The 72,089-nt window shown below is 37.8% G+C and overlaps 7 protein-coding genes and 1 pseudogene across 9 annotated transcripts; 2 read left to right on the plus strand and 6 right to left on the minus strand.

The window, feature by feature from the left end:
- The first annotated feature begins 1,036 nt into the window (after positions 1–1,036).
- Positions 1,037–27,882, plus strand: rilpl1 (Rab interacting lysosomal protein-like 1). 3 transcript variants are annotated; one of them, XM_017681669.2, is made up of 9 exons: positions 1,037–1,568; positions 6,465–6,615; positions 11,560–11,678; positions 13,560–13,802; positions 15,644–15,778; positions 17,466–17,617; positions 19,195–19,296; positions 23,079–23,166; positions 26,629–26,767. In XM_017681669.2, the coding sequence occupies exons 1-9, from the start codon at positions 1,281–1,283 to the stop codon at positions 26,632–26,634; spliced, it is 1,284 nt and encodes a 427-aa protein (XP_017537158.1). In that variant the 5' UTR covers positions 1,037–1,280; the 3' UTR covers positions 26,635–26,767. The 3 variants fall into 3 exon arrangements, with proteins under 3 accessions (XP_017537158.1, XP_017537157.1, XP_017537159.1); XM_017681668.2 differs by lacking the exon at positions 23,079–23,166 and having other exon boundaries at positions 26,629–27,882; XM_017681670.2 differs by lacking the exons at positions 15,644–15,778; positions 23,079–23,166 and having other exon boundaries at positions 26,629–27,882.
- On the minus strand, positions 3,534–3,736 carry LOC119266061 (annotated as a pseudogene).
- A 373-nt stretch (positions 27,883–28,255) lies between the features above and the next one.
- Positions 28,256–30,880, minus strand: snrnp35 (small nuclear ribonucleoprotein 35 (U11/U12)). The gene is made up of 2 exons (XM_017681653.2): positions 30,672–30,880; positions 28,256–29,725 (listed from the first exon to the last, which is right to left on the minus strand). Exon 2 carries the CDS (start codon positions 29,720–29,722, stop codon positions 28,946–28,948), a length of 777 nt encoding a protein of 258 aa, XP_017537142.1. The 5' UTR covers positions 29,723–29,725; positions 30,672–30,880; the 3' UTR covers positions 28,256–28,945.
- Positions 30,881–45,014: 14,134 nt separating this feature from the next.
- Positions 45,015–46,025, minus strand: LOC108410526 (olfactory receptor 1-like). Its single transcript, XM_017681649.1, has one exon. It carries the CDS (start codon positions 46,023–46,025, stop codon positions 45,015–45,017), a length of 1,011 nt encoding a protein of 336 aa, XP_017537138.1.
- A 2,231-nt stretch (positions 46,026–48,256) lies between these two features.
- Positions 48,257–49,189, minus strand: LOC108410527 (olfactory receptor 1-like). The gene has a single exon (XM_017681650.2). The coding sequence runs from the start codon at positions 49,187–49,189 to the stop codon at positions 48,257–48,259; it is 933 nt and encodes a 310-aa protein (XP_017537139.2).
- A 7,255-nt stretch (positions 49,190–56,444) lies between these two features.
- On the plus strand, positions 56,445–59,203 carry LOC108410531 (cytochrome c oxidase assembly factor 4 homolog, mitochondrial). The gene is made up of 2 exons (XM_017681654.1): positions 56,445–56,561; positions 57,760–59,203. Exon 2 carries the CDS (start codon positions 57,772–57,774, stop codon positions 58,024–58,026), a length of 255 nt encoding a protein of 84 aa, XP_017537143.1. The 5' UTR covers positions 56,445–56,561; positions 57,760–57,771; the 3' UTR covers positions 58,027–59,203.
- A 2,286-nt stretch (positions 59,204–61,489) lies between these two features.
- LOC108410528 (olfactory receptor 1496-like) lies at positions 61,490–65,913 on the minus strand. The gene is made up of 2 exons (XM_017681651.1): positions 65,100–65,913; positions 61,490–61,692 (listed from the first exon to the last, which is right to left on the minus strand). The coding sequence occupies exons 1-2, from the start codon at positions 65,911–65,913 to the stop codon at positions 61,490–61,492; spliced, it is 1,017 nt and encodes a 338-aa protein (XP_017537140.1).
- Positions 65,914–69,549: 3,636 nt separating this feature from the next.
- Positions 69,550–70,621, minus strand: LOC108410529 (olfactory receptor 1496-like). Its single transcript, XM_017681652.2, has one exon. It carries the CDS (start codon positions 70,558–70,560, stop codon positions 69,550–69,552), a length of 1,011 nt encoding a protein of 336 aa, XP_017537141.1. The 5' UTR covers positions 70,561–70,621.
- Positions 70,622–72,089: the final 1,468 nt, after the last annotated feature.

The following is a 72,089-nucleotide window of genomic DNA, read 5'->3' on the forward strand; positions in this document are numbered from 1 at the left end:
TATTTTCATTGACATGTGCCCTTTAAAGGGGAATTCCACCAAAATTCCTGAACAGTTTAGTCCTTGAAATGTAGACGGAGTTATTCAGAGTGGCTTGACATGAAATGGTTCATTATAGAGAAAATTACTCCGATTTCTTTACAGCGCTGGAGATAGGAGCCAGGAGTCACAATGTCTACAACACAAATATAGCCATTTTATTTACTATTCAAAAGCACCAGTGGACCTTCTAAGTTGTTATGCTTTTAATATGTAATGTTGATGATGGTAAAGTGGTCAAAAAGTTTTGTGTAGGGACTATTTTGCCTTACAACGCCCTTCATGTACCCTGTATTAAAATATGTATTAAAATAAAAGGATTAAAATATATTTTTTTTAATCACAAAACAATCATAAAAGCAATGTTTCAGACAGACACCAGGCAGCACATATCTAACCATGTTATGTAATTTAACCATTTAATTTAAAAACTTTCTGTAAGGGAGATTTTAGAGGCATTAAACTCTTCGGTTCCTATCACCACCACTGTGAAAAATTCTGACTCTGGAAGTTTCTCTAGAATGGAACATTTCACATCAAACCGTACTGAACGACTTTCCATCTCAAACCTTTAGTTATTTAATTATTATTTTTGAAAAATTGGTGGAGTTCCCCTTTAATGCAACACTAGGGCTTTGCCCTGAACCACATACTACTACACTATACACTAATGAATGCGCTTCTATAGGTGGTGCACTGTTTGTGACCTAGTAATTAGTGTGGTAGGATGCGGTTTTGGACGCAGCCTAGTTTTTAGCGTTTGGCTGCGTGTTTTTGAAAATAGTTACACTGTACTAAGAGCGATGGGCGGGATGGAAGGGAAACAAAGTAGCCCTTTAATAATAGCAATGAGTTTGGTGTTTTGTATTTAGTTTGCAGCTCCAGATTTCAGTTGTATTTAGACGGTGTCCTTAGCTCAGTGCCCGTCCTTATCCGTCCTACAGCGCCACCTGCTGGCTCTCAGCCTGACATGCGCAGTCCAACAGTCTGACTAAAGACTGTGGAGGAGAAGCAGGACGGCGATGGGACATCCGCTCTCACAGCCTCATTATCCGCATATTACCGCCGTCGGGGCCGCTACAATCGCACAAATGGCATTACAGGGTGCGTGAAGGACTTTGTTATCCGGACTTGTAACCGAGCGGTAAAGTTTCGGTCTTTTAAAAGGTAAGGGAGTTGAGTTTAGCGGCAGGCGGGGGCCGCTAACGTTAACGTCAACGTTAGCTAACTTCGTGACAGCCATGGAAGATTTTGGATCGGCGCTGGAGAAGAACGTGGCCGACTTGACCGTGATGGACGTGTACGACATCGCGGCGGTGGTGGGCCAGGAGTTCGAGCGGATTATCGACCAGTACGGCTGCGAGGCTCTCTCACGGCTCATGCCCAAAGTGGTCCGGGTCCTGGAGATACTCGAGGTCCTGGTCAGCCGGAACAGCATCAGCCCGGAGACTGAGGAGCTGCGGCTGGAGCTGGACAAACTCCGGCTGGAGCGGATGGACCGAATGGAAAAGGAGAAGAAACATAAAAAGGTAAACAGCCTAACTGACGCTACACTGAGGTAATTAACAAAGCGCCAAGTTCAGTTATTCTCCAGAAATACCTGTTGGAAGTAAGTAGTTAGTAACATCAACTCAGTTCCATGTACTGAAGACGAAGCTAAAATTGGCTCCCTGTTCACCAACTACTTGTTCGAATTTTCCCGTTCCACCTTAAATTGTGCAGCAGTAAGGCGGAACGGGAAAATTCGAGGTTGAAGCTAATTTGCGTTCCGTGTGCTGAAGTAATCTAGTTACATTTCTGAAGTACTTTTCACCATTTATATGTAATCATTGTAACGTTCCATGTATTTACGTGCGGGTGTATACAAGAGGAAATTTAATATTTTTTTTACAGTTTCATGTATTTATTTACAGTATTTTGGGTCAAACCTTTGCATCCCACATGTACTTGTGTGAGTATTTTCAGTCAATATTACATTTGCACTCAAGTATATTTGTGAGCTACTTTTTACTCAGTTAATTAGTTACATTTCAGTCCCTCTATTAATTTTGGGTTTAATTTCATTCTGTTGGTGGCAGCACATGGACTTTTTTACTGTTTACATTTACGGCTTTTGGCAGACACTCTTATCCAGAGTGACTTACAGTTTGATCATTTTACACAGATAGGCGAAGGTGGTGTTAGGAGTCTTGCCCAAGGCTTCGTCAGTTAACTTTGAGAACAAAATGGTCCAGAAAGAAAAAGAACTAAGCCTAACAAACCAGTTCCTAAGCTAATAGTTCTTAGGGGGACTCAATACTTGATTTAGACCTGACACTTTAGTCAAGCTGCTTCTTGGCAGTTACTCTTCCATCTGCCTGAGTCATTATTTAATTGTAATTATGAATAACTTCTAACGTCTTTGTGGATGGTTGTGGGCTGCCATACCAAGCAACTGTCATGGTGGTCAAAAAGGTCAGGGTACAGATTTGTCATAACTTTGAAGAGTTGTTGTTTTTTCTCGGGAGTGTTACAGAGAAGCCAGAACAAAGCAGAGCAGAGTGAAGTTCCTGTTCATGGCAGGAAGTGACCCATTCCAAACTGGGTCGGTGGGAATACGACACTTCATCACGTAGCTGTCCCTCTGGGACCCTGCGCCGAAGCCCAGACGACACTACAGATATAGAATGTCACACATTACAGTGTCACACATTACAACAGTTCTGTGGTCAGTCACAGAGTGTGTTGAATGGGAGTCATTTATTTGGTAGTTACTACAAAGATAGGAGGCCATACAGAGAACACTATGTTTAGTGTAAGAAATAGGCCTGTATTTAGATGATACGTGTGTCATGTGGGGCACAGCTGATTTGATGTTTGCAGGCAGAATGTGGTTCAGTGCAGGATTACGGCAGTCATAACACCTTGTGAGGTTTTTATGAGCTTACAGTAGAGACTGTAATAAACTGTAAGCTTATGTGTTGTTTATGACGTTTTAGAGTAAGTGAGAGGACATGGGTACACATTACAGCTGCCACTAGACCTGTCACAATAGTGCAGTTTTAGCTGACGATTAATTGCTATGAATAATTAAGTAACAATTTAATTATTTCATTTTTGTTCTTTGTATACAGTTATTACAAGCCTAAAGTGGGCAGATTATATGGTTGTCCTGCTTTTCTTTCTCGGTAGCTTCCAACTGACCTTAGAAACCGCTCAAGTTCAAATAAAGTTAAGTGATGCTTTTTTTTTTTCCAAACAGGGAAATTCCACCTCTGCATTTAACCCATCCGTGAAGTGAAACACCACATACACACTAGTGAATACACACACACTAGGGGGCAGTGAGCACACTTGCCCGGAGCGGTGGGCAGCCCAATCCACAGCGCCCGGGGAGCAATTGGGGGTTAGTTGTCTTGCTTAAGGACACCTCAGTCATGTGCTGTCAGCACTGGGGATTGAACTGGCAACCTTCTGGTCACAGGGCCAGTTCCCTAACCTCCAGCCCCTAGAAAAGGAGGTGCACCGTTCCCGGAAGTACTGCAATACCAGGTCGATGCGTGGAGTGGACGGAGCAAGCCCCTATTCCGTCTCCCTGTTTTAAAAATCTATTTAATATGTAGCCCTTGTATAGAGGACGTATCAGATATTAAAGTGATTTTTCTGCTTTCTTTTGGATTTGTCTTGAATTCCTATTAGGTTGCTGCAACAAAAATATGTGATTGTGAAAACTAAGTGTGGAAAATTATTGTGACCATCTCCGATAGTAATAGTAGTGACAGGCTTAGATGTCGCTACTAAATATAGTGGTAATAAAAAAATCTACTGATTATTTTGACTGGCGCTAGACATATATGAAAATTTAGTGATCAGTACCAGTTTAAGGGGACTGAAAATCCAACAGGCTGCTATAAATTGACAAATGCAAGCCTCAAAAGTTGCCATGCAAATAAAACCAGATAGCAGTGATTTGTATACTGAGGTATTTGATAGAAATCAGCTCAAAGAAAGATATAAAATATTCAACTTCATTGATTTTTTAAAACATATATAAATTGCAAATCTGATGCCTTCATAAAAAATGAATGGGTAATAAGTGATGCTACATGATTGTGTATAAAGGGACCACAGACAAAAGGCTCAGTTGCCAAGTTATTGCTCAGTTACCAAGACTGCATAAGTGAATAGTCCAACAGTTTAAGAACACAATTATAAGGTTTATACAATTATAAGAACACAATTATAAGGTTTTCAGGGATTTCACCATATACAGTCCATAACCTTATTAAATGATTTAAAGAATCTGAGCATGGGTGAAAACCAATATTGAATGACTGTGACCTTCTATGCCTTACATAACACTGCATTATAAAGTGTCATGCTTTTGTAAAGAATATGACCACATGGGCTCGGGATACTTTAGAAAACCCTTGCCAGTAAACACCGTGAATTGCTGCATCTACAAATGTGAGAATCTACTACCAAAGTGGACGCAATATATCAGCAATGTCCAGAAATGGCGTAGACCTTTCTGGGCTAATGCTCATCTGAGATGGAGGGACACAAAGTGCAAACATACTCTGTTGTCTGATGAGTCCAGCTTTCAGATTGTTTTTTGGAAATAGTGGACATCATGTTCTCTGGGCCAGAGAAGAAAAGGATCATATGCATTGTTACTGATGCAAAGTTCAAAAGCCAGCGTCTGTTATTGTGTGGGCAGAGACATGTTACTGGATAGCTTGCACATCTATGAAGACACCATTAACGCTCAGGGGTACAAATGCATTTTACAGTAACAGTATGTTGCCATCTAGATGACGTCTTTTTCAGGGATGTCCCTGTTTATTTCAGCAAGACAGTACCAAGCCACATTCTGCACGTTATAACGGCATAGCTTTAGAGTAAGAGAATGTAGGTGCTAGACCTACCTGCAGACCTCCCATTAAAAAAAATTACGACAGTGGACACCTGAGCTGTTGAGTAGCAGAAGTGTTATATCAATATCATGAATTAAATACATTTCCACTTTCACAACTACAGGAATTAGAGTCCACAGTTCCCAAATGATTGCTGAACATTTGTAATAGGATAGTTGATGTAACACAGCATATGAACATTCTCCTGTTTTTTTTTGCCGGCATCAAATTCAGAATAAGTGCGTGTGTGTGTGTGTGTATGTGTGTATATATATATATATATATATATATATATATATATATATATATATATATATATATATACACACATACATATACATATACATATACATACACACACACACATATATATACATACACACACACACACACACACTTATTCTGAATTTGATGCCGGCAAAAAAAAACAGGAGAATGTTCATATGCTGTGTTACATCAACTAAACACACACAACACACACACACACACATAATCTATCTTTTTTTGTGTGTGTGTGTATATGTATGTGTGTTCATATATGTATATATATATATATATATATATATATATATATATATACACAAAAAAGATAGATTATATCATATCCTTTCGTGAATAATAAAATATCTTTGTACTGTTTTCTATCAAATACAGGTCAAAAAGGATTTGCACATTATTGCTGTTTTTGTTTATATTTTTCCTAATGTCCTAATTTTTTTGGAATTGGGTTTCTATATTTTTATTTAAGAATTTTATATACCAATAGTTTTAAATACTTTGTGCTTTACTGATTTATATAATTATCATAGTCTTGATTGTTACACTTCTATAATTTATACATCATAAACACAGTCTTAAATTATATGTTGTAGCCCAAGGGAGAAGAGCTGTCCAGAATCTTTTGCGTTTTTTTGTTTCTGTTTATTACTTATTTATTATTTTATTCATAAAACAATGTTTTTGTAATATTTAACCTGATAGTGTGTTGTGTTCCAATTAGTTTATTCTGTATTGTTATCATATAGTTAAATAAAGAGTGCCTTACGTTGCGGTCTTTTCCAGTATCAGGTCAGGAATTTGAATCTTGGCAGTGCTTGACCAAAAGAAGGAGATAATTAATGTCTTGTTAGCAGCGATATGATGGGCCGATACTTACATTAGCGCAGGTCACTATTGTTGCCCGCTGTTCTCAGGAATCTGATATATTGGTTGGTCCTTAATTTTGAGAAGAAAATTATTATATAGTCTTTTAAAGAGTTCCAGATGCTTAAATGGAATAAAGCTAAACCTTGCAGCTATTAAAACCAATTGATTAATTAAAACTATTTAAACTATTTTTACATTTAAATTAAAACATACATAATTGAGTATACTGAGTTATTTAAAATGTGCATCATTTTCAAGTCAGTAGGCATTTAAACATTGCTTATATATCAAGAAGTTAGATTTGAATTAATGTGTATTTTTTTAAATGAGTAATCAAGTTTAACAGTTTTACTAACCGTAGGATATGTATATGTGTGGTCACAGGAACTGGAATTGGTCGAGGATGTGTGGCGAGGGGAAGCCCAGGATTTGTTGTCTCAGATTGCCCAGCTGCAAGAGGAAAACAAGACCCTCCTCAACAACCTGTCTGTCAAAGACTGTGCAATGACAGAGGAGGACATTCAGAGACAGGAAGGTAATTCATAATGTGACCTTCTTAAAGGGATTCACTCCAACTCGACCAGCTGCATCTGTGTTTTGAATGAGGATTTAACTCCTTAAACTCTAAGGGTCCAGAGTTCCTTTTCCCAATCTTGTAACCACATATATTACATATCAGTTTCATACTAATTACTAGGTAATTCATAATAATTCCTGGATAATAAAACAAAACTGAGAAACTGAGTAGAAGTTCTGACGATCAGAGCAAAAATGTCCAGTCCAGTTATTTTGTAACAGATGTAGCCTAAAAATACAGAATTGCTTGTAGTGTAACACAAAAAACATCACTTCTCTTTCCCGATCTAGTGTATTGTAAGACGTAATAAAGAAGGTCACGAGATAATAGCAGCCACACAGTATCCTAACAATGAGTAACTAACTATTCACATGTGGGAAATGTTATTCCGTTGGCTGTGTGGAAGTACACATAGTTTCATTTTGCACACATTTGCACATTTTGGTTTTTTAAAAAAAAATGTGCTGGCTACGTGTAGAAAGTCTTGAGTAGTTTGGTTGTAGTACTTTTACGTGGTGATCTACTGTGAAGTCAATTCATATAGGGAGAAAATAGCTAGGTTTAGATATGATTACAGTACTCTGCAAAAGATCATCTTTCATTTATTTAATTTCCTGTCAAAACGCCTTTTTCTGGATGTTTCTGAGGAGATTAGTTATAAGATAATCCACCTGAGAGCAAATGGAATTGAAAATAAGTGAAAAAACAGTTTCCAAAACTAGAATTTGAAAATCTACTAAAGGATAAGAGAGAATGGGACCCCTTGCACCTGTAGACCACCAAAACTGCCCCCTCCAGATAAATGGTATTTAAAGCTTTCATCTTTGAGAGAGGAGAAAATCAAGCTGCTTCAATAAAGCTTCTGGTGTTCTCAGAACAATGGACTGTTCACCCCAAAGTCCATCAGCATCTTTGAATGTGCTTGGGTGTCCTAGGATATTGAGAAGCAACTAACTTCTAAGCTTGAATTATGTGTGGAAAAATAACCCCTCAAATTTCTCTAAAAAAAAAAAAAAGCAAGTCTTCTGAAGAATAGAAAAGCACTAAATGTATGTACTGTAATATTCATTTTGTTTCCAGCTGTTTTCTTAAAATTGAAACGTAAATAAAACATTAAGTGTAAAATTATTAATATAAATAATGTATTTAATGGTTGTTTTAACTGGAAATTAAATAAACAAAGGGTTGTCTCTGATTTTGTACAGCACAATAGTTAAAAAAATACAGGATTGGTATCAGCTGACACTTTTGTTAAAAATTTCTTTGTACTTCAGTGGAGGTGGGCAGTCACAGCAGGAAGGAAACTGACAAATTCATGGATCTGTTGCTTCCTGAATTACCTGTTACAGGCTCTTATAATTCACCCATTCACTCTTCACACACTCGCAGCGATTCACTTGCAAACGTCCTCTTGACACATACAAAGAGAACACATGCGGTCGTACTCGCAGCTCATTCTCTTGGTTGTTTAGAGACACACAAAAAAACATTCAGCCATGCCACACAAAGGGGTCCTTCTCTGTGTAACTGAAGGGCAGTCAGGAAGCATTACTGCAGGAGCAACCCAGCGTGGGGAAGCACAGAGAATGCTCAGTACTGGCGGCACCCCCACGTGCTCTGAGTTCATGGCCACCGGAACAGGCCTTTCTCAGTCCACTCTCAACCTGCCTGATTGAATCAAAATGATTCGCTGTCTGAACTTTCTCCATTACTCTGTCTCCCTGTTTACACAGACTGAGCATGATCTGACCAGCCAGTGTCACTGCTGATCTAACGACATGAAACGTGGTTTCATTTCCAGTCACCACAAATCATGTACAGTACTGTGCAAAAGTCAGAGACCACCTTTCATTTGTTAATTTGGAGTAAAAGAACCACCATTAAGTACAAAATTTACATTTTTCTTGAAAATAGCTTGGTTTCTGTGTTTCAAACAATTCTACAGGGATATTTTTCCACATCTCTGAAGTTTAGTCTTAGTCTGCTTTTCACAGTTCAAGTAATCCCAAACACGTTCATTGATATTAAGGTCTGGGTTGTGGGGTGGTCAGTCCATTGTTCTGGCAACGCCAGCAGCTTCTTTGACTGATTTTTCCTTCTCTCCCAAAAACAGCTTCTTGACAGCTGCACATCCTTTGCGACTCATAGTGTTGAGTTGTCTTCTCACAGTGGAAGGATTTTTTTCAGATCTAAACCCAGCTGGAGCTTGATTTTCTCCTCTCAAAGATGAAAGCCTTAAGTGCTGTTTATCTGATGAGGACAGTTTTGGTGCCTACATGGTTGTTAGGAGTCTCATTTTTTCTGTATTGCTTAATGCTTTTTCCAGTTTTGAAGCTCCTGTTTTACACTTAATTTCCTTTGACGTTCCCCTTTTGTAAGCATGTGGATTATCTTATATATAATCTCTTCAGAAACATCTGAACATGAAAAATGAAGAACTTATACTGTCTAGTCTATATAGGAGGACTAACTCTATAAGCCAAACATTTAGAAGCGCAAATTGCCTAAATGAGGTGCTAATTACTGACAGCCCACAGGGAGTTTGTGCCAATTTAGAACATAGAACTTTGATGCAAACAGTGTTAACTTTTAAAAATGTTGTTTTACATGCATCTTTTTCGTGTGGAAGCCTGTTTTCACCAGGTAGGAGAAAATATGTAGTTCCTTTATAAATATTTTTCCCATCTCCTTTTCTGGCAGTAGTAATGTCCCTGTTTTGACCTGTGTCAGAAGTTTGAATTTTCATCTTGAAACAATGTTTTGTTTTCTTAATATTTTTATAAATTGTCTCAAGGTTTTGTTACCGAGTTGTTTCTCTTAGAGAATCTGTAATGAATTTTGGGTAAGTCATTATTCTGGGAAAATAAGTCAAAATATCAATAAAAAGTATCCTTAAAAGTCAAAATTTTGTGAGGGCAAATGTAAGCCTCAATATAATGTACTGCTGACAGACATGTCGGGATAAAAACACTTTTATGGTTGGTGTAGCTGTAGACTGGGATTTGAACCCTCTGTCTGGATAAACACCCTACACTATACCAGTAAGACTCCTAACACTTACTTCGCTTGTCTGTGTAAATGTAAATTGTAAGTTACTCTGAATAAGAGCGCCTGCCAAATGCCATAAATGTAAATATGTTCCCTGCCCGATGGAAACGCAACAACAGGCTTTAAATAGCGTGCATGATTGTCAGGTCAGTATTTACTATCAGTCTTGTGGTTTTTTATAATAATCTCTTCCCAGTATTTTATGCTTTGGGAGGGAAACTCCTGTACATGCATCTTGTTGCTGTCCAAAGAAAACGAGCATCTCTAAAACGATAACTTTAAAGGAGAGGACAAAAAGCTTTTTTAACTTTTAGTTTAAGTTAATGTGAAGAGATTTTATTCCAAGCAGTTTTGAAACCTTTCTATTGGTCTGTTCATCGTGACATTTTCACACGCTGTAAAGGGTAGCTGCTGTCCTCAAATAAGGTAAAAAAAAAAAAAAAAAATTGAAAAAATTGAGATTTTATTTTTTTTTTTTTGAACATCAAGGATCTGTATTGAGGCCAGTGTGAAATAGCAGTCTGTCCTTTTCATCTTATTATGGATGCCAAAGGGCTTTTGTGCTGGTTAAATAAATCACAACAGCAAAAAACTATTTTAAAAAAGTTTATAAATCTGTTTAATAGCTAAACCTGTTTTTTTATTCAAATTTTTATTTTTAACTACTTTTTTACTGAAGATAACTGAAAGTAACACATGCAAATGTCTGCAGCTGTAGTGTACAGCTCACTAATTCTTCCTTTGTTTTACTCCCTGTGCTTATGCTATAGACTGATATGACCTGCCTAAAAACCCTCATTCAAATGCTTTGATTGACTTAGTCGGATATGCTAAATTAGTGTTTAAATAATGAAGTACTAACTTGCATATTCTTCAGTTTTTATACTGTAAATAATAAAAATACTTGTAAATATTAGAGATCAAAAACAATTGACGTGAAGGCCTTTGCACATACAACACATTAGTGTAAAAGCACATCAGTGCAAACCAGTGGAATATTTAGGAAAACCTTCTTTGGTTAATCTGGAAATGTCGGTTGTGTTTTTGAAACTTATTTACTGTTACTTATTTACTGAAACTTGTTTTTGGCTCTGCAGTGAGCATTTACGAAGCATTTACGAAGCAGACGGTTATTTTTGTACGTGTCGGAGGTTCACAGACATAAATCTATTTTAAGAGACACAGCAGGGCCACTTAAAGAGGAACTGTTTTGCTTTGAGTGTCAGTCATACCTTAGTGCACAGCATACCAACATATTCTTGTCCAGTCCATTCCAGGGCAGAGGAGAAACCACAAAAAACCCAATGAAGTCAAATAACAGATGCTGTTTTGTAAGAAACATGCAGTTGGACTCAAAAAGTCTGAGACCACAATATAAGTCTGATATTTTTTTCATTTAAACCTAGAAATACACAAAGTTACCACAACCACAATTAAAGCAATACAGAAATATTTAAGACTCTGAACAATTTCTGATTCTACTTTTTGCTAATTGTTATGCTGATAGTATAATTTGCAGTTACAAATGTAAGATTAAAGTCCAACAGGTCTGCAACACACCTGGGGCAAGCACCCTGGGGAGGTGAGGGTGGTTATTTGAATATATGGATACAGGTATCAGGCATTTGGATAGCTTATGTGTTTGAAAGCATATCTACTAGTGGTCTCAAACTTTGGGATCCAAATGTATTTGCGCTGTAAGGTAATATGCATTTTTAAAATATTTATTTAACCATGTAAATCTCTTTTAGATGTAAGATTTCTTTTACAAGGATGGCCTGACCATATGCAAGCAGAAAAAAACAACTATGTGTATAGTGATGTACTGCAGCTCTCAGTATGCATTGGTTGCAGGTATGTCAGAAAGGGAGAGGCAAGTGATGAAGAAGCTAAAGGAGGTCGTGGATAAACAGAGGGATGAGATTCGTGCCAAGGACCGAGAGCTAACCCTAAAGAATGAGGACATTGAAGCAGTAAGTGGTGACTTCAACACCAAAACACAAGCACAGCAACACATAGTGATCAAACACTGCATGCAGTTAAAGGACGTTAAACTTAGTAAAACAACAGAAATCCTATTTACACAAAAAACAAGCTTATAATAGAGGCCAGTAGGCAGTTGTTTTAGCACCTTCCCATTGGCTTCTATGGTCAGCTTTTCCCCTGTCATTAAATAGGCTGCCAGCGAGGTCCACCCTTCCAAACTCATGCTGCTTGACTAGGATAAGATACAGACATTAGGATGTAACTGGCAGGGTGAACATTTGCTTTCTGTTGTTCTTTGTGTTGTTCAGTCTTTTTGGCGAGGAAATAAACTACTTGTTATAAACTGGATCATTTTGGTCATAAAATCTGATTGGCTGAGCCTTATTCAAAGCTATTGTAAAGTACTTAATATATGCACACCTATGACCACCTCACAACACGTGAATTCTGTATTTCCACACCAAGTCATGAAAAATACTTGTGCTGTTAATGGAATAATCTTTGGCTGACAGGCTCTTACTAAGTGATTATTACTGTATGATTCACTGTAAAAACAATACAAAATTTAAAAAGGTACAAAATATGTACACATGTCCGATGTCTGCATTTTAGTCAGATCTGCCTTGAACAGCGTCACACTCAAACTGAATCTCGGCTCTTTACTCCCCAAGTGCTTTTAAAATTCTAGCTTCTACACCCAAGCAATGCACTATTTGTCCAGTATGAATGTGGCTGAATTCCAAATGACCTTGTTAGCTAAATTACCCACTGTTTGGGTGCAGGAGCCAGTATTTTAATTCATTCGTTAGTGTGTTGAAAGGTGTAGTTTTTTGCTTTATATAGTGTTGAATGATGATATGTTTATTATTAAATAACAGTTAAAAAAGTAAAAAAAAAGTTCATGAAATTACTACAATATACAAGGATGGGTGACTGAACGTTCTTATACTCTTTCAGCAGTCCATGATTGTTTGGCAACGATCACACACTCTGGAGGAACTAAAGTTCTTGGCAGAATGAATATTTATCTTGACCGTTATGGATAATAATTTAAATTATTCATTAACAAATAGTGTTTTTCTTGGCTTATTGCTTTAATATATATTTCACATGTAAAGATGCACTAAGATGCCAAGTACCAAATCCAATCTCATCTGATGAAAATGGGCCGAAACGTTCTGTATTACAACTAATAAATTAATTCTTTTTTTATGGGGAAAGTGAGTGTTGTACCTTGTTCTTGACAAGCCTTTGTTTTTTGGCCGTACCTCACTTATAGTTGGTTTTACGTCTTCTTATACCTGTCATTGACCATTTTATCTTGTATACCTACTAAACACTGATTTAAATATCAGGATGGTGTAAGTTGCTTCTGTAATACATGTTTTTGAAAAATCTCAAGTTGACCTGTGAGATTAACTTAAGGCAAAAAGATTTCTGTAATATGGTCCCAGGTTTTTAGGCCAGATGCAGAACCATAACTAGAGTACTGTGGAATTAACTGATGTTGACAACTTTTTCAGCATCAGATTCTAACATTTACAGTTACATCTACGGGTGAAAAGTTGAGAAATATAATGCCTGGTGTATTTAGACCTGTAATGTGCTCACTGTACTTTTACATGTAAAAGAGTAAAGTAATATGACACTACTCCCTCACTGCGTGTTTAGAGAACAAAACTGGTATCTTTGAAGGGTCTCCTGACCTAGGGGAAACACTGATCATCAGCTGTGATGTGAAAAAATGTGACATTGAGATTAGATTGAAAGACTGGAGTGTTCCTTTAAACTGAGCAAATCACTGTTGAACTTCGTATGTTGTCTTATATTCAGTCTCTTCTGTTATATCTTGGTCCTTCGTCTTCCAGCTGCAGCAGCAGCAGAACCGGCTGATGAAGATCAACCATGACCTGAGGCACAAGATCACAGTGGTGGAGGCGCAGGGCAAGGCTCTGATCGAGCAGAAAGTGGAGCTGGAGGCTTTTGCTCAGGCACGGCAGCAGGAACTGGGGAGCCTGCGGCAGGAGGTGGCCCGACTTAGGGAGCGGCTGCAGGGCGAAAAGACCAGCTCTGAGACTGAGGAGCCCCCTGCACCACCATCACCTGCACAGGTAAGGCCAAAAAACTTAAAGCCTCCAAAGCTGGTAGACCTATTAGGCTGGGAGCTATAGTTGCACATCGATGATTGGCAAGCAACCTGATAATCATAATCACCCATGTTGGGAAAGAGAACCGACAGAGAACTAAATAGGCCTAATTTAATTTTAAAGCACTTGGCAAATAAATAATATTTACAGCTGTGTGCAAAAGTTTGGCAACTTGTTTTGTCATTTTTCCAAGTGAAAATTACTATATCGTCTAAGAGAACACACTTCTACACATTTTAATGCACAATTACTGTGTGCTTGCTAAATTTAACATACTCCAAAAAATTTAATTAATTAAAAAAGCTATGCCACATTTTATAGTTTTGTATTTAAATTTTTCCACCAAGTTTGACTCTGCAGATAAATATAAATTTAACATTAATGTTAGCAGAAAATGCAATATTAAAGTACATTCTCTGTAGAGGATGTTAATTTCAAAATCACCAAAACATGTCATTTGACCATGGGTGTTCAAACTTTTGCACTGTACATACTGTTGCCAAACAAATAACATATACATGATATTTGTATCCTCCTTTACTGTTCTTAATCAGTTGTCAAAAATTAATTGGTACAGGGCATGATAAGCCAATAGGTTATGGTAGAGCAAATTTTCCATTGTAGGCTTTATAGATTTCAGTGTATCAGAAGAATATTCTGAAGACTTTCCATCACCTTTAAGGCCCGAGGCCTAATGCTCAGCCCTCAGTCCATCAGATGCTGCTATTTCAAACTACATACTGAATCCTAGGATATGTGCGGTGGTGACCTTGGTTAAAAACAGCTTACTAGGTCAGTAGGTCAGTCATGGGTTTATAAACAGATTGGATTTCTACATGACAGCACATTGCCAGACTGTTTTGTTTTGTTCTCTGGTATCTTGTAGGATGTTATTTGATTTACTCCTGATCTTTATTAGCTACCATTTATTTAAAATATTCCTTAATTTTATCAAGAACCTGGCAATGAGCCAGTTACATGATACATTTAGCTAAATATTGACATTGCAGGAGTATGTTTTAAGAAAAAAGTGGCCTGAAAATGATGATGATCTAATGTATCAGCACTTTTCACACGTACATGACCCCAGTGAATCAGAGAGCTTGGTCAGTGTGTCATAGAAGAGATGACTGTGAGCTGGTAGGTAAATATAGTTTGACTAGCAAGCCAGAAAAGCAAGAGCTTGGCCTAGAGGCAATTAAAGGGATAGTTCACCTAAACATTAACATGGCTAACAATGAATGAATTTACATTTATCTACTTACTCAGCCTATAGCAGTGTAGCTCCAACTTATTATGTTGAAGGTATAAGGAGTGTTTCAGGCTGAACTGCTTCTTTGAAAAAGGCACAATACATGGCAGCCAATAAGGCTGCAGAGTCAATTTACATATACCTGTCCTAAATGCACTGGCTCTATAATGCTTTCAATAATAGGCGTTGTAAAGTGATTCAAATGATTTATGTCCATTTCTGGGGACGTAAGGCCACATAAGCGTCATGAGAGGACAGTTTAAAATGGAAGAAAACATAGGAAATGGGCCTTTTACCAAGCCAAACTGTTGTTAGGTTGACAAATAATAATCAATAATCATATAAACTCGTATAAAATCCAGCTGTTCTTGGAGACATTGTGGGCCAAATTACACCCACACATTTCTTCCTGTTACAGATTGTTCTTCACTTAATCTTGAACACTTAAATTGTTAATATATTGAAAAAACACATGCAGTTGTTCAGTATTTAACTGCAAGCTTTGAACACAATTGGTGTATGTCTTATTGTTCTTGTCATGATTTTGGGTCAGAGCTTACTCCCTGAGCCTGTCCCACCCAGGGAGCATCCCCACTCCCTTGCTGCTTGTATCAGCCAGGCATTTACAGATGAGAACGAGGATGAGGAGTATGAGGACGATGAGGAGGAAGAGGCTGTGTTGCTATGGGTAACTGTTTAGTTTGCCAGAGTTGCACGGTTTGAAACTAATCTTGCATCTTCTGTGTGGGCGCTGTCACCACTATGGTGCTACCTCCTCCACTGTTGTGTGAAGATGGTGTGATGTATGTGGTGTGTGCAGATGAAAGTCAGTTAATACTAGAGCCCAAATAGATCTGCTTAATATTAGTGCACAACCAGCATGAAATTTTTGTGGCAAAGACGAATAAAGAAGTGGTAAATAAAACAAAACTGGAAAAAATTGATTATTTGCTGTCAAAGGTAGGATTAATTAGCCTTTACCTGCTGGTAGTATGCTGTCAGCTGTTTAATAATAGCCAATTTAACGTAAATTAAATGTGTTATGTTTAACCTTTTGTCTGTATTGGGGAAATAATTATTTTTAGTTGGCCCCCTTAATCTGGAACCATTATTTACAGATTGTTATTTTGATGGTATCAGTTCAGCCTGTAGTGCTGTCATTTATTCAAATAAAGGGTGTTCCACACTGGGCTCCTCGGTGGAACATCTTTAGGGGTTTCACCCTGTTGTTGGAAGAAGCGAGCATGAATCCTAGTGTTGCTGCAATGTCATTCAAGATCATTATCAGCTGTGTTTTTTCTGATGATAAAACCTTTAATATTGCCTAATTTTATTGGCCAACCAAAAGATCTTTTGGACTCCAGTTAATATTAGAATAGAGGTTGAATAGCCCATTTCTGTTTGTCCATCCAGTAGGTGACATCTTACTAAGTGGACATATATGCCACTACTAGATAGTGTCATAATGTTTTCCAGCCACTTTTGTCATGAGCTCTAACCCTTTGTCATTCTGTTGACTTAACACTTTGAATGTTTTTGATTGTGTGAACGCTAAGCTTTATGTGCTCTTTAGAACAACTGGAATGCTACATACCTTGACGTATGTGTAATCGATTGCATTACATGTGATGCTGGAAGTGACCTCCATTTTCTGCCAGACACATTTAGACGCGGTGCTCCTTGTTCCTGAACATTCCTTGCCTAAACAATGGCGCCTACTTCATTGCTCGCAGGGCCATCCCGGCCTGTTCGAGCTACACATACTGAGGAGCACATTGCGTGTTGTTCGTTCAGATTGCTTCATCCTCGTGAGACTTATTACAGAATCTTCTGGGCCTTTCAAGTGAATCTTGCTGTACGTCACATTACTTGTTTTCATAAGGATCCTGATAGAGTTCTTGTGTTTCACTGTTAAAATAACATTATGTCCTGACATTTACAGCATGATAAAATATAGAAATTATGAATGTGCTTTGATTTTAGCCTTTTATTGAGCCTTTATTGAGAATGTTGGCAGACTAGTAAACCTGATTATCAACTTATATTTGTTTTTGTGTGATATTGACAAACTAATTTATGCTGATTGCAAAAGAAATATGTGCATCATGCAAATTAAACACTGTGCCTACAAAATATAGCATGTGTTGTGAGTGTGGTTTGCATTGAAGAAACTACAAGTGATATGTAGGTCAGCGACTCCTTTAGGGTTTTAATTTTATAATTTTTTATAATTTTTATAATTTTAACCCCCATTAGTGCAGACCAACCATGTAAGTAATGTCAGAAACAAGCGAAGACCCGTGCTGTCACCCGGAGCCACATGAGTTGTGATTTTAATTAACTAAACCAAGTGCATTGTTCTTCCCTTCCAACAGGAGGCGCTGTGTGATGAGGAGGCGGGTCTGGATCCAAAAGATCCAAATCGCCCACGCTTCACCCTGCAAGAGCTGCGAGATGTTCTGCATGAGAGAAATGAACTGAAGGCCAAAGTTTTCATGCTGCAAGAGGAAATTGCGTATTATAAAAGGTAAGTTGAGTTTTAAAACATGAACAAATAGCAGTTGCTTGTGTTGTGATTCCATAAAATTGAAAGCACATTCAATATGCTGCATCATAAGTAACTTTTCAGGTCTTGTCTCGGTGTCAGAATCTTTGTCTTTTTTTTGCTGAACACAAAATTACTCGTTATTTAGCATAAACGTCTTTCATTTATGACCTGTGAACCATAAAATTGTTCACAGGTGATTATTTATTTATAGTTTTTTTTTTTCTGGTCCAGGAGTGCCTTATCTGCAAGGGCCTGGTATAGCTTCAGGTTTTCACTCCAGTAAAGCAGGAGCACACATGACCAATTGTTTGAAAACTGAGACTAAGAAAGAAAACGTGGATTTGGTTCCTGATTCATAGCGCCACACTTCTTAGCTCAAAACTTGTTGTGACAGAGGTTGTGAGGTTATGTAGCTACTAGTGATGTAATAATACAAAATATTGTGTTAGAGACAAGCCTTGTTACGCAAGAGCATCAAACAATATGTTCATCAGACTTGAGCAAACTTAGCTGCTCTTAGTAACAGTCTGAATAGATGAGACTAAACTCCGCGGTTCTAAACTCAGTAATATTGTACCTTTTCTTAATGTTGTTAAGTGCTCTAATAATCCAAAAATGGAAACATTACTGCATGAACATGTGTTATATGATTCTTATAAGAATCTTAGATCTTAAGCTTAGATATAAACCTTGGACATTTGCATTGGTTTAATGTATGCCTTTACAAAAGATTATTCAGAGGTCCTGTAGTAAAGGGAATGGTTCTGTTTAGGACCATGAGTTCTGCATAGAACCATTTCGTGCTTAAATGGTTCTTTGAACAATGCTTCCACAATGCTGATGTCTTGTATATGGTTCTGTGTAGAACCTTTTTGAAAATGGTTCTAAATAGCACCAAAAGGGTTCTTCTAATGTTAAGCTTGTAACAATAGAAGAAGCCTTTTATGTGGTATATAGCATCACTATCAAAAAAGTTCTACATAAAACCATATACAACACATTCCCCATCACGATGAAGATCCATTTCATCATGCAGAGAACCATTCAAGCATGAAATGATTCTATATAGAACTCATGGTTTTAAATAGAACAATTCCTTTTACTAAAGAACCCTTGAAGAACAATCTCTTGAAGAACCATCTTTTTAACATTGTAGGGTACAACACAAGGAAATATTCTAGATTATAATAGTAATATAGCACTATAGAAATCTTATGGTTTACAGTGATACTATAGATGTTTTGTAAGAGTATTAACCTAAGCCACATTTACCTTGGAGCTGGAAGTGCTGCTCTGAAATTGTGGTGCTGCAGTTTTGCAGGATACTACCTGACACATCGCTCCTTTGTGGATATGTTTGGACACCCCTGCCCTAGATAATCAAGTTTAGCGTCTGTGGCAAGTGCGCGATGAGTTGGGCATGCAGTTTGCACAGTACAATTTTGTGGTGGATAAGCCTCCATTACTTGTTTGCTATAATAGCCTTGTTGGTCCAGTACAGAACTAAAGAAGAAAAGATATTTTAATAAATAAACTTGTGTGTTCTCTTTTCCCAGTGAAGAGCAGGAGGATGAAGCCAGCCTGCCCACTCCAGATCCCTCCCCTACGCTTAGACCCCGCTCCAGAGCCAGTCAGCCAGAGTCTGGCATAAAGCGCTTGTGCGTATGACAGAGTTGTCTTAGACATTTCTCGCACTACCATACATACATATACACACCTACACTCAAATATGTAGAGAACCAAGCCCCGGAAACCTCATCTCTGTCTCCTTTTAAGGTGCTGTACAGGTACTGGTAGTCACAGACTAGAATTACAGACGTAGTACAGATCATAAAACAGATAAATAAGGAAATGAACTAAAGACTAGACTTAACACTATTTACTGCAGCTCTACATAAACTAAGACATTTGAATCTTACAAGACATAGGTGTAATATTCTTTGCAGTTTAGTGAATTCTTCTGTAAATGTTTAAACTTAAACCCACTCTAATATCCTTTCTCCTGTCCTATTAGCTCTCTGAGCTATTTGCCGAGCTGGTTAGCCAAGAGCTAGTTAAATAAACCCACATTCTTACACAAGATATGTTCAGTAAGGTTTCAGAAGTTTTATTTTATATACATGCTTCTACATAGATGCTTACTCGTTAAATGGTTTGCCCATATACTGTGTATTGTTTTAGACAATTGCATTACGCATCAGTGTATTTGTTAGATCTGCGTTTTTTGGGAATATGTTGACATTGCATCCATAAACAAGCATTTGTTTTACAGACAAGTGGCTTAAATTTACTGTGTAGATAGTGACGTCATCAGTAGTCCTAGTTCTCTGTAAAGTGCCGTGAAAAAGCATGTCTTCTATTTTTCGCAAATTCGTCACACTTAATTATTTTTTAGATCTTCAAACAAAATTAAATATAAGACAAAGATAACCTAAACAGAAACAGAACCACAAAATGCAGTTTTTAATGATGATTTCTTTTATTGAAGGAAAAAAATGATCCAACTCCATCTGATCCTGCGCATTGCCCACTTAGTTACTCATTCAACCAGTTAACCAAATTTACTTTGTAGTTGGGATCAATCAAACTAGACACACCCAGGGTTGGTCACTGACATTTCTGTTGAATCTAAACATCACTTAAATACACCTTTCCGACAGTGTTAACAAGCAGCATACTTTGCTGTGATCAAAATAAATTCTGGAAGAGATGAGATAGGTTATTGAAATATATCAGACTGGAAAGGGTTCCAAAGCCATCTCTAAGGCTCCTGCACTCCCACAAATCACTCGTAAAAAACTTGAAACAGTGGTGAACCTTCTCAGAAGTCCAAAATTCTTCCAAGAGCACTGCGACCACTTGAACAGGAAGTCACAAAATAACACAGATAAACATCTAAGGAATGGCAGACCTCACTCATCTCAGATAAGGCCAGCATTCATGATTCCACTATTAGAAAGAGACTGGGGGAAAATGGTATCCATGGGAGACCTGTAAAGTGAAACCCACTGTGAATGAAAAGGAACATAAAGGCTTGTCTCACATTTGCCAAAGAACACCTCGATGACCCCTAAACCTTTTGTTCTCTGGACTGATGAAATAAAAGTAGAACTTTGTGGAAGACGGGTCCCATTACATCTGGCATAAAGCTTTCCACAATAAGAACATACCAGCAGTAAAATATGGTGGTGTGATGGTGTGGGGGTGCTTTGCTGCTTCAGGGCCTGGGTGACTTGCCATAATTAACAGAACCATGAATTCTGAAATTGATGCCTGAAATTGTAGATTTAAAAAAGAAGGGACGGGGCAGTTTAAGAAATGTTACCTATTCAGAAAATATTTTAAAAGAAGTAATGTAATTATAATATATAATGTATATTATGTAATTATGCGTGGGTATAAAATGAGCATCCATGACACCAAGCCCTTTATGAGCAAGGATGAGTACAAGTACTTTGCATCAGTAAGTAGTAAAACTGACAAATCTTTTTCAGAGACCGTTTGCAAGGATTTTAGGCATTTTACCCTCTGCAGTGCATAATATGATCATAATATTCAGGCAATCCAGAGAAATCTCTCTGTGTAAAGGGCTGAAAAGCACTGCATAAATATGGATTAAAGAAAAGAGACTATGGAAAAATGTGTTTATAGACTATTGCTCCTTTTCTGTTTTCAAAAATAAATTTTGAATTACAAAAAAAATTAAAAATCATACAAGCACAGTGTTTTTTATGGTCTGGAACAGGCAGCCAGTGTAGCCAAAATATTTACCACTGTGTTAGGGAGCATGGGCCAGAGCGAGCATGATGCCGTTGAAAGCAAAGCAAGATGTATGGCATGTGACTGAATGCACACTCCTACGCAGAGCTGCCTCTACACTTGTACATCACCTACTAGTTGAAAGAAGGGGTCATATAGTTTCTGTCACTGGAAGACGGCTCCTTTTAGTCTGCAAGGAGATCAATAAGAGTAAATACATCATAACTGTACAACGTGATTTTCATCAGCAGTGAACCTCAAACAGCTCAGAGTGTTCGTTGTTGGTTCCACGACACTGGATGATCTCCGAAAGAGCCATGAGTACAGTGACACCCGACATGCTCAATCGATTATGGGATGAATGACAATTGCGTTGATGTCCGTACAGCTGGAAGAGGTTCATATTGAGCACTTGTAAAATTACATAATACACTTTATGCTCACTTAAACCATTTACAATTTACTGCATTGTTATGTAATAATTTACAAGTTAAAATCAATCATTTTTAAATCAGATTAATCTTTTTGAATCACCCTGTATGCATATAATCTGACAAAATATTAAGCTTGTCTGAACAGTTATGAAATATGCAGTGATATAATTATCAATATTATCAAAGTAAATACACTCATTTCTGCGTAAGGAAACCATACGACCGCGTTTGTTCTTGTTTCTGTGGACACAGTGAATAAACAAGGCTGCACAGATGCCATGACAGAGGGCAGGCAGAGATGTTTGACAGTGGAACGTCATCCAACTTTCTGTGTAGGAGTGTGGACTTAATGGCCACAGTGGGTAAATGCAAGTTTTCCAAGGGCTAGTAAAGATCTGAAAGATCTACTGAGAAGTCTGGAAATTTGAGTCAGGAAAAGTATAGAATTTTGAAATGGAAAATGTATAGGAACCCTATATTCAGGAATATTGTAACAAATCATTGTTAATAAACACTGTCATCTACAGATGCATATTTCTGCTGTATAGTGCAGTACAGAAGACATATGTCAACAGTGTCCAGAATAGCTGCCAACTTTTTTCGGTTTGAGATCTTCTGTGATGGACTGATGCACAGTGTAAATGTGTATTGTGGTTTAACAAATCAACCTGTTGGGTTGTTTGTAAAAATAATGGACGTTGTGTTCTTTGGCACAATTAAGTAAAGGACCATCAAGATTGTTACCAGCGTAAAGTTCAAAATCCAGCATCTGTTGTATTGGGGTGTAATAGCGGGTAAATGCATGTTTGTGAAAGCACCATGCTGAAAGATGTAAACACATTTTGGAACATACACTGCCTTAAAAGGGCAAATGCTTTTTCATGGCACTTCATATCTGTGGTGAGAAGGTGTTTTAGTGTAGCTTAATATTTGACTTTGGTTAAATATACTGTTCTCCTAAGAGCTCTGCAGCATAACATGGCAGTTCTCCATTGTTTTTGCATCCATGTATTCCTGTGCCACTAAAATTGATGAAGGCATGATCATTATTAATCCTGGTTTCTGTGTGGTGTACCATTCTAGCTAATACTGGAAGCAGCTTTAGTCATCAGAAGCATTGTGTGCACTTCCTCAAACACAAGAGGTAGTTAGGGAGGGACCCAGTGTGGCATGATAAAGTGGAGCTTTTTTTGGTTTCTGTGTTCCCTCTTTGCTCAACTCTCCGTGTCTGTGCCTCTCTGTAACAGGATCTTCACAGCCATTATGCCGATGGTGGCGGCTGGGTTGATTCCAGATGACCCCACTTTACAGCCAATCAGACGACTTATTTCCCTTGTACGGCCTTTTTTATTTTGGTGGTTGACCTTTGTGTTTCTTTTTCGCTCTTGTTAACACCTTATTTATTCTAGCACTGCATGTGTTGGCGCTGCATACCCCTCCCTCCTCTCAACCCCACCCTAGCTCTCGTTGGAGCCGCTCATAATCCCGACAATATTCTGATTGGCTGATTGTGGGGCTATCTGGGACTTGACAGCAGGAAGATCATTAGAATCAGCCAGTCAGAATAAAGCACCTTTTCCCTCTTCCTCCCAGTTCTGTTCACATGCTAACACTTGTGACGTAACAAATGTTTTTTACACTGTCCTACTGTCTCACCAAGTACCTTAAAACCCTAACAACAGTTAGCCCAGCAAACTTGCACCTTGTATGTGTTTTTTTCTGATGTGATTGACTAGGAGATGGCTCAAATGTTTGTTTATTTGTTTGAAATTCCTAACTGAGCTAGAACGCACGTAGTCAAAGCAGAAACACCCGCTTAGCTTCATCACTGTGAAGACAGAAACTATGATTTGGACATTTTGGTAATCATTGTTCACGTTTAGTTCATGATTTATTATGTTGCTAAAGATGTACATAGAGGCCCTTATCCATCGAAGTTGCAAAACAATAGAATGGCATAAAAACTATTCCATGCCTGATGGAGCATACATACAATGTATGAGTTGATGATTTGGGTGCAGTTGATGACTGCATCAGGTGCTTGTACAACCCCAATTCCAATGAGGTTGGGACGGTGTGTAAAACATAAATAAAAACAGAATACGATTATTTACAAATCCTTTTCAACCTATATTCAATTGAATACACTACAAAGACAAGATATTTAATGTTCAAACATATAAATTTTATTGTTTTTTGCAAATATTCTTTCATTTTGAATTTAATGCCTGCAACACGTTCCAAAGAAGTTGGGACAGGGGCAACAAAAGACTGGGAAAATGGAGGAATGCTCAAAAAACCCCTGTTTGGAACATTCCACAGGTGAACAGGTTAATTGGAAACAGATGAGTGTCATGACTGGGTATAAAGGGAGCATCCCTAAAAGGCTCAGTCGTTCACAAGCAAGGATGGGGCAAGGTACACCACTTTATGAACAACTGCCTGAGCAAATAGTCCAACAATTTAAGAACATTTCTCAACGTGCAATTGCAAGGAATTTAGGGATTTCATCATCTACAGTCCATAAAATCATCAAAAGATTCAGAGAATCTGGAGAAATCTCTGCAAGTAAGCAACAAGGCAGAAAACCAATATTGAATGCCATGACCTTCGATCCCTCAGGCGACATCATTCTGTAACAGATATTACCACATGGGCTCAGGAACACTTCAGAAAACCATTGTCAGTGAACACAGTTCGTCGCTCCATCTACAAGTGCAAGTTAAAACTCTGCCATGCAAAGCGAAAGCCAAATATCAACAACACCCAGAAACGCTGCTGGGTTCTCTGGGCCCGAACTTATCTGAGATGGACTGATGCAAAGTGGAAAAGTGTCCTGTGGTCTGACAAGTCCACATTTCAAATTTTTTTTGGAAATCATGGACGTTGTGTCGTCCAGGCCAAAGAGGAAAAGGACTGTCCAGATTGTTATCAGCGCAGAGTTCAAAAGCCAGCATCTCTGATGGTTTGGGGGTGTGTTAGTGCCCATGGCATGGGTAACTTGCACATATGTGAAGGCACTATTAATGCTGAAAGGTACATACAGGTTTTGGAGCAACATATGCTGCCATCCAAGCAACGTCTTTTTCAGGGACGTCCCTGCTTATTTCAGCAAGACAATGCCAAGCCACATTCTGCACGGGTTACAGCACCGTGGCTTTGTGGTAAAAGTTTGCCGGTACTAGACTGGCCTGCCTGCAGTCCAGACCTGCCTCCCATTGAAAATGTGTGGTGCATTATGAAACGCAAAATATGACAAAGGAGACCCCGGACTGTTGAGCACCTGAAGCTGTACATCATGCAAGAATTCCACCTACAAAGTTTCAACAATTAGTGTCCTCAGTTCCCAAATGCTTATTGAGTGTTGTTAAAAGGAAAGGTGATGTAAGACAGTGGTAAATATGCCCTTGTAACAACTTCTTTGGAACGTGTTGCAGGTATCAAATTCAAAATGAGTGAATATTTGCAAAAAACAATAACGTTTATCTGTTTGAACATTTAAATAACTTGTCTTTGTAGTATATTCAGTTGAATGTAGGTTTAAAAGGATTTGCAAATCATCGTTTTATGTTTTACACAGTGTCCCAACTTCATTGGAATTGGGGTTGTAAACAAGCCCCCATCCACAAGTACTTTATTTATTAAGATCTGAAGTCTGCAAATTTCACCTCAGATTTTCACAATACACTGCCTTTCATAAGTTTTGAATCAGTGTGTTCAATAGTATAAAACCTGTGCTGCCAAATACATAATTCTAATATATATGCGAGTCCTGTACAACTTTAAAGGTCCAGAATGATGAACAGAGCCGAAGAAGAAAGACATTGAGAATTCATTGTTTCAAAGGTGGCGATCAAATCAGATCATTTAAAATTCTTCTAAATATATCGTTACAGTATATTATTGTGCATTTCATTCAATTATTGTATATAAAATAATAAATATTGTTAATATGGCAAGTGATTCCAAACCTTGGAACACTAGTGTATACAGTACTACTATATTACATGTGTAATATTAAATATTACAGTGAATACAAACAATATTACAGCCTAGTATTATTGTTTTCATCCACTACCTGTTTGGCTAATCAATATTTCATTATGTTGAGTGAAACTTGCTGATGAATTTAATATGATGGCTGGGGGGTGTTAAGGAGAACTCCAGAGCCAAACTTTGTTCTTCAATCTAGCTCTCAAGATCAGCAACTTTTGTGTAAACACTTTTTAGTGTATTCATGTTTATTTGCATCTATTCCAATGTTACATTTTGCTTTTACAAGCAACAGCAAAGAACTATGATAGTTTTAAATAATGTGCATCAGCACTTTTGCATCAAACTGAAAGTTGACTATATTCAAACTTAACACTTCAGTACAAAGATTCCTGTTTGTACAATTATCACCATTTTCTATTTTTGTTTTTATTGATGATGTTTTTGGCATTGTGAGGTATAACCAGAAAACAAGCATTTCCCAAGTTAAAATATTGCTCTCAACTTTGCACAGCCAGACATGAGTTTGGTAACATTTAAAAGATTAAATTTACAACAGTCTGTGAAATTTGCTAACAGATTTGACCATGCACAACTTGAATGAATAAGGGCTGGTGAGAATTAGGGTCATTATCTGAGCTATTGATTACCTGCTGTATTACATGAACATAAAATTATTTAATAAAACATTTTTAAAACATAGTGGTCCCACTGAGTGGCACAGAATATATTTTATTTCCAAAATATGTAGACATGTGTCAGTGTAAAACACTAGTAATGGCCAGTATCGCTTTCTCTTTTCAGGTTTAGCTTCTTTTCCCGGGACAAGAGGCGCAGCTCTCAGAGGGCACAGCTGGACAACAGCTTCGGCTCGTGGGCCAGCAATGAGGAGGTTTACACAGAGCAGGCCCAGGAGGCCTTACAGCACATGTAACCTGCTGGACAGTGACAAGCACAAAGGCCCTCTAATCGCTAACCTGCACCATGTGACAAGCCATACTTACCCCCAATTATGGTCAACTCACACATCCCTGCAACCTGCCATTAGTGGACAAAGAAAGGACTCACAAAGGGACACAGGGAAAACGGAGCAGCTTAAACTTAGATACGGTTATACAACACTTCCACCCTTGACTTATCCCAAAGAGATCGGGATGTCAAGCTTCATTTTTAGTTCTCTTTTATTTTATTTTGGTATAACAAAATACCACGTTACTGTAAGTAGACAATGTTGAATAGAAAGACTTCTGATACATTTTTGATGTTTTAAAGAAGTCAGAAGGGCTGAGGAAGTCAGGGAAGGAGGTCATGTTTTTGTGCCTTTAGTAGCTTAGATAGTATTTTGATTAGGGGATTTTATCACATTCTTAAATTCAAATTGAATTATGAAATGAGGCAATGCCTAGTGAAAAGACATTTGCCAGTAGTTCAGCATAAAATCAGTTTTATTCTTTTGGTATGCCCATTGTGGAATGGTGCATTATGAATAGTGTGGCATTTTTTACAAGTTTAAGCACATGGGAAGTGTTGAGATTTTGCACAGTAATCACGTTGCCACACTGATGCTGTGGAACCTGAGGCCTGAAACAGTCATGGCACAATATTCTTGTTGGAGATAATGTACAGTCTAGTATTACTGCATAGCTCCACTGTAGAAACTATTTAAAGTCATTTATGAACTGCTGACTCTCGAAAGTCATCAGTGAATGTCCTTCTCCAGCTTTTGTGCATTCTTACGACTTGAGTGGTGCTTTCACTGGCAATAATAGAAATGTTTAGTCAAAGCATGCAAATGCGAATTCAGTCATGGCAAGATATACTGACAAAAGCTGCTTTGTGAACTTGGAATCATTGCCGGTGTTTTTTTTTTTTTTTTCCACATTGTTTTAAACATGCATCCAGTGTAGCTGTAAAAGATTTCATGATTTGATAAACCAGAAAAAATTCATACTACAAAATATGTACTAAAGGAGAAAACAAATCCTTGTTTGTATCAGTGCAAAGAGCAATGCTTCATAATTTCATCTCATTGCAGATTAAAGCATTTTATACAGCATACTTCCAGCAGTTTTTTTTTACCTAACCAACTTTACATTTATTTGAATGTGTGTGTGTATGTGTATATGTATGTATGTATATTTATATACACACACATTATATATATATATATATATACACACACACACACACACAGACACACACCTTCTCCTGTAAAGTTAACATTTTAAAGACACAAGGCTGTGTTCCAACAAAACAGCCATTAAGTACAATTATTAATTTTTCCACAGCATTTCTGAAGAAAATAAGCAAAAATGTCTGGTTTTCAGAATAGTGCTCTGACTATCCTAGATCCCAGATTTCAACTAAACAATGTATTTGGAATTAACTTCGATTGTGGGAAGCAAAAAATACAGCCAACTTCTAACTAAGATTGAGCTTTCAAGGTGTGATTTTTTATTTTTTATTTTTTTTAACAAAGCAGGTGACCAAAAAGAAGGAAAGTGTAATACAGGCAAAGGAAGGATACAGTAAATGCAAAAAAGTAATCGTAGATGTTTGTAATTTTTTATTAAATGTCTTCTGCTTTTTTCCTGATGCTGAAAAATTATTAACGTGTGCTAAATTGACATTTTGACATCAAATTAAGTAAATGAAGGGTGGTCTGACATTGTATTTAAACCTTTTCACACCAAAGGTGAATGAAGTATGTTCATATCCAAAATGATCAAGAGCGCTTTATTAAACTTTTTCCCTAGAGATCCACTTAAGACATTTGTGTGGTTTTCTGTACCAAAAACAGACCTGATTAATTTTTAACATGACCCTGTTATAGCCTCCCTTCATCCCTCAAAATTGATCAGGCTAGTTTCGTCACCTTGGAGACACGTCTCTCTTATGACTGGCCGATCTGTATTGTGGCTCATTTAAAAAGCAATCCAGGCTGGAACACTCCTTATAACATTAATGTGAATGGGCGGGGCTAAACTGCCCTGGGCTGAATAGGGAGATACATAGAGGTAAATTATATTTATATTGGGCTATTACCTTTGGGCTTAAAGTTACTCCATTTTAGTGTGAAATCCTGCTTTGTAGAAAAACCCCCATGTCAATATTGGCCAAGCTATCTTCTTTCAGAATCCCTGTATGAGTACCTTCTTTCCTCCTTTCCTCTGTTTGAGTCTCTCTCACTACTCTTTTCCCTGTATCGCCTGGAGTCCCTCCTGTCTTTATGATGATCTCTAGCTCCCCGTTCCCATTCATCTTTCCGTTCACGGCGTCGGCCGTAGTCTCGTTCCCGGCCAGGGGACACGACTCTGTCCCTTTGCCTGTCCTCCCTCCCTCTGCCACCATCCCACCTGCGTTCAGCGGGTCTGCCCTGTGGCACTGGCCCAGTCAGGTTAATGGGTCTCCTGAATGGTCTGTCCCTGCCTCCGAACCTCAGCTGCCCAGACTCCTTCTTCCCTCCAAGACCCCCTCCAAGGCGCCGGGGGATCCAGCCCTGCAGAGTGCACTCTAGCTCAAAGTCCACAAATAGTTCATGCTGGTCTACCACTATCTTGTTAGCATCCCGCCATGCCTTCATCAGAGACCGTTCCTCCTTGTACTCAATAAAGGCGTATCCCTTAGAGAAACCTGTGACAATGTCTCGGACAAGTCGCAGTCTGCGGATATCTCCAAATTTAGAGAATACATTCCTGAGGTCCTCTTCAGAAGTCTGCTTGTTCAGTCGTGCAACAAACAGAGTAAGCTGAGGGTCACCTGTTACGCCTTTGTTGGGCCGGTACTGGGCATTCATTGCCCTCCATATTGCTCGGTCATGGGGCTCCACATCAGTGCCGTCAATACTGCCAGCCTTTAGGGGGTCATAGACCTTCGCCAGAGGACTCCAGTCATTCATTTTCTGAAAGAAAAAACAAAACAAAAATAAGCATCAATATCTAATCACCTTAGAAGTATTTACTGAAAGGCAAGTAAAGAACCTACATACAAAAATGGTTCATAATGAGAGACCTCTCATTAAGAGCTCAAACCTTTTGTAGGTAGCTGTTTTCTGGTAGCTGGTTGAGAAGCTGGGTGTAAACCAGACTAAGCAAAAAATATACCCTACATGGGTAGAGCAGGATTTAAGTTTGATTCTACCAGAATAACCAGCTTCATAAAGGTTGACCAGCTACACCACTAAACAAAAACACCCTATGCTGGTCAACCATTTTAGCCAGATTTTACTGACCAGACTGTTAAATCTCAGATACCATGACCCTAAGCAAAATTAACTGACAAAAACTCATCAGGAATTTAGAAACCTCTCTCTTCTGCACTTAAGGTTTGAAGAGTTTTTACAATTGAGGATGCATAATGAGATTAGTTTCATATCAGTACTGAAAGACAGCTGATATTTGATGGCATATTTATTGTATTACAGAAGAACAGTATGTAACACTGGGCTACTGCATTAAACTGTTATTTTATTTATTTTTCCGCATTTCTAACCCTAATGAAATAAGTGATGCGTTTCCCTGTAATGCAAATCGAAGTGGATTCAGTTCCAATATCTAGCTAGGTTTTACAAATGTATATATATCGACATCAGCACATACGGAGGCTACATGAAAAATATCGGTATCGACATCGTCCCAGAACTGCTTAACCTGTATTGGAACATCTCTACCTAAAAAAAACCTGAGAAAATCAACATTTTTGCATTGCCGCAGTAAGAAATACAAGTGGTAATATTCTAATTTAACTTTACTACTTTGCAGCAACCTGAATTTGTGACTGATTTCTCAGGAAACGAAGTCAGAGAATCATTGCTAACGTTAGCAGTAAGTTTGCAAAGGTTGTCTTACCTTTATCAGCACGACTTAAGAAACACGAACTATAATACCGAACCAGTTCTGGACTCGAAAACTACTACGTGTCCTTAACTGTTAAATAAACACTACATTGCAATAAACGTTTCTTCTTAAAAATAAACCAAAAAATAAACAACAAAACACCCCAGACTCTAGTGAATGTGCACCACCTCAATGCTTCCGTGTAGAAACTTGAGCCGTATTACTGGTCCGGCTGTCAGAAAGTGCGTTTTTATTCCTACTTCGATTTCTAAGAGCGAGAGACGACAGAGTCTCTAATGTGTCTAATTTTTTAATGCTAATTAATTAATTAATTTATTTATTTATTAATCAATCAATCAGCATATAAAGGGTCCATATCATGGGAAACCAAATTATACAAATTATTTCAAATAAGAGTTTCATAAAGCATCATTTTTGTTTAAAATATTAAAATATGTAAACAACAGTTTTGACATGTGTCATACAATCCTCAGTCTATAACCTCCATGTACAGAAATGGAAGCTGCACATTCTCAGAACAAGTTACTAATTTTGCAGCGTTAGGAAAAAAACCACACAAAACACAGAAACATCATAAAATTCCACAAACACCTAAACAGCTAAATATGCCACAATTTTTTCAGTATTTAGTGTGTCCATCTTTTGCCTATCTTAGAGCTCCCATTGTCATCAGACTTGCTTTCAGTTTTTCAGAGAAATCTGCAGGGATATTTTTTCCACACCTCCAAAGTTCAGTCTTTGAAATTGGTTGTAAATTCAAGTAATCCCAATTACAAATTTACTGATGTTGAGGTCTGGACCATCTGATTTGCAAATTATCTTCTTTTTTTATCTTTTTCCTTTTCATTAACAGCTTCTTGGCACCTACACATCCTTTCAGACTCATAGTGTTGAGGTCTCTCCTCACAGTGGAAAGATCAACAAAAACACCTGTGGATAACATCAGATCTGAATCAAGAGTGGAGGTTGATTTTCTCCCTCCTCTCAAAGGTGAAAGCTTTAAGTGCTGTTTATTGGATGGTAGCAGTTTTGGAGGTCTTCCAGGTCTCGCCAGTTGTTGTTGTTGTGTCCCATTAACTCTGTATTTTTTAGTAATTGCTTGAACTGTGCCTTTGAACCTCCCCTTCCTTATGCAAGCAGATTATCTTATATATTATTTCCTCAGAAATACCTCCTGAAAAATGAGTTACTTATACTTAATGGCTGTTTTCACTGGAAATTAAATAAACAAAGGATAATCTCTAATGTCTGCACAGTACTATTGATATACCTGCCTATTTAGTGCCTGGACTTACAATACAGGACAGCCAGTCACATCAGAGGTCATTTACATATTCCAGTCTTAAAGGGAAAATGATTATGTAAAATGATTCCGTTAACTGGTTATGGTACATAAAAAAAATCTGAGATATGGGTCTTTTTAAAAATCTCACATATTACTGCACAAAAATGTTCATATATTATGTTACTTATGTTCTTAAAAAACAAATAAATATATATAAATATAAAATATAATAAAATATAAAAATAAAAAAACGGTAATACTTTGAATAAAACCATTTTAATTAACAATGCCTCTAACCCAGCATACAGAATCAACTGAATACTTTTGACTTGGATCATTTGATATTGGTACATAATACAATTAGATTCCAAATTGGGTCAAGGGACAGAGGTACCAACCAGTTATATAAAGCTTTTAAATCATCGTTCCTCTAAGCATCACTTGCAATCCAGAGACATGTTTTCTGTCAGGACATCATACATAATTATTGCTAAGCCACTAACTAATTTGCATTTTATATATATAAATAAAATAAATCTGAATTGGGAAGTTTCTCTGCAGTATAGTATTAAAAAAAAGAATTACTGTTTACATCCCAAGCAGGAGAAATTGTAGAAATTGTAACAAATCTGTGGAGTTACCCTTTACATGGAAAACAACATGTTTAGCAAATTAGACGAATGCAATTACCAACACAAAATAACTTGATTAGCCCTGATTAAGCATTATGAATGGTTGTTTCAAAACTATCTGAAGCACCCAGCAAATGACATACATTCCAGATAGCTACATTTCAATTATTCCTCAGTACAGGCAACATTTGATTTTAAGTAGCTGCTTGTTTGATTTCCTCCATTAGATAATGCCATGCTTGTCTCACATTTCCTCTACAATGAAATACTCCAAACAAACTACAAGTAATGTTTTTGATGCCACTGCTATAAGGAGCCTGTACAGCAGAAGTTCCAAACTATGCATAATTCAAAGCCAATTCCGAACAAGTTGGGACAGTAAGTTAAATGCAAATAAAAACAGAAGGCAGTCATTTTTAGCTTTCCTTTGATCTGTATTTAAACAAAAACATTACAAGGATAAGATATGTAATCTATTACCCTACCAAATTCATTGTTTTGTTATACGCTTGTTCTGAAACTGATGCCTGAAACATGTTCCAAAAAAGTTGGAAAGGGGCGGTTTAAGACTAGGAACATGGTGAACATGGTGAAAGGAGCATCCAAGAAAGGTAGAGTGCTTTATGAGCAATGATGGGTCGAGGCTCGCCACTTTCTCAAGGCACCATTAAAGCTGAACACATATGCTGCCTTTTAGAGGCTTTTTAGGGACACCCATGCTTATTTCAACATGACAACACCAAGCCATATTCTACACATTACAACAGCATGGCTGCCTAATCAGAGAGTGCAAGTGCTAGACTTACCTGTCTGCAGCATAGACTGCTTATAGAGAAACATGGCAAAAAAATCCACTTTCAAAACTGGAGCAGTTTGTGTTTTCAGCCCACAAATAATAAATAAAGTGTTGCTAAAAGTAAAGGTGATGTAACACACTGGTAAGCATGCTCCTGTCCCAAATTGTTTTTGTTGCGAGTGTCAAACATCTTGTATATTTACAAAAAACAATGAAATGAAAAGTTAGAGTATTGTGTTTTTGTACAGTTTACAATGTAATACTGGTTAAAGAGAATTTCCTAGTAACTATATCCTAGAATTTCCCAGAATTTCCTTGTTTTTTATTAGCATTTCAAATACTGTCTCAACTTTTTTTGGATATTTCAGGCATAGCACTGATCATTTTAGCACATAGTGTTTTCAAAGTTAGATAAAGCTGAGATAAGGTGTGGTGCTTTAACCTACTAATATGTTTTGCTGAGATACTGGAAATAGTACATGTAGTAGCCAGTAGAGGATATTGTGTGTATATAGCTTCCCTTTTCTTGGCATCAGTTTTCAGCAATATCAGCAATGATATTCCACCATATATTGTCCTTTCTGGAAGTGTTGAGTGGCAAAAAAACCCTATTTCCTTCCTTCAATGTATCTGACCTACAGTGAACATAAGAATATGTTTGTGTTCTTCAACTGTAAAGTAAGTTTGAATTACAATCCCAACTGCTTCGCTTCTTAAGTCATTGATGTCCATCATTCCATTCTCTAGCTCTTTTGTGATCAGCTCATCTAGGGCTTTCTTCTCTGCACTGTTGACACAAAACAGGTGTGTATTAGTTACAAACACAGGCAAATTTTATAGTACCATTCTGAAGTAGGGGGAGGGCAATATGGGACATCATCTTTACAAATCAGATCATTATACACTTTTTTATGATGTATATAAAATATATATAATGGGTATATATAATGGGTATCATTAGTACATTGTATGCATCATAAAAAAAGGCAGATTTAGGCTAGCTTTAGATCACAAGTGTCAAGCTTCATTACTCATGGGCCACAACACTGCAGATTTCAGCACACTCCCTCATTAAACCCCCCTGATTGCTTTCATCAGCTAATTAGCAAGGCCCTCATGAACTGAATTCAGAGCGTTAGATGAGAGTAAACGCTAATCTCCACAGCACTTCGGCCCAGAAAGTCTCCAGTTTTACATGCCTGCATTAGATCGTTTAACTAGTAGTGGGTGGTGTTGCTTATTTTTCTTTTTTGCCTTATTACAAATAAAGTCTTTTTTGATACTAAAGTAAACCTAAAAGATAAGTAAACTATTTTTCTAGGCTAAAAGTGGTTTATTAATGTGGGATATCCCTTCACCTCTTCATAAAAACACTTTTAACAACCATAATAATATTGAAACATTGTCATTGTACAAAACAGCTACACCATTTAAGGTGGAACTGGAAATTCAAATAAGCCAACTTGAACTGTGTCAAATTCTTCAAAGTAATTTTTCTTATACATATTTCTTTTTAGGAAAGTTACACAACTCTTCTTTGTCTATATATAAAATTTACAGAATTCTTCTATGTCTATATAGAAAAATTACAAAATTGTTCAATGTCTATACCGAACACTTAAAGGAAATTAAGATTAGGGTTATATACTAAAGATCTTTATGGTGAAGAAGTGCAGTGGAGCTTTCTCACTCATAACTAAGCTATGAAATTATTTTAAAATTCTAGTTAAATTAAAGAACAGTTCTATGTCTATGTAGAAAAGTTACAAAAAATTTATGTCTTTATAGGAAAGTAAAAGGACTGTTCTATGTCTATATAGAAAATTTACAGAATCGTTTCCTCATCCCACAGTTTTCAAGATATCCACAGCGTTCCAATTCCAGATTGTCCAGTCTAATTGTATTCCTCCCATAGAGTCCCATTCATTTTCGCCCAAACCCAAGCCCTATTATTTATTTGTGTAACAGGCACCCAAATTCAAGTATTCATTCAGGGCAGATCCCCAAGCTCTAAGCCACAGCCACACTGACCCGCACTCTTCTATGTATAGTTTTTTTATTCCTCGTTCCTCCTATAGACTTTCACAGTAACCGCTGCCCAACCATTCCGTGTTTCCTTCATGAAATACACTTTTCTAGTTTTTCTTCTTCTTCTTCTTCTTCTTCTTCTTCTTCTTCTTCTATTTTATTCTTATTTTTTTGCTGTTTCTTTGCCATATAACGTGTCCCAGTTTTTGAGATAAACACAATTCCAGATTGCTCAGTTTGATTGCATGATGCATGCTTGTATACAGCTTGTATACTTGTATACAGTTTTTTCCATCCCTTGTTTCTCCCATATACTCCCATTCCTTTTTGCCATCACAAAAATCTATTAATCCTTTGCCCAACAGCCACCAAACTATATATCCTCACTCAGGGCAGGCTGTCAAACCATAATCCACAGCCATACTGACCTACACTCCTCTATGTGTTGTTTTTTCATCCCTTGTTCTTCCTATAGAATCTTATTCATTTTCGCCACCACACAAACTCTATTGCTTCTTTGCCCAGTAGCCACCAAACTACACACCTCATTCAAGGCAGATCCCCAAGCTCTAATTCACTGCCTTACTGACTCGCACTTCTCTATGTGTAGTTTTTTCTTCCCTCATTCCTTCTATAGACTTCCATACTAACTACTGCACAACCATTCTGCATTTCCTTCAGTCTAGTTTTCTAGTTTTAATATGAAAGATAGAATATTCTTATAATTTGTCTATATTTTAATTATAGGTTATTGTTGATCAAAGGGACGACAGACCATAAAGATTCTACAAGTTTAATGACATATTTACAACATTTTGATATAAAATCATAGAACATTTTTGTCATTTTTATATAACTATGTTTCAAGCAATTACCTGATATTTACATAACTTTACTACAAATTAACAAACTAAGTAATTTATCAGTAATTTTATAAAAGGCGATTGGATTATGGATCTGCACAGAGACAGAAGGCTCAGAGTCCCTCCACTGAAACTGAGGTGTGTACATTTACTGCACTGTTCATTCCTTTTAATATGATTTTTTCTACAGCATCACTTCTTTATGTAATCTAGAAAGAGAAAGAGCAGAATATTTCAGAATCTCAAGTCGAGACCAGAGAAACAGAGGCCAAAGACCAAAAGGAAATGACAGAAAAGGAAAACATGTAGAGAAGACTACCAGAGAAAAACCCTGAAACTGTTAACTGTGAATAATGTTGAAACTTCAAAAATTTCTTTTGGAATCCCAATAAAAGTGACTTATTTGTTTTTCACTGAAAAGCAATACAAACAGATTGAATGCAGTCTGTGAGGCTTTGTAGCCCTCACATAATTTTGGTTTGCAAAGCTGCAACTCAAAAAATATTGTTCATTAAAATATTTTGAACTACAATTAACACTGACTTGTGTTTTTCTTTAAATAAATTACAGATTTGTTCTATGTCTATAAAGAATATTTACAGAACTGGAGCATAATAATATAAGAAAAATTACAGAATCATGATATCATAGAACATTTCCCAAAATGTACAATAAGTACAAAAGTGCTCACTTACTATTAGCCTTAATATAAAAATATATAATAAGTACAGAAAAATTACAGCATTGAACATGAAAATAGAAAATGGAGTATAGAGATATTATATAATACTTGGGTTAGTAATTAGGGTAGGGTTACTAATTGCAGACTTCTCCTTTACAGAATTCTTCTTGGTATACACCAAAAACTCTCTATGATGACCAAAATCAATGGGGCACAATCACTGTTAGCCTAGAAATTGAAATGGTTAGTAATGAAGGAAAAATTACTGAATTGTTCTGTGTCTATGTAGAAAATTTACAGAATTGCTCTATGTGTATAAAAAATGAACAGAAATATTATTAAAACTTGGGATTAGGGTTATGGTTACTTACTGAAGATCTTTATAGTGAGGAAGTGCAATAGGGCATATACTTGGCCTAGATGCGAAGACATTTAGTAATATCCAATAAATTTTGTCAGTTTTTGTCAAGTATATCATACAGGTGCACTTTGTAGTAGTGCAATTACAGACTGTAATTAATCTGTTTCTCTGCACAATTTGTTCAATAGTGGGGAAACTGAACATGTCTTGGTTGATCAACCACATTTGGGGAAAGAATAAAATTTGTTTGTATGTTTTCTGCGTAGGTGTCTCTCTCTCTCTCTCTCTCTCTCTCTCTCTCTCTCTCTCTCTCTTTCTTCCTCTTCTGGTCTCTCCATTCATGGGTGTACTTGATTTTGCCATCAGTCATGTAGAAGGCCTCTGGCTGGTGTAATTGGGGAGGAACCCAAGTCTTAAAAGGGCACCTTCCACAGGTAATACCTTTTAATTTGTTTGAAATCTTTTGTGTTAGGAGTTTGTTTTTGTTTTAGGTATTTTACCAGTACTTCCTTTAACTTAATTTACAAGAGCTTGTCTTTTGGGTTACATGAGTGCCTCAGTTTTGCTGTTTTACTTGCAAGCTTTTCAGTTTTTACTGCTTTTGATCTACACTCTTTATCAGTCCCTTGTTGGTGAAAACAGATATTAAGTCATTTTTCAGCATCAGCGTTTCAAATGTCATCTTAGGTTATTATTAGCCTTTAGTATTTCTTTATTGATAAAGTATAGTGTGTGTGTGTGTGTGTGTGTGTGTGTGTGATTGGTTTGCTTTGTTTTCTAGGTGTCATGATTGGCTCCTCCCAGTCCTGTCCATGTGCTTGTGTTTTCATTGAGTTCTTCCCTCTCCTGCCACCTTGTTTCTTGACTCTGCCCTTGATTGTTCTCATCTGTGTTGTCCACCTGTGTATTGTTAACCCTTGTTGTTTCCCTGCATTTATGCCTTGTGTTTGCCCCTGTGAGTTTGTTGGTCTTTGTGTTGTTTGAAGTGTTTGATTTGCTTAATGTTTGAAGTGTTTGATATTGTTTGGTGTTTGTTTCTTCTGGCCTCCGTGTTTATCCGGTCATGTTTGTCTTTCGATATCCCTGTGTTGGTTCATTGACCCTGGACTGTTTTGACCCCGAGTTTGGATTTCCCCATAACAAATCTCACTTCTCTCAGCACATGTGTCCGCCTCATCATCGCTCCCCAACATTACACTAGGCAATTGTGCCAATGCTGTCCATCGCAGACATACCTACTGGAAGAGTTGGATGAGGTGGAATGAAAGAACCATAGACCGATCAGAGCAGGCATTGTCCTGTTACAGCGGATGTCTGCTGCAAGGCGGTGTATGAGTAGTTACTGAATTTGTCGTGATCTGTATACTCATGGATTCAGTTAAGTATTCATTGCTTTACATCAACATATACATCATTATAAACACATGCTCAGTATTTTTGCATTTTGCTGCAGTGTTTTGTAGTATTGCTAAATAAACACTGTGATTTTATTAAACACGTGTAATATGTTTTCTTTGTCAAATTGTTGCTGTGGGGAATGCTGCTAGGTTCCGTCATATGCCAACCGGCCTCTTGGTTAAGAACACCTACCTTGTATCTATACTCTTCATTTGTTTTTGTCAAGTATGTTTATCATATAGGTGCACTTTGTGGTTGTGCAATTACAGACTGTAATTCATCCATTTCTCGGCATAATTTGTTAGCCCCCTTTCACTCTGTTCTTCAGTAGTCAGAATCGACATAGAACAGGTATTCACTGGGTGGTGGATGATTCTCAGCATAGCACCTTAATGAATCACTGAAATGTGTTGATGATAAATACAATCAAACATTATTTTTCTTTCAAAAAAGTCCACTTAGTTTCTTTTAACTCTTGCATCACAATGGATTTTTGGCTAATTCAGTCATGAAGTGAAAAGGGGAATTTGGAACTCATTTTTCCCTTATCGTCTGTGCCCACCACCACTGCCACCACACCCGCTTTGCTTGAGTAGCTGCACAGAATGCTTGGACCTGTTTGTCCTCACATTAGGTTTGGCTAGGATTTGCCTATTTTGTCTAGTTATTCATTTTTTTCCACATTTATTTGTACACTATATTGCTGTAAGTATTCGCTCATCTGCCTTCACATGCATATGAACTTGAGTGACATTCCATTCTTAATCCATAGGGTTTAATATGATGTCTGTCCACCCTTTGCAGCTATAGTAGCTTCACCATTTTTGGTTAGACTTTTCACAAGGCTTAGGAGTGTGTTTATGGGGAATTTTTGACCATTCTTCCTGAAGCCCATTTGTGAGCTCAGACACTGATGTTGCATGAGAAGGTCTGGCTCGCAATCTCCGCTCTAATTCATCCCAACGGTGTTCTCTCGGGTTGAGGTCAGGACTCTGGGCAGGCCAGTCAAGTTCTCCCACGCCAAACTCGCTCATCCATGTCTTTATGGACCTTGCTTGTGCACTGGTTCAGAGTCATGTTGGAACAGGAAGGAGCCATCCCCAAACTTTTCCCACAAATTTGGGAACATAAAATTGTCCAAAATCTGCTGAAGCATTAAGAGTTCCTTTCACTGGAACTAAGTGACCAAGCCCAACTCCTAAAACAACCCCACACCATTATCCCCCCTTCACCAAACTTTACACTTGGCACAATGCAGTCAGACAAGTACCGTTCACCTGGCAACCACCAAACCCTAGCTTGTTGATCAGACTGCCATATGGAGAAGTGTAATTTGTCACTCCAGATCATTCTGTGACATTCTCTATACACTGTTCTTGAGCTAATATAAAGGCCACATGAAGTTTGGAGGTCTGTAGCGATTGACTGCAGAAAATTAGCGACATCTGCGCACTATGTGCCTCAGCATCCACTGACCCCACGCTATCATTTTACGTGGCCTACCACTTCATGGCTGAGTTGCTGTTGTTCCCAATTGCTTCCGCTTTGTTATAACACCACTGGCATCCTATCCCGGTACCACGCTGGAATTCACTGAGCTCCTGAGAGAGACCAACTCATTCACAAATGTTTGTAGAAGCAGTCTGCGGGCCTAGGTGCTTGGTTTTATACATCTGTTGCCATGGAAGTGATTGGAACACCTGAATTCATTTATTTGGAAGGGTGAGTGAATACTTTTGGCAATATTGTGTATAATCGTAATTAAAAAAAATTGTCTTGGCTTTATCTCTTTCTTCACAGCTCATCCACCTGCTTATCTCCTTCAAGAGCATCTACAGCTACTTCCAGAGCATGCCAGAGCATGTTTAAGGCCACAAAACAGATAGCTGCCCTGCTTCTGAGGTGAGTTTATGACACTTCAGTAGTGTTTCATTATGAAACCTGTTAGGGGCAGTCGTGGGCTGGGGGTCTGGGAACTGGCCCTGTGACCGAAAGGTTGGCGGTTCGATCCCCAGGGCTGACAGTCCATGACTGAGGTGTCCTTGAACAAGACACCTAACCCCCAACTGATCCACGGGCGCCGTGGATAAGGCTGCCCACCGCTCCGTGCAAGTGTGGCCCCTAGTGTGTGTTACTAGTGCGTATGTGGTGTTTCACTTCACGGATGGGTTAAATGCGGAGGTGGAATTTCCCCAGTTGTGGGATCAAAAAAGTGTCACTTATTATTATTAGCTCTTATGAACAGGCTATAGCCTCTGCTGGCTTTAACTTCTGCTAGCTTTGGCCTGTTAGTTCTTATAAATAAGCCATAGCCTCCAATAGCTTTAACCTCTGCTTCGTTTAATGCCTACTGGTCATGGAAAAACAAGCAATTTTAGCTATTTTGATTGTGTTTACTCTTCATTTTACATTCAAATCTGTTTGGGTTCAGTACTTTGGTCAAGTCCAGTGAATGTAGTGCAGTCACAGCAGAAAAGAGCTAATGCAAAGGGAATAGCAGAGTGCTCAGAGAATGCGCTGAACAGCTAGCTCATGTTCTTATGGACATATTCAACATCTCTCTGAGCACTGCAGAATTAAAACAGAACAAACTATTCTTTTAATGGCAAAAACAAATGAGACCCTTTTGGTGTGATTTGGATGTTGATGGGGGCTGAATGACGTGAAAAAATTATTTTTAGCCTATAACTTGATCAAAGAACACAAACATTTCTTTTAATGGCACAAATGCAACACAAACAAATGAGACTCTTTTGGTGTGATTTGGATGTGCCAACATTTATGGCTTTATAACTGGAGAATTAAAACAGCTGGGATGTTTCTTTTAATGGCACAAACCAGCACAAACGTAGCAGAAATGAATGAGACCCTTTTGGTGTGGTTCGGACATTGATGGGAGGAAACAAACATATATAAAGAGAAATATTACCATAAATGTAATAACACCTACAGTATGTCACACATACAAACCTATGAGAACTCTTGGTCTGGTCTCATGTAGAAACTATGTAATGGAATGCTTGGTTAGGGCTTGTACTGAAAACTAACTCACATTAGAGTTTAAAATTGGGTTTTTACAGAGCCCTGAAGGTACATGGGGGAAAAATATCCAGAGATAATTAATCTGTGGGAAAAAAATCTTGAGATTTATAGGAAAACCTTAAGTGCATTACCCACTCAGCCCAGTAGATGGCACCAATACACCATTTAAGCACCATTCCACTCACTATTATATCCCCAAGCCCTTTGGCTGTTTTTCTGTAGTTATGTCCCGGACAGCACGTGGGTGAGGGCCACTTCGGGCACTGCTGGCCACTGCTGTCTCAAACCAGATCTGGGGTACTTCTGGCAGAAATATGGCAGTGTTGCTACTACTGACACTGGCAAACTCATTGAGATCCAAAAGTTGGCCACATTTTAAAATGCTTTTATGGCCCACATGTCTCAAAACAGATCTGGGCCACTTCTGGCAAACATTGCCAGGGCTGACATGAGCTACATGACAATCATTTCTGTTTGAAACGGGGATTAACAGGACTGTGGGAGAACACTCACATTCAGATATTGGCCATATATGGCACAGTACACTGTAAAAATTTTACCTAAAATGTTTTAGCTTTTGTGAAATTTTATTTGTTATTTTAACAAAGACATATGCCAGGTTAAAATGCTAGTTTTAGTTAATCCAACACAATCTGTGTCAGTACTAGGAACAGTACCACAAATCCTACCTTGCTATTTAAATCAGATTTAGTTTACAATGATTTGAGGCTTTTGCATTTTTTCATTACACAACAAAACTGATCTGAGGTTCACTGACCTTTACTGTCAGGCACATTATGTATTTTAAATGAAACAAATCTTTTTCATAGTGTAATCAACATTTTGAGCATGTAGGCTTGTAAACAGCAGTACCTGTGTAGTGCAATGGTCTAAGCATTTGCTCCTTCATCAGGAAATCATGTGTTCAAATCCCAAAATGCAGCATGTGGGCCACATCTAAATACTGGATGTATCATATCAAATGTGCTATCTGATTAAAACTATTCTATTGGAAGCTGACCTCTATATATCATATTATTTTGAACTTGGTCTCGAATACAAAGACATTGTTTCAGTGCTCACCAACAGACATCGTTATATCATAGCACCATTTGAAACATCTTTTAAAATGCAAGAGACTTTTTCAGAGGAAGAGTTACACCAGCTACAGATTTCTGGACAACGTAATAGCTATAGGTCGATGTAGACAAAGCGTTTAGAGAATAACCTGAATAATTCTAAATAATTCTGAAGGCCCTTGACTTGAAGCGTAGAGTTTAGAGCAGCAAGACACCTTAATCGATGCTATTACTTCATGAAATGACCCTAACTCTGTATAAATGGTTGCATTGATGGCTACTCAAGAAAAATAATTTAATTAAATGCAATGCATACATGAATAATAATTATCTTAAAGTTAATGGGAGGGAGGAAGGGTTCTATATCGAGGCAGTAAAGTGTTTGGGTGGCTCTGCATTATGGGTCTTATCCAGGTAGTAGAATTATTTGAAAGAAAATACATCTGAACAGTGTATGTAACATTAAAACCACCAAAGTGGTCCCTCACATTTAAATAATTTTTTAAAGCTAAATGAAACTATGATGTGTGAAATTTACTGTTTATATAGCACTGCCAAATGAAATTAAATTCTGTATTATTTTGGTACTAATGCAAGACTATCTTGGACTGATTTCAGGATGAACTGGACAAGACTGCAAAAGTATGGGCATTTGATTCGCCTATTAAGAAATGACAATGCCCAGTGGACAGCCCAATATCATGTTCCTGTTTCCTGAATGATACAGGATTTCTTGACCCCTGTCGGAGAGGGTGAACTTCAGGTCTGTGAATTTGAATGCAGATTCAGGAGCACCATAACGTGATCCTGATGTCTTTTACCTATGCAATGCCATTATAGCAGACTATCCCCAAAGACTACCATAAAGGAGTGAACTTGTATGTCTACCTAAGAAACGAAATGCATATCTTCCTGTAATTTTAAACACAATATTACAAATGATGAGTCACAGATTTATAGCAAGATTTTATGCCAAATTTATTGCAAAAAATATGGTGAACACATCAGATTTGCCAGTTTGACCAACATAAGTGTACAGGCACTTCAGCTTTATTCAAAACTCATGTTATTTTCCAGAGAGCCATCTTTCTCTTTTACTTGCACAGATCTTAAAGAGAGGTCTAAAGGTGTGATTTAGAAACACATCAGAAAAAATTTCTTTATTTAGTAACTATGCTAACGCCATAATTTCAAGTTTGTTAAAAAAAACTATATTTCAAAAACTACTAATTCTGATGCATTATCTTTTTGCAGTATCTCACACTCATTTCTCATTTTTTTCACATTCTGTTTTCTCACTAGCTGCCAGTAAGAACACTGTCAAACTCTTTGGGGTATGACAGAAACGTGTGGGATAACTCAAGTGCAGCTCCACATGTATGTGAAACAGGTCTACAGCTTAGACCAGACAGATCATTAAAAGTGACATCTATTTTATCTTTGCACATTACAGTGGACCCTGTGCAGAAGCAGAGAAAGGTTTCCAATTTTCTTTGGTCTGCTCCTTTTACATAATGCACCAAGTGGTTAAATCTTGTCTGTTCCTGGTGATTCAAACGCTCATTTGCTGGCTGGATAATTCAGGCAACTTTCCTATTTGTAGCCTGCTTTGATGCATGTAGCTCCATTATTTTTTCTTCCACAAGGAGAGGTTATGAAGAGTTAAACACATTCACATTTACATGATAAAATCACTGCTTATTGTACGAATGATATTTGTACGTATTCTCAACTTGCGTTTCAAAACAAATAAGTACTCACTAATCAGATGTATAGAATTGTAATTCTAATTTTCTCAGGCACATAAAAGTTTTGCATAGTACTGTATTATAAAAAAAAAGTTTAAAAAAAATTATGTAATGACGTGACAATGTATTTCAGAATGCATAGTTTTTGTGGTCACTTCTCTAGTGATGAAGTCAAGATAACAGAATGTCTTATTCTTGCTTAAATAGGTTTTCATCATTACCAAAAGAGCATCAACATCACCATAGCTCTCAACACAGGCTGATGAACTAAACAAAATTTATAGAAATGCATTTCTAATCTAAAACTGAATCCACTTACTTTTATATATATACACATCACATCACTATTTTGAAACTCCAGTCATCACCTGTTTGACTGAACCAAGTTAAGAAGGCATGTGTTGCCACAATGACACGTTGTTAGTTTCTTACAGCATTTTTAATGGATTTTTCCATTACAGAGTTCACCTTGGTGCGTCTGTAGACTGCCTTAAGAGACTGCATAACTTCCTCTGTCTTTATAGTGTAAATGATGGGGTTTAACATTGGTGGAATAGTTTGTGTCAGGGCAGTATTGAAAATCCGGACATTTGAACTTATGGGTATTATATAAGCAGCAATGTAAATACTTGAAATTGGTAGATAACATATGGCCACTAATATGAGGTGGGCTGTGCAGGTTTTCGTAGCTTTGTTTCGCTCAACCCCATGAGACATCTTAAACAAAGCAAAACCAATAAAGAAATATGACAAAGTTATAAATATCATTGGAATGAAAATCAGGACAGCAATACAGATAACCCCCATTATGATGTTTATAGAGTTATCATTACATGCTAGTCTATGGATGGGGCCATGATCACAGAAATAACTGTCAACAGTGGTAGATCTACAGAAGGACAGTTTGGTAATTAGAGTTACAGTTACAGCAAAAATAGTCACAGAGAAAACCCACATAACACCAATGATCAGAGTCATTGTTGCTTTGGTCACAATAGCGTGATACCTGAGAGGAAAACATATAGCAACCAGCCTGTCATATGCCAGAGCAACCAGACTGAGAGAATCCAGGGCCATAAAGACAAAAACAAAAAACATGTTTGCTAGACAGGCTTCATAAGATATGTACTGATTCTCAAACAGAAACATGTCCACAAGCTTTGGAATGAGAGCAGAGCTTCCACACAGATCAGACAATGCCAGGTTAAACACAGCTATATACTTAGCAGTGTGCAGAGTACGTGCCAGGTAGATGATGCCCATTATAAAAGAATTCCCCAAAACAGTGACAGCATAGGCAAAGCATAAAAACATGTAGTAGTATTTAGCATGTGGAATATTCTGAAATCCACTAATGTAAAACATCGAGGGACGAATAAATGTTGCATTAATTGTAGAAACTGACTGCATGGAAGTTATTTCAGCAGCCATGGTTTAACCTATGAAAAAGGCTTGTTTTAAAAGTTTAAAATATAGTACCTCAAAATATTAACATATCACAATGCACAATGTTACTGAACCTATTATAAATGTTTGATGTATAATGGTTTTATACTCTACCCTCTGCAGATTAAAAAGCATATCAGCATAAGAGTAGGAATCAGACATATTTATACCATGTCTGGTGACATCATTATCTACATCACTGTTCATAAGCATATCTCTCAAGATGTGATCTTCATCGTGGCAAATTTTCAACAATTGAGGAAAGCAGAGTGGAAGCATGGCGTGTCTATTACAATATTTTTTTGGTTTATGTTTAGGGTTATCTAGCACAATATTAGCCTCTTTATTTAGTTCTCCTGACTGTAAGCCAAATCAGAGATGTGACCTGTTTCAAATTAAAAGAAATCCAAATGAGCAACATATCTCCAATATATTTTGTCACTATAGAGTGCTGATTGAGCCACTAAAACAAAAACTAATCAAATGAGGTCGTAAGGCCCTTTTGAATATACGCTATATGGACAAAAGTATTAGGACACACCTCACAATCATTGAATTCAGGTGTTGCATTCAGTCCCATTGCCACAGGTGTATAAAATTAAGCTCACAGCCATGCACTCTGCCATACCAAACATTTGTGAAAGATTGGCACATTCTAAAGAGCTCACTGAATTTGACTGTGGCACTGTAATAGGATGTCACCATTCCAACACGTTAGTTTGCAAAATTTCGTGTAATTGTTACACTATGTGTTTTTTACGAGCCACTGCAGAGCACATCACCACTGTGGAAGAGTTATACGTTCAGTGGCACAACCTGGATGCAGATTATCTGAATTTGTCACTGTTTCAAAGAGCTGGAGAATAAAACAAAGTGCTAAGATGGGATAGATAATTTTATGGTGCTATCTGCATCTGCATCTGAATCTCTCCTTACAGCATTTGGTGTGACCTGGTCCAGCTGTCTGTTGTGTATGTCCAGACGTAATGGAGGAACCAGTCCAGATTATGCACTGGAACAGTTTATTGGGAATTATTGGGAAGACCACCTATTTAGCTGGAGGGATGGCAGGATGGGACGGCGCCAGACCCTTCTTCACAGCCACACTGGAATTTCTGGAGGCCTTGCATGACTTAATTGAAAAGAGGATGAGGTATTATACTACGTGTTCATTATGCAGGCTCTCACTGTCCATAAAAACACTAGTATCTATAAATGATCACTTAACTATAAATGAGGGGCATATTAATAAATGCATTTTCTCATTTTCGTTTCAGAAGAACACATTGGGCTATATATATTTTCAGGGAGTAAAGCATTCAAATAGGAAAAGAGAATTTCTGTCTCTCCTTCAAGTTATTTACATCAGTATAAACAAGAAATCCAAACACACACACACACACAAACACACACACACACATTTTTTAAGTTGCTTCTCCCTCAGGGTGGTGGGGGGATGCTGGAGCCTATCCCAGCAGTCATCGGGTGGAAGGCAGGATACACCTTGGACAGGTCGTCAGTCCATCGCAGGGCAGACAGACAGACATACACAATCACACACACTCACACCTAGGGGCAATGTAGCATGTCCAATTGGCCTAACTGCATGTCTTTGGACTGGGGGAGGAAACCGGAGAACCTGAAGGAAACCCCTGCAGACACGTGGAGAACGTGCAATCCAAACAGAATAACAATTTATGAATATATATTAAGTAAATAAAATGTCCTGAAGATGAAGAAATCTGAAGTGGTTTATTCATAAATTACAAAAAGAGTTATATGCCCTGCTATAGCTTACACCACAGCATTTTAATAGGACTTGAACCACTGTGTTGTTGATCCTTTAGACAATATAGATTCACACTTATTCCATCAGTAATCTTCATTGCTCAAACCATTTGTTTGAGTTATGACAGTGTTGAATGTGTTGTATGTAAGTGCCATTTTTTTTTTATGATACAAATCAGATTTAAATCAAACCCAAATCATACAGACACCCGGATCATTTCAAAGGGGTCAGTGATTTTTTTAAACTATATTTTTCTGCCTTACAGTTTTATCAGGGTCACGCAAACTTACAATTTAACAACAGCTATCAAAACATAACAAGCTGAATAATGTTTGAATTAATAGAAATTTCAGTTTGTAAAAGTATTTTTAATAGCTCTTTCTAATACATTGCTCACCTTGGCACGTCTGCAGAGTGCTTTAATTGACTACATGACTTCCTCTGTATTTAGAGCATAAATGATGGGATTTAGCATTGGTGGTATGGTTTGTGTCAGGGCAGTATTGAAGATTCGTACGTTTGGATTTATAGGTGTTATATAAGCTGCAACATAAATGCTTGAAATTGGTAGATAACCTATAGCCACTAATATGAGGTGGGCCGTGCACGTTTTCATAGCTTTGATTCTTTCAAACCCACGTGACATCTTAAGCAAAGCAAAACCAATTATGAAATAAGATAAAGTTATTAATGCCAATGGAATGTAAATAACTACAGCAATACAGACAAGCCCCATTATCCTGTTCACAGAGTTATCATTACATGCTATTCTAAATATGGGACCGTTATCACAGAAATAACTGTCAACAACAATAGATCTACAGAAGGACAGTCTGGTAACCAGAGCTACAAAAAGAACAAAGATGAACACAGAGACAATCCACATAACACCAATAATCATAGTCATCGTGGCTTTGGTCACAATAGCATGGTATCTCAGAGGAAAACATATAGCAACTACTCTGTCATAAGCCAGAACAAGCAGACTAAAAGACTGCAGGGCCAAAAAGAAAAAAACAAAAAACATGTTTGCCAGACAATCTTCATAAGATATGTACTGATTCTCAAACAGAAACATGTCCACAAGCTTTGGAATGAGAGCAGAGCTTCCACCTAGATCAGACAAGGCCAGGTTAAACACAGCTATATACTTTGCTGTATGCAGAGTATGTGCCAGGTAGATGACGCCAATTATAAAAGAATTCCCCAAAACAGTCACAGCATAAACAATACACAGAAACATATAGTAGTACTTTGCATGTGGAATATTATGAAATCCATTGATGTAAAATGCAGAAGGACGAACAAATGTTGCATTTGTTGTGGAAACTGACTGCATGGAGCTTAGATTAGCTGCCATCTGCTGTTAGATCTAAAAAAGAATGGTTTTTGTTAATGGTTTGTAATGTAATAATATAAAAAATGTAACAAAATCACAGTACACACTGTACTTCAAAGCAAGCGTGTTAATTGCAAAAGAATCCTTACACAAACTACAGAAAACGACAATAATATCAAAAGAATACTATAAGGTTTTTAGGAGTTTACAAAATAATACATTATGGTTTGAAGCTCTACCTTCTGCAGATAAAATCATACATGAGCATGTCATTATGGAATCAGATAAATTTATACTGTGTCAATGGTGACATCATTCCCTGTAGCACTCCTCCTAAAGGTGTGTTTAATGGATATTATGTGACAAGAACAACGAAACTTGTAACTAGGGAAGTGAGTATCAAAGTAAAGCATAACAACTGCAGGAAGCCGCTTCATGTTTTCTGTATTTTACAGGAGGCCAGTATTTACAGATCTAAGATCACATGTTGGAACATAAACGGGCAGACTTTCTGAGAGATATTCTAGAGCTTTAAATGAGATAATTTAGAGCTTTAAAACCTAGCAACACAACTTCGTCTCACAAAATGAACATTTTAATAAGGACAGTCTGCACCCAAATCCTCTTGGGTCAAATATGATTTCATCAAACATCAAATACAGCATGACCCAGATGCATTTCAACAACTGCAGTAGCCAATGCTGCTGAGACTTAGGCCCAATCCATTTCACTGCTTGCCCCTACCACTTAGCACATGGCCCTCCAATTTGTGTTCAGGTCTACGGTTAAGGTGTCCCTCGTCTGTACAGATAGAGGGACAGGGTGAAGTGTTAGGGCTACCTCTCCTTTCAAATGCATTTTCTCACTCCAAACGGTGTGTTATGAGAAAAAAAGAAAAACCGGCAAGATGGCTGTGCAAGTGACCAAAAAAAGCCACAAATATGAATATTTTCTCCGTTAACAAATTACGATAACCACTGTTTAATCTTAGTTTTATATCGTTTCAATGTATCACAGTCCTTTTCTTCATAACAAGATTAAAAAATCGTTAGTACTATACTAATGTCTCAGTAGCTGACTAGTTAAATTTCCCATTCCACCTTAAATAGTCCATCAGTACTGACACCTGAAGCACGGGAATGCTGCTCCATTTAACATGGAACAGGAAAGTCTCCCCTCTCTGAAAGCATATGATGTCCTAAATTTAACTAAAGCCCAGCAGTGAGGTTGCTGAACTTTAGCTACCCTCCTCTGCTATCATTGCAGACTGACAGGGCTGCCAACAGAGTACTGCTAGTAGCCTGTTAATGAAGCAATGTTATTTTTTATTTGAGGGTTGTGCCATTTTGAAGGGGAAGATTTCAACCACTACCCATTGTGACTGGTTCCGAGGTAAGAAGGTGACACTTTAAAACAAAGGGTAGGGGTAAAAACAAGAAATAGGATTAGGCCTTAATCCTCACCAACCAAGTCAGCTGAATATTGTGCAGACTCACCCCCTGCAAGTTGGATTTTGAAATCTACCCCAGACTCTTTTCCAGCTTTGATAAGTAGCAGAACAACCTGGGTGTTAAACTATTCTAATTTAACCTTAGTAAAACCCTGGAGCAATACGAAATTATACACAGATGTTAATATGGCACTTGTGTAAATGTACGATCCTTCAAAAAAAGAGTCTTTCTCATAAAAGGCTTTGGTGTAATCTTCCAGTCAGTGTTCGGGACTAAATCGAGGCTAAAAACCTACTTGTTTAGTCAAGCCTTAGGTAATTAGTTTTTGCTGTTAGATAAAAGGTGCAGATCTAGGGCTTCATGGACTTAGAGTATAATGGTAAACTGGGAGCGTTGGTGCTGTCATCTTGTTGCTCTCATGCATTCGCTCAGGTTTGCTGAAGTCTCTGCTGCACTCTGTTAAAACTGTAAACTGTAATCTTTCACTGTTTACAGAACTAACTCTCTGCGTGTTTTTTTTCTTGTTGAGTTAAACAGCTGCCCATCCTGTGCCGTCTGATGCTGTTGCTTTTTCTTGATCAGGTGCCTACTGCTCACCAGCCTTCTGGCCTTCCAGTTTGACCACCTTCATGCTGTACAATGCTGTGTAAATCTCACCTTCACAAACTAACCCTTCTGATGATGCTGCTGCTGTTGCTCAGACTCAAACTCATATACATTATATTGCCAAAAGTATTCACTCACCCATCCAAATCACTGAATATAGGTGTTCCAATCACTTCCATGGCCACAGGTGTATAAAACCAAGCACCTAGGCATGCAGACTGCCTTTACAAACATATCTGAAAGAATGGGTCATTCTCAGGAGCCACCTATGCAACAAGTCCAGTCGTGAAATTTCCTCGCTACTAAATATTCCACAGTCAACTGTCAGAGGTATTATAACAAAGTGGAAGCAATTGTGAATGACAGGAACTCAGCCACAAAATGGTAGGCCAATAAAAATGACAGAGCGGAGTCAGTGGATGCTGAGTGTAAAGTTTGGTGGAGGGGGATTATGGTGTGCAGTTGTTTTTCCAGGAGTTGGGCTTGGACCCTTAGTTCCAGTCAAAGGAACTCTCCAAGAGATTTTCGACAATTTCATGCTCCCAACTTTGTGGGAACAGTTTGGGGACGGCCCCTTCCTGTTCCAACATGACTGCACACCAATGCACAAAGCAAAGTCCATAAAGACATGGTGTAGAAGAACTTGACTGGCCTGCCCTCAACCCGATAGACACCTTTGGGATGAATTAGTGCAGAGACTGCGAGCCAAGCCTTCTCATCCAACATCAGTATCTGATCTCAAAATGCACTTCTGGAAGAATGGTCAAAAAAATTCCCATAAACACACTGGAAAAACCTTGTGGAAAACCTTCCCAGGAGAGGTGAAGCTGTTATAGCTGCAAATATATATGTTCTTAACATGTTAAGACAATTGTTACCTCTAGTTCTTTTTGAAGGATAGACACCCCATACTGTTCTCCTTGTGATACCCTGGAATGGATCTACAATCATTTTTTTTCCTTCTCTTTTTCTTTTCAGGGAGACTATTCTTTTTGCATGAGCTCCGCATACAATTTCTCAAACGAAATAGTCTTCTCCCCTACAAAATCAACAAAGGTTTGGCTGGGAGTTTTCAAAAGAGATCTAAAAATTGGCCTGTAGGCAAAGTTCATAAGCCCTTAGAATTCTGGCTTTCACCTTCATATAATCTAACCAGAGAGAAGATCACACTTCTCAGGCTTTCCCATCTAGAATACACTGCAGTAACAACAACAACAACAACAACAGATCCTTAGGCCAACTAAGGGTGGTAGCAATATGCTCAAATATAGTAAAATAAGCATCTATTTTATTTTCCCTGAATGCAGGAGCAAGAAGAAACTGCTGACTAAGCACATTTGACATGCAGCATTTAGATGCAGCCCACATGCCACACGGAATGATGGCACAGAAGTTGGCCAGGTGCGGTTGCCAGAACTCAATCTGTTTACTGACATTACAGGGCCACATTTCAGCCACCCTTAAGCTACTACAGCAGAACTGACCCAAACTGTCTAAAACCACTAGTCCAAAAAAACAGGTCATTACAACACCTGCCCTATTGGGTGGGGAGAGGCTCAGGGACGTGTGGAGTTTCCCACTCTTGGATTACCAGCTGCAGACTGCTATGCTGTTGATGGGATTTGAACACATGATTTCCTGATGAAGGAGCAAATGCTTAGTCTATTGCACTACTCAGGTACTGGCATTTACAACCCTACATGTGTTTACTACACCAATAAAAAGATTTGTGTTATTTAAAATAACTAACATTGCCTGACAAAAAAGATCAGTGAATCTCTGTTTTGTTGTTTAACAAATGCAAAATTTTAAGCAGGCACAAATCATTCATCATTCAAGTAAATCTGAATTTCCTGCAAACTAGGATATGTAGTAGTGTTATTAGTACTGACACAGATTGTGTTGAATTAAGTAAAATTGGCATTTTAACCTGACATTTCTCTTTGTAGAAATAATAAAATGTCACAAAAGCTAAAATATTTTAGGTTGGATTTGTACAGTGTACTGTGCCACATATAGCTAAGATCTGAATCCTCCACAGACCTGTTGATCCCTGTTTCAAACATAAATGATTGCCACGTAGCTAATGTCAGCACTGGCAATGTTTGCCAGAAGTGGCCCAGATCTGTGTTAAGACATGTGGGCCATAAGAGCATTTTAATATGTGGGGCAATTTTGGCTCACAATAAGTATGCCAGTATCAGTCGTAGCTGCACTGCCATATTTCTGCACAGATCTGTTTTGAGATGCTAACTTAAACAACTGGCAAGATTTAGAAAGCTGCTGCTGGAACTATGTGAAAAACCAGGTCATGGACTTGGTCAGTGGTGAAGATTGCTAGGTCAGCAACAGAGCCTTGGGCTGCAGCACTGGAGCAACACGGGGAGTCAGCAGCACAACTCCAGTTCTGGAGGGCTTGTGTCCAGCACAGCTTGCTGATATACCTGTTTAAACACACATGATTGCACTCTTTGTCAGGTTTTATGAGTGGGCTTGAGTAGGGGAACTACCAAACTGTGCAGGACAATATTGTATTATATTGTAATAACACTACTTGAGAAACATAACTTATAATATAATAAAGAACTATCACAAAGAATTGCCAGAGGAGGTGTCTGTCTGCCTCCTTCTACCTTTGAATTGTATGGTTTTCATCTGCAGTCTGTGTAAGTAGGTGGAGGATGTCACACCAGCATTTTGCAGGTTGCTCATGAATTTGGCAAGTAATTCATACCACACTGCTGCATGGAGGGTATGACACAGTAGGATCATTCAAGAAAAGTTCAGTATTGAATTGGCAAGCACAGCAGTAAACTTTATTATGTGGACAGAGAATTCTCCCTGAAAAAGATTCAGATGTAGGTTGTTCTATGTTGTGCCCTTTTCAGTTCATAGATGTTCGATCACAATTCTTTATACTTCAGTTTGATTAAATCAGGGCTCAGAAATGCAATAAAAAGAAACTGATTTGCCCTGAGCAGAATCAGTATTTTTCATAATTCTGTTCACCTTGCTTTGAATTCCAACACAGTGTTCCTGTAACAGTCAGAGGTTTATGCTAAAATGTTCATAGTAAGCCCGATTTACCTGGGTTCACCCTTTAGCCTAGTAGACATGGCCCTCAAAAGGCTGGAGATGATACACTTGCCCCTTTCAGGTACTGTCAGTTAGCTATAGAGATGCTGCAAAGCATATATAAAATGCAAGCATGAGAGACCCAAATACATTTGAGAGTTGGAGGTATGAAAAATAATAAGCTAGTTCAAATTCTTTCTAAGCTATGCATAAAATACATAATTACCCAGAGACACTGGATTTCTAATTTCTGTCTCAGAGCAGTTAAGGATGATTAACTTTCATTCGTTTCAAGTTCTCAACTGCTAAGGTAACAACTCACATTTGTCTATTTATGGCCTGAGGATTGCCTGCCCTTTCGGTGTAAACTTCAAGCCACCTGATCTATGGATGTTTTTAAAATACTGTACAGTAATAGTGTAATTTGTTTGCCAACCAGCTACATTAGGCTAACAGTGAAATATTGCCAGAAACCAATTTAAACCTGGTAGTGGCTCATGGGAACATCCATATGTAAACCGTACATGGGCTTCGAGTGAGTGAGTGAATGAATGAATGAATCAATCAATCGATCGATCAGCAGAATAGGCACTCAAGCCACAAACCAGCTGTGAAAAATTTGGGAATGAAAGACAAAGTAACATCCAGATCATTACTCATCTCTTTGGCAGTTTGTATTGATCCACACCACCAACAATGACAATTGTATCATTATATTTTTATTTGGCATCCCTCTGGAATGGGTTGAGATACATATTCTTCTCCTTTCAGGACAAGACTGAAACACCTCAATAAAACAGCAGTATCTTTAATCTCATGCAGTGTGTGCACATCCGTACCAATTAAACAGGTATGGTGGAACTATCCTATAATGCAGTGTGTCGTAATAAAAGGTGTAATGAAAAGTGACTGCATTTCTTATGTGCAAAGCTAACAACAACAACAACAACAATAATAACTAGATGTGCATTTCCTGAAGGAACTGCAAGAGTGCTTGAAAAGAGCTGCAAGTGTGTGTGTGTTTGTGTGTATTTATGTGTAGGTGAACAACACCTCCTTAGGTGTGTGTGTATGTGTGTGTGTGTGTGTGTGTGTGTGTGTGTGTGTGTGTGAGAGGGAGAGAGGTGTGTTTGGGGGGCGGGGGGAGAGTCATTCAAATAAGCTGTCACTCTGTTATTATGCAGTTCTTAGTGGAGAAGCCTTGTTTGAGTCCGATGTGCACCCTCTGAACAAACAGTCATAACTCGGGAAATGTTTACTCTATCGCTTAACTGGATAGATGGTGTGAGATAAGACCCATTGAGGATTATTTTGGTGTAACGTTGTGTGTATTGAGAAGAAAATGTCTGAGTTATGTCAAGTTACACACAGAGAAAATCTTGAAATAAGCAGATTCTGATTTTGAGAAATTTACATGGGAATGAATGGGCAGTTTTCTGTGCCTAGTGCCAAACAAATGCTCATAACTCTAAAGCTAATTGATAAAATGGTGAGATATTTTGAGGTTTCAGAAAGGACACGTTTCTCTACCATTTAAACTGAAATGGAGTTTCTAGGTGAAAGTTTAAGGATTTTAAAGCAGATTTCCTGCGTGACAGCTGTGTCTGTGAGACTGAGTGGCCTGCACTGACATCATCGATGTCAGTTAGAATGTGAAGTTCTGAACATTCCGCCATTCATTCTTATGGGAGGTTTTTAACTTTTAAACTTAATTTTGTTAAAAACTACCAATCCGGTCAACTCCAAAAATACATAGCACAAGTCACAGCGCCGAGACCTTCGACACGCAGTTTGAACTGAGTCTGTACGTTAAGCGGTTTGGGCTGTATAAATCGCAGAAAAGTGTGGAAGAAGAATAAGAAGAAGTATGAGAGATAACAATAGAGCACTTTTCAAGCACTCTAATAATAGACGCAGCAGTTATATTAAGTCTATTAAATCCGCTTGGCCCTTTTTACAAAGAGCCAATAATCCAACTATCGTCTCAGTAAACCTAAAAATATTATTCATTCTATCGCTCAGTGACGTCACTGCCGAAGCTTCGGGAAACGCGGTGGTGGGGACGTTCACAGCGCTGTGCTGCGCAGTTTGGTTCATGAAAGCTGCAACACTGCCACCTAGCGTATCCGCGTAGCTCTGGGCGTGTTCATGCCTCTGAACTTCCTGTCCTCCCTTGAAATTCCTCCCCTGGCAGCGCCTGACAAACCTGGAACCGATAGTCAACATATATGTAAAAGTATGACTAGCTAGCTAACCTTCTTGTAAGTACAAAAGCATTTTATGTGGTATATTCAGATCTTCGGATGTTGCAATGCTGATGATTTTTTTGCTCACAGTGATTTCATTTGGAAGTTGATTTGGTAGATAGGTTAGCTAGTTTAGCTGTCTTGCTAAGGCAGCTGTCTGTAGTTTTACAACTTACAAGTCGCTGTGAGCGAAATTGTCTTATGTAGATCTCGAAGGTTCGTTTCTTTAGTAGCTAACTTAGGTTAGATAGATAGATAGATAGATAGTTGATGTAAAGTCTGAAGGAACATAATGTGATGTTTTTGTGAACATTTCTGACATTTGTGGAAAGTCGGTTAGCTGTTGGGACATTTGAGCTGGTCTCCAAGAGTATAAGCCTAGAATAAAGGTTAGATCAAGTGTCCCCCCAACCCATTCACCTCTAAATGTCAAACTGGGGAGACAGTAACCAACCGTTATGTTTACTGCCTCAAAACTGGATACATTCACTAATTCCCTAACCCGTATGGGAACAGTGTATGCTGTTTTGATCTTATGTACTATGTTTCTCAGGTAGTCAGACTAATTACTTAATACAGAATCAGAATTTTATTTTTATTCTGGGGTTAGACAGCTAAAACATTCTCTCTCACAGTTAAATATACGTACTAACACAATAACAGCCAGAGACAGAAAGCGCACAGAGTCAGGCTGTGTTCTAATGCTGCAGCTAGCTGAAAATGTATTTTTGCAAATGCCTTCTTATGACAGGGACACAGCATCTGTAATGTTTTCTTACAGCCCAACTCTTTTATTAATTATTGTGAGTGGCATGCTGTTTTGGGCAGTTTCTCATGTTTTATCTGTGCACTGTGTGTGGGTGACTGACTGTTTTAGCTTCACTGCTACCACACCACACACACAGTGTGGTCAGATTACCTTTTAGACTGAAAAACAAATATGAACAGTACATAATTACTGGTCAGGGGGAGCACTTATTCTTATGGGTTGACACCTGTATGACTGTTTTTCACGAATATAATGTTTATCGTTATAAGCGACTGTTAAGTTAGTGTAAATGTGAAAATATCAGCTGCTTGGCATGTTATTGAGGCATTAATATTAATTAAATTAATTAATATCCGTTGGCCAATACCATCATCAGCGTTGAAGTAAATCTTTTGGACCTCTCAGTGAAAGCATTACCAATTTGTTCTCCTATCTCCTGCCTAGATCTGAACCAAAATGGCATCTTCTCCTTCACCCTCATCCCATGACCGCAGCAGACCCGAAGATGAAAAAGATCCAGTGGACCAGATGATCAGCAGGACTGGCTGCTCTGCACTGCACTATGCAATCCAGGATTGCATGGCAGAACACCAAGACTGGAGAAAGTGCCAGAAACAGGTTAAGGACTTTAAAGACTGCATGATGTCATTCCAGAATGCTCGTAAAGAGCAGCTGCTAAGGAAAAGACCTTCAGCCACTGAGTCAGCCTGAAAAAAGCAAAAAAAGGCCTCTGACAGTCTCCAGTTGGGACATGGATGAGACATCATATTGTAAAGTCTCAATGAATAAATCTTGGACAGTTCAGCAATGATATTATTTTATTCTGTGTCCTCAAATGGAACTACAGTTATTCTCTAGAACAATTCAGATACCAGCTTGAATGTTCTATTGTTGTACCTCATTAAAAAAAAAAAAACTTTTTAAAATACTGTTTTAATAACAGTAGCCCAATATATTTGGTAATGAGTTGCCTCACTTTTCAAAAATAAAATATAGATGATATACACACTGTTGTTGAGAACATACAATAGCTAATAACCAAATGATGTCAGAGCTGCATTGTTAACACTAAGAAATATTATGTGTGGACCCTAATGTGAGCTGGGAGATGCAGGTTTTCTATGGCCACAGAAATAGATAAAATTATATAAAAAGAAGGACTGTCAAACAACAAGAGAGGGAGAGGATCAGAGCAGCAGTAACCAAAGAGAAGATCCACATAACCTCAAATTTCTAAATATCTTAAAAACTATTCTGCCTATGCTATACTTGAGCAGGAAGATTAACATAGGTAAATAGTTTGTGATGGAGCAGAGTGTGTTTTCCTTGCATTTGGAAGAATCGATATAATAAAGCAATAAAATGTACACCCTAGCATGAGACCAGAAGTGCAGGTTTTCATGTTTTTTGTGTTTTAACAGTATCACCACTGTTAAAAAACAGCATTTTTGATCAAGTAGAGTCACTAACCAGGGCAGTGGCATTTTTTTAACAGTGTAATTGCACAACCTTGCTGTCTGGTTATTACCCACTATTTGCCAGCAGCATCTATGATTATTCAGTTTACTGTTTGTGGTACACACATTCTGAAACGTGGGCCAGGGCTGGCATATTAGTTCAGACCTTTGGGCTCTGTTAGCACTGGTCATTGTTCAGCACTGTGAATGAAGGTTTTCATTGAGGATAATTTTTGATCAAGGTTTTTTAAATGCTGAAGAACTGTTTTTTAGCAAAGCACTAGTCAAGTGAATTCCTTTTCCATCAGATCAATTGGCTTAGCTCATATATAAGAGTGAGCTTCTTTTTAGAATACATCCCTTTTAAATGTTTGAAAAGGCAGCCACTGTAATTAATGAAAATATTAATAAAAAAAAGTTGTTTCAACTTACCATGCTCACATGTGATCTGTTTCAACACTACATATATCTATTTACTCATATCTATAAAATGTAATATAAAAACCATTAATTTTACAGGGGAAAAATGTCCTTTTTTATTTCTGCATATTTCAATCATTGATATGTATTCAAAGTTGTTTGGAGTGATTTGATGTGAAATGTTTCACTGTAGAGAAACTATTTTTTTTTACATTGCTGTTATTAAGAACCAGGTATAGCAGTGTCTATAACAAAAATATAGCCATTTAATTTACTATCCAAAACCACTAGTGGACTTGTACCTACCTTCTGAATTCTTAAATGTAATATTTAAGATGGTAAAATAGTGACAGATGCCACCTTAAAAATTTTTCTCTGGTGACTTAAAATAGAGAAAGTCTTAATAATGCATTTTAGACCAGACCTTATAAAATCATGAAAGGTATGATAATGTGAGTTATAAATTATGCTGAAAATAAAATACATTCACATCTATCTATAGCTGAATTATTCAACAATAACTCATCCTTGGCATTTTTTGAAAAAAGTCTAGCCTACAGTGTTCAGTGATAGTGCCCTGTGATGGATTGGCGACCTGTTAGATAATGTGTGTGTGTGTGTTTCCGTCTTTTCCACAGGGATAACATGTAATCAGTATTCTAAGATTTTTCAAAGATAATGATTCAGCCAAGCTGGTACAAACCTGAAGATGGTCACATTTTGTAGGACCTTTTAAAGGCAATCATCCTTTAGATGGAAGACCTTCAATTGTCCAAAATCCATAATCCAGTTAGAATGGTTGCTTCTCTCACGACTATGAACCTGTACAAGAAATAAATCCTAACAAATATCCCATGGTTTAATGTTTTAATGTGCTTATGCTACCAAGGTTGAGGCTGGTGCGTGATCTAGCACTGAAAACTTGATAGCAAGCAGCACCTTTGACTTTGAGAAAAGGCTATTTTATGGAGAAGCAGCAGAGACATATGTAAGTGTAATAGGAGCAAACTGAGTTCAACATGTGATGCAGAGAACTTCTGCCTCAAACTATTTTAAAACCTCAGTCTTCCTACAAGGGTTCAGAAACATTTGAAAGATTCAGGATTGTCTGTCTTTTCTACCATCCTTAGTGATAACTGTAAACTGAACATCAAGTATTTTTTCCTAAAATTGTTCTTGAAAAAAGGTGCTAAGGAAAAGTGTAAATCATTTTCATGACATGTTCTTAAACTAGAGAATTGTGCACACCTTTGTGCTCTTGAGTGTGTAAATTCTGTTTTTACCTGAGAACAAATTCCAAATAAGAAAACATTGGTTGGTGAACGACCACATCATCATCATAAACAGCAATAAAATTGAACACTTGTGTTTATGCTGCCTAGGCTACACACAGTGGAGAGTGAAACTAGCATTGGGCCTCATTCATCAACCCTTCTTACAAAGAAATTTCTGCTTAAAACTCACGCAGTTTTCACAAAGATTCTGACTGCCACTGACATTTTCTTATTTGGGATTTGTTAATAGGTAAGAACAGTATCTTGGCACAGTCAATGGTTGACTTGTGAAAAATTACAAATTGTACTACTTCTGCAATACTAACAATTTGATTGCCATATGCACCTATAAAAAAAAGTGGTCATCCTCAATGGAATTTGTCATTCAAAATTTTGTTTTCTATGGTGAGCAATGGTAGCAAAAAAAAAGCACCAGAGATTGTGGGATAGCCAGAACTGACTAAGAAAAGATAAGTTTCTTGCCAGAGTCTGTTGCTTGAGCACAGTGAGGATGTGTCCACATAGTTACCACAAGGAAAATTAATAACTGCTGCTATTAGCTTTTCCAAAGGGGAGTAGCAATAAATAAATAAACTATGATATATGGTATATATTATGAGAGTAGCCTACTTGAGAAGAGAAGATTTATTTGAAATTTATTTGAAATCAACGACTGGTTAATAGTTTAACTCATGTCCTGTGTTGTAGACACATTCAGGTGGAGAGGCACTGGCGGAGGAAGCAAAAGGAGAATTCTGTGCCACCTGAGTTGAACAGTCAGTCAGTTTTGCTCATTAAAAAGAATCCACTCAAAGATAATTATTAATTCATGTACCATGATCTGCATCATCATGACTGAGGTTTGCCAAAAGACCTAGAAAATAAAAAATGTTTTTGAAATTTATCTTGCCCAAAACCATGGACTTTGTCAGGCTAAACGACTTATTTTAATAATTGAAATAGTAATAATTAAACATAACTGAAAATCCCACAATTATTTCTCTCAAAAGGCCATTTTTTCAGTTAGTGTGTCAATTTCTTGCAGTCTTTTTTCACAGATCTTTCCACTGCAGAGATCACCCTGGTTTGTTTGAAGAGCACTTTAATACACTGTAATATTTCCTCTGTTTTAAGAGTATATATGATGGGGTTTAACATGGGTGGAATGGTTTGTGTCAGAGCAGTATTGATTATTCTGACGTTTGCACTTATAGGAATTGTAAAAGCTGCAGTGTAAACACCAATAATTGGCAGATAAAACATGGCCACTAATATGACATGAGAGGTGCAGGTTTTTATAGCTTTGATTTGCTCAACACCATGTGAGATCTTCTGTAATGCAAAACCAATACAAACCAATACAAAACCAATACAAACGACCCACCACCAATGGGAGGGGCAGTTGTAGGGGTTCGGTGCTTTGTGGATCGGGCAGTATCCGAAGGTGTGGGCCTTGGCGTTCTGATCCTTGGTTGCTGAAACTGGCTTTTGGAACTTGGAATGTTACCTCACTGGTGGGGAAGGAGTCTGAGTTGGTGCGCGAGGTTGAGAGATACTGGCTAGATATAGTTGGGCTCACCTCAACACACAGCTTGGGCTCTGGATCCAATCTCCTTGAGAGGGGCTGGACTTTATTTTTTTCTGGAGTTGCCCATGGTGAGAGGCGGCGGGCAGGTGTGGGCTTTCTCCTAGCCCCTCAACTCGGCGCCTGTATGTTGGGGTTTTCTCCGGTGGACGAGAGGATAGCTTCCCTATGCCTTCGGGTTGGGGAACAGGTCCTGACTGTTGTCTGTGCTTATGCACCGAACAGCAGTTCAGAGTACCCAGCCTTCTTAGAGTCCTTGGGAAGGGTGCTTGAAAGTACTCCACCTGGAGACTCTATTGTCCTACTGGGGGACTTCAACGCTCACGTGGGCAATGACAGCGAGACCTGGAGGGGTGTGATTGGGAGGAATGGCCTCTCTGATCTGAACCTGAGTGGTGTTCAGTTTTTGGACTTCTGTGCAAACCACAGTTTGTCCATCACAAACACCATGTTTGAACACAAGGATGTCCATAAGCATGGTGCCAGGACACCCAGGCCGCAGTTCAATGATTGACTTTGTAGTCATGTCATCGGACTTGCGGCCATGTGTTTTGGACACTCGGGTAAAGAGAGGAGCTGAGCTGTCAACTGATCACCACCTGGTGGTGAGTTGGATCAGGTGGTGGGGGAAGATGCCGGTCAGACCAGGCAAACCCAAACGTATAGTCAGGGTTTGCTGGGAACGTCTGGCAGAAGAACCTGTCAGATTGATCTTCAGAACTTTGACCAGATATCGGGGGAGGTGTGGGACATTGTGAGCCATTGCCAGACACTGTTGGGTCAAGCAATGAGTGAGCTGCTCCCTCTACTGACCAAACCTTATAGCATTAACATTACAATGACTGGAGAAAATATAATGTGAATGACACAAAACACCTTTATTTTTGAAGACAGTAGAATGATTGTGACTGTTGTATTATGTTCCTAAACTAACACATTTTAATATATAAATAATATATATATATATATATATATATATATATATATATATATAAAAAGCACTATATTATGTGCTTGTGCAATAGCTGTCTTTTGTATTTATTATTTTTTGGGCAGTGTCAGTAGAATGAAACAAAAACACTCTGTATATATATTTTAAAATGGAATGAGGTATATTTGTTTATATAAATATGCTTGTAAAGTAAGTACATCCAGTTTGTACTGGATGTTCAAAAATAGTTAAAATCATTGTTCTTCAATGTTCTTCATTGATAATTTCTTATTATTTATTATTCTGACAATATTATAGTTTTTTTTTATTACTGGTGTGTCTACAACTCAGGACATGAATGAAACTGTCAGTCATCATCAATTAAAAATAAATCTCTAATAAATTCTATTCTGAAGTAGGCTATTCTCGTAGACTTAAAAAGCTCAGTATAGTTTAGTGTATGTTGGCTGGCTATATAAGCTATCACCCAACAAAAAATGCATTAGCCTTCTATAATTGTGATTCAGTACTGTTTTTGACTCACCCGGAACACCAACAATGTCAAATGCTTTGTCTTTGTATTCATTAGGTTTTGGATTGTACAGAGCGAGGAGCCCAGGCATAGCTGTTATTAATTGTCTTTGCAGGCACATACACAAAATCCACAGTTACTTTTATCTGAAGTAGGAGTAAGTGATGTATGGCTTGGCACATGTAATTTGCAGTTTCATGCATTTTTTGCTTCTACCAACTGAAAATTAATCCTGCTATATAACGATCCAAAATTTCGCCCTCATTCATTTTCTACAGGGAGACGCAAAAAAACTGAAAATTGACCAGAGATTGTGGGATAGCCAGCCGCACATATCTGAATGACATAGAAGGAGAATAAATAAATGCTGCAATTAGCTTTTTCAACTGACGTTTGCAAAAAATAACATGTTTACAAGACTTGCCCATTTGAGAAGAGAATTTATTTAAAATGTATTTGAAATCCACGTTTATGTAATAGTATAACTTGTATCCTGTGTTGTAGATAGACATGCCCCTCAAGTGCTGAGGCACTGGTGAAGAGAGCAGAAGGAAAATTTCATGCCACATGCAAGCTGCATACTGGTGGCATTGTATAATACAGTAGGATGCAGATTCTACAAGCTCTGCTCATTTAGACACCTTTTTCTTAGTTGGAAAACATTCAACTTCAGCTGGAAAAGCTGTATTCATCAGGTGTCACTTTTCACAAAGTAACCAATCAAAACAAGAGGGCAGGAAAAATGCAGGGTCAAACAGTATTGCTCACAAAAAAGAATCCACTCAAAGCTAAAATTTCACTGTTATCTGTACCATGTACTGCATTAACATCACTGAGGTTTGCCAAAACACCTTGGAATAGATGACGTGTGCCCTTATTTTCACTTAGTTTTGGTGTTTAAGGCACAAGCTAATGTTCCTAAAGTTTACATGGGCTGAATAGGAAGAATAAAAATGGTGAACTTTTTTCTCTAAGGAGAAGCACAAGAAGTGTTAATTTCCTTAGTTGGTTCATGTGTAATGTGGTGATGAACTTTTCCTTCTCCCCATTGCAAAACTTGTCACAGGTGGATTCCTCACAACTTCCAATTGAATAATTGAAATACCAAAAGAAATGCACAAGATATATCATCATAAAATAAATGATCTTAGTGCATTATTTATGCTATTTTCTAGCATATATAAGCTACTGTTACATTTTTTCTTTGTAATATTTAATTATTTTTACAAAACAACAGGACTGTGTCTTTTCTAGATACAGGAAACCATGCAAATGAAAAAACCTTAAGCTTTGTGCCTGATGTGTCTAGCCACATCTTTAGTATTGTCTAAAATGTATTGCAATCTAGGGTTTTCTCTCAAAAGGTATTTTTTTTCAGTTAGTGTGTTATTTCAGTTCCTTGCAGTCTTTTTCACAGCTCTGTCCTTTGCAGGGTTCACTTGTAGAGTTCGTTTGTAGAGTACTTTAATAGCCTGTAGTACCTCCTCTGTTTTTAGTGTATATATGATGGGGTTTAACATGGATGGAATTGTTTGTGTCAAAGCAGTATTGATTATTCTGACATTTGTACTCATAGGTATAAAACCTATAGTATAAACACTAATAATTGGTAGATAGAACATGGCCACTAATATCACATGGGAGATGCAGGTTTTCATTGCTTTGCTTTGCTCAGCTCCATGTGAGATGTTCTGTAATGCAAAACCAATACAAACATATGAGAGGGCTATTAATATCAGTGGAAAGTAAAGCAATGCAGCAGTTAAGACATTGCCAATTATGAAATTCATGGAGTAATCATTACAGGCTAGGTAAAAAAGACCATGATCACAGAAATAGCTGTCAACTGTAGTGGATCTACAGAAGGACAATCTGGTAATTAGAGCTACCATCAGCGTAATGACACTCAGAGAGAAAATCCACATAGCACCAATGATCAAAGTCATTGCAGTGTTGGTGAGAATAGCATGATACCTTAATGGAAAACATATAGCAATCAGCCTGTCATAGGCCATAGCAAGCAGAGTAAGAGACTGCATGGTCATAAAGACATAAACAAAAAACATGTTTCCTAGACAGGCTTCATAAGATATGTACTGATTCTCAACCAGAAACATGTCCAGAACCTTTGGAATGAGAGCAGAGCTTCCACACAGATCACACAAGGCCAGGTTGAAGACAGCTATATATTTAGCAGTGTGTAAGCTGCGTGCCAGATATATGGTGCCCATTATGAAGAAATTCCCTAAAACAGTCACTGCATAAACAATGCACAGAAACACATAGAAGTACTTTGCATGTGGGACATTGTAAAGTCCAATGAGATAAAAGCTGGAGGGACGAATAAACGTTGCATTTGATAATGAAACTGACTGCATGGAAGTCAAGCCAACAGACATCTGGCTTCAAAACCTGTTAGAAGGAATAGTTTGCATTAATTCATTCATTTCTTGTTTAAATACATGTATAAATAATTTCAAAAATCATTTCAGTACAGTATCAATCACACAAAAACAATAATACTTCTGTAGAATATTAATGAAAAAAGTTATAGAAGAATGAAATCACAATTCTAGTGTATCATTTGCATAACTGATACTGTACCTTCTGCAGTTGAGAAAGAATGACAGCATATCTGTGAAGATCAGTTATATTTGTGTTTGGTCTCTGGTGACATCATTCCCTACAGCACTGCTCCTCAGTAGAACTGAAAAAGGCTCTGCATAAATTTCTGCAGCCACATTTGTAATGAAAAGTGTCAGACAACAAATTAAGCAATCAGCCTGACCATTAGAAATTTTATTGCATCTCCAGTAAAAGTGGGCAAGAATTGTGCAGCACTGAAAGGAAATCACTGTCCAGTCAAGAGTGCCCTGCCAATCTTAAAGAGATTGTTGTTGTTTTGAAAGCTCCAGGGTAAAGTTACTTGTGAATGTTTGGGGTCACATTAGATCATTCTATCTGTGTTGACTTCAGTTGTGTTGTAAGCATAACATAATCTATTTAATTGAAACATGCCACAATTAAGATGTCTGCTCATGAAGTTGCTTGTGAATTTCTGTTTTGTTTTTTTATCAGTGCAGTGGTCACCAATACAGGCCATGGAGTACCCTCCTGGTTTGCAGATTTATCACTGCCCCCAAAACACCTGATTTAACTAATTAACAAGCCATTCCTCAGTTTAAGTTGTTTTTAACGGTATAAAAATGCAACAATGTGAAGGTCATGGGCTTCATCTGGACTAGGGTTGGGAACCTGTGTGTTGCTCTGCATTAACTGTGCAACAGCATGATGGTCAAGAACATCTAAACTAGGCTGGCTCTCTATAGTCACATTTTTAGACAGTGACAAAGTTCTTGTTGTTTCTACCACAGCATACTGGAGTTACATCCAGATTGGATAAACAGTATAGAAATTTACCACCCCCCTTTTTAGGGGCTCAAAAGTAATTGAACAAATTAACATGATCATACTGTAGAAGAAGACACAAAAATCATTGTGTAGTCGGGCAAATGTTCTTTTATATTGAACAGGCATTTAAACAGGCAGCAAGAAATACCCAGCCCAGTACTCCTCCAACACAGAATATTTGAGGGTGGTAGACACATCCATCACACTGTGATCCACCATTTTTGGTTACACATTAGAGCAGAGCAGCAAATTACTTTTCAGCCTGTAATAATGGGTGGGCTATGTAAAGGGATGTAATTCCTACACTGTTCAAACAATGTGGATGTAAATACTCTAAAGTTAAAGCTGAAGGTCTGCAGGTTGAGTTTATCATCACATTATCAGTGTATCAATTACAATAAGTTTGTTTATTTATTGACCAAACTGCATTAGTAGCAGTAATCTTGTGATGCTTTTTCTGTGAAGGATTGACATTAGCTAGCTTGGTAACATAGTGACAGTGCATGCTAATGTGTTTCTAATGTTAACAATAAGATTTTGCTGATATACAAGCTAAAATTCTACACAAGCCAACAGATAGCTAGCAATCTAGCTTGCCAATCACACTGCTATTTTTAACTGGCAGGAACTGTGTCATGTCACTTCCTGATTGGCTTCTCGTGCAATGTGATTTTAGAGAATTAATTTTGTTTTTAAAAGCTCTTATTATTTTTTTCAAAGTGGAATGATTTAGATTTATTATGAGTTTACATTTTCAATAAAAAAAATTCCCATCTTTTCATATTACTACAGAAATAAAGAGTTTTATACCAGAGGGGGAGTGTCACAAATGCCAGATGGAGTGTCTGCCCCTGCCAGTCATCTATGTGCTTTTGTTTTAGTTTCAGTCTTCCATGTGCTTTTTTGTTCTGATTCTTCCCTGCCCTGGCCCCTTGTTTCTTGACTCAACCCCTGATTGTAACCACCTGTTTTCCACCTGTGTCATGTTAACCGTCATTATCCCTGTTGTATTTGAGCCCTGTGTTTTCCCTAGTCCCTTGCTGGTCTTTGTTTGAGCTGTTAGTATTGTTTGAAGTGTTTGGTCTTTGTCTTGGATTGGTTGTTTATTCTGTGTTATTTATCATGTCTGTACCGCAATCTCTCCATGTTGGCTACCTGACCCTGGACCGTCTTGACCCTGAGTATGGATTTGCCCATAATAAACCTTGTCTTCGCACATGTGTCTGCCTCCTCATCGCTCCACAACATAACAGGGAGATTAATTTTAGCCACACCCCTGCACTTTCGAGCAGGAAGTGAGACTGCATCCCTGCCCCTCATAGCCATATTGTGAGTAGTGAGATCTCATTGTACTTAAGTAAAGGTGTTCCAAAATCTGAAAATCAGTGTGTGACCTTGTAAATTGTGTCTAAGTAAACACGTATTTACTGCAATTATGTAAACATTTGTATTTTACTGAAAGATGTGTTTTGTGTGAACAGCTGTTCAAAGTTGTGTTTGCTAGACATTTACCTCCCTGTGTTTTTGAGTTCTGTCCAAAATGAGTGAAAATTTTACTGCCAAAATAATTACTAGTGAAACACTTGGTTAAATTTTGGAACTGCTTTGTTTGTTTTACCAGTGATGAGATGAAATGTTTAATCATTTATTGCAATAAAGTAAACAATATTAGTGCATAGGCCCACTCAAAGCAAAATGATACTAAAGTTCAAATCAGTTACTATGGTTATATTTACCTGTCTGTTTTAAATATGACTAAAAAAAATAAAGAAAACAAATTTTAGTTAAATGTATTAAATTTGCAAAATTAGTCTATAGGATAAAGACATGAGACATTTTCTGACTGGAAAGGCACTCTTCAATCTACAATTTAGTAGAAATTAAGTAGAAATTGTCTCCTCTCTGTGTCTCCTCTAGATATGGGACACCATGTGAAATGGGCCATGAACTGTGTTTAATGTAGATGAAGTCTAGTCATGCCCCTGATATTGCCAAGTATATTTTTATATATAATCTAATACACAGAACATAAAGATAATGTTGGTAACTCCTGTAAGCTGTTATTTCTTGTTTACAGAATGCATAGACCCTAAATTGTAGTTTTCAGTAAAAAAAAATATTTGATGAAGTAGGTCACATATTGGCTCTTAGCTAATCAAACAAATAGCTAATGAATACGTATGACAGTTATAGCCATTAGTATTAGTCCAAAAACAAGAGAAGCGCTCAAAAAATAAACAACAAGATATGTAAATGGATTAACAAATTAAAAAACGAACATGTCCTGTTCAGTGTTTGATACTGACAGGAATGTAGTGTGGACTAACCTTAATTATCTTTTTTTCTGATTATATAAGTTGCTGTTTTACATTACTGACTTATAACATCATGTTTGAGGATTGACATCATTGTAGAACACAGTTTTATCACACGCAGAAAATTATGTATAAAAATAATTATTAAAACTAAGGTGTGCCAAAATACAAAAAATGAAGAAAAAAACATTAATCTTGCCAGAATTTATTGACTTTGATAGACTAGCCTGCGTGATCTATTTTAATAACAGAAACAGTATTAAACACATAAAATTCCATGATTATTTCTCTCACAGGGCCAATTTCACATCAATTTCTAACAGTCTTTTTCACAGCTTTCTCCATTGAAGAATTCACCTTAGTTTGTTTGTAGATTGCTTTAATAGACTGCAATACCTCTTCTGTTTTGAGAGTATATATGATGGGGTTTAACATGGGTGGAATTGCTTGCGTCAGAGCAGTATTGATTATTCTGACATTTGTATTTATAGATGTTGTAAGACCTGCCGTGTAAATACCAATAATTGGTAGATAAAACATGGCCACTAATATGACATGGGAAGTGCAGGTTTTTATAGCTTTGATTCGCTCAACACCCTGTGAGATCTTCTGTAATGCAAAACCAATACAAACATATGAGAGAGCTATGAGTATCAATGGAATATAAAGCAGTGCAGCCATACAGACATAGCCCATTATGGAATTCATAGAGTTATCATTACAGGCAAGTTTATAAACAGGGGCATGATCACAGAAATAGCTGTTAACTGTAGTAGATCTACAGAAGGACAGTCTGGTTATTAGACCGATAAGTACAGCATTGACACTTATAGAAAGAATCCACATAACACAGATGATTAAAGTCATTGCTGGCTTGGTGACAATTGCATAATACCTTAGTGGACAACATATAGCAATTACCCTGTCGTAGGCCATAGCAAGCAGATTAAGAGATTGCATGGTCATAAAGACATAAACAAAAAACATGTTTGCTAGACAGGCTTCATAAGATATGTACTGATTCTCAAACAGAAACATGTCCAGAAGCTTTGGAATGAGAGCAGAGCTTCCACACAGATCACACAAGGCCAGATTGAAGACAGCTATATATTTAGCAGTGTGTAAGCTGTGTGCCAGATATATGGTGCCCATTATAAAGAAATTCCCTAAAACAGTCACTGCATACACAAAACACAGAAACACATAGTAATACTGTGCATGTGGGACATTGTAAAGTCCCATGATGTAAAAGCTGGAGGGAAGAATAAATGTTCTATTTGTTGATGATACTGACTGCATGAAAGTCAAGTTAGCAGCCATCTGGAAACACCTGTAAGATGTCTGTTCAAAGCAAAGGTTTGCATTAATTAAATTTGTGCTGGAACACCTTATATTAATTTGTTGTGACAATACAACATGATAAATCAACAAATAAACCTTCATAATATTTATGAAAAGATCTTTCATTGCTAGTGTTTCATTTGAACTATTGATACCCTACCTGCTGCTGTTGAGAATGAATGCCAACATGTCTTTGAAGATCACTTTTATTTATGTTTGGTCTCTAGTGATATCTTTTCCTACAGCACTGCCCCTCTGCAGAACTCTGAACAATCAAACTACACAAGCGTCTGAATAGATCTCTACTACCACATTTGTAATGAACTGAGAAGAGGAAAGAGCCTGTCCTTTATTAGGAATTTTTTTTGTAGGTATTGTGTGTGGTGTGTAGAAATTATGCTACTCTGAAATGTAATTGCTGTCCAATCAAAGTCCTCTGCCAAACTAACAGGCATTACTGAAATCAGCTCTGAAAGCTCTTGGGTGAAGTTCCCTGTGAATGTTTGAGCTGACATTAGATAGCTAATTTACTTTAGATACCTACCTATCTGTCTATATGCCAATAGTGTCCTAAACATATTCTGTATCCTATGACTAAAACATTTACATTAGACAACAGCTCATGAAGTCGCTTGTCATTGCTAATCTAAGATAATTTTTTTACTTGTAATTTATTACAGTTGTTAGCAATGCTGCTCCTGGAGTACCCTCCTACTGTACAAATTTCAGTGTTATCACTACTCTCAAAACAACCCTCAACTCATCAGCTAATTAACAAGCCATTCCAGTGCTGTATGGGTGTGTTATAGCATGAAAATACTAAAATGTGCAGGACATGCACTTCATTGGCTAGCTTGGTAGAACAGTGACAGTAAAAATGTCAGTGTTCTGCTAATGTTTTCTATCAGAATATACTGAAGGACTGGAAATTGCTATGGGCAACATTAGCAAAACAAAGCACAACATTCTACTTAAGCCAATAGACAGCTAAATAGCCAGTCATCCTGCTATTGTGCGGCAGTTGTGGGCTGGACGTTAGGGAACCAACCCTGTGACCAGAAGGTTGTTGGTTCAATCCCCAGAGCCAATAGTACGTGATTGAGGTGCCCTTGAGCAAGGCACCTAACCCCCAACTGCTATGGATAGGGCTGCCCACCACTCTGGGTGAGTGTGCTTGCTGGCCCATAGTGTGAGTGTGTGGTATTTCACTGCACGGATGGGTCAAATGCAGAGGTGAAATTTCCCCATTGTGTAACTAATACGAGTCTCTTAATTTTCAATGGGAAAGAGCTGAGGACCTTCATTTTTCGACTTCCTTTTCCTTTAGGGGTCACCACAGCGGATCATCTGCCTCCATCTTGCCCTATCCATTGCCTCCTCTACTTTCACACCAACCATCTCCATGTCCACCTTCACTACATCCATAAACCTTCTCTGAGGTCTACCTCTTCTCCTTCTACCTGGCAGCTCCATCTCCAACATTCTTCGCCCAATATATCCACTATTCC

The sequence above is a fragment of the Pygocentrus nattereri genome, chromosome 18, assembly GCF_015220715.1.
Source record: "Pygocentrus nattereri isolate fPygNat1 chromosome 18, fPygNat1.pri, whole genome shotgun sequence".
Lineage (NCBI taxonomy): Eukaryota > Metazoa > Chordata > Actinopteri > Characiformes > Serrasalmidae > Pygocentrus > Pygocentrus nattereri.

Coding starts and splice junctions, on each gene's coding strand:
- rilpl1 (XM_017681668.2), top strand. CDS start 1,281: ATGGAAGATTTTGGATCGGCGCTGGAGAAGAACGTGGCCGACTTGACC. Junction 1,569..6,464: donor AGGAGAAGAAACATAAAAAG/GTAAACAGCCTA, acceptor GTGTGGTCACAG/GAACTGGAATTGGTCGAGGA. Junction 6,616..11,559: donor GGACATTCAGAGACAGGAAG/GTAATTCATAAT, acceptor CATTGGTTGCAG/GTATGTCAGAAAGGGAGAGG.
- snrnp35 (XM_017681653.2), bottom strand. CDS start 29,722: ATGAATGACTGGAGTCCTCTGGCGAAGGTCTATGACCCCCTAAAGGCT.
- LOC108410526 (XM_017681649.1), bottom strand. CDS start 46,025: ATGGCTGCTGAAATAACTTCCATGCAGTCAGTTTCTACAATTAATGCA.
- LOC108410527 (XM_017681650.2), bottom strand. CDS start 49,189: ATGGCAGCTAATCTAAGCTCCATGCAGTCAGTTTCCACAACAAATGCA.
- LOC108410531 (XM_017681654.1), top strand. CDS start 57,772: ATGGCATCTTCTCCTTCACCCTCATCCCATGACCGCAGCAGACCCGAA.
- LOC108410528 (XM_017681651.1), bottom strand. CDS start 65,913: ATGTCTGTTGGCTTGACTTCCATGCAGTCAGTTTCATTATCAAATGCA. Junction 61,693..65,099: donor TATTAGTGTTTATACTATAG/GTTTTATACCTA, acceptor TTTACACTGCAG/CTTTTACAATTCCTATAAGT.
- LOC108410529 (XM_017681652.2), bottom strand. CDS start 70,560: ATGGCTGCTAACTTGACTTTCATGCAGTCAGTATCATCAACAAATAGA.